The sequence below is a fragment of the Crocuta crocuta genome, unplaced genomic scaffold, assembly GCF_008692635.1.
Source record: "Crocuta crocuta isolate KB4526 unplaced genomic scaffold, BGI_CrCroc_1.0 scaffold183, whole genome shotgun sequence".
Classification (NCBI taxonomy): domain Eukaryota; kingdom Metazoa; phylum Chordata; class Mammalia; order Carnivora; family Hyaenidae; genus Crocuta; species Crocuta crocuta.
Window position 1 is genome coordinate 850847 of NW_027529431.1, and position 72089 is coordinate 922935.

General features: G+C 34.5%; 1 pseudogene; it reads left to right on the plus strand.

Annotated features, from left to right (window-relative positions):
• The first annotated feature begins 20996 nt into the window (after positions 1 to 20996).
• On the plus strand, positions 20997 to 22657 carry LOC144227812 (heterogeneous nuclear ribonucleoprotein A1-like; annotated as a pseudogene).
• The last annotated feature ends 49432 nt before the right edge of the window (positions 22658 to 72089 follow it).

Consider the following 72089-nt stretch of genomic DNA (forward strand, 5'->3'; position numbering starts at 1 on the left):
TTGATCGCATAATTTATACCTATATGTATGTTTGTATATATATGTATGTATATACATATTATTTGCATATGATATTTCTGCCTCCTTCTTTAAATAGTGAACTACTCAAAGTTCTAGGAGGAGACTCTGAATTTTTTGTTCATTTACTGGAAAACTTTTTTCTTCCCTACTGGCACTGTCCTGGGCCATCATTTTAATGGTAAATGTTAACTAGCCAATGATTATTTTGGCTAATTGCTTTAGGAAATTAGAGATATATTGTAAAAGACACACAAATCTGAGAAAGTCAAAACATCATTTTAGATGAAGTAACATTGCAAATGTGTTTGGAACATTAGTGAAGTACCAAAAATGATCACAGTGGGAATTGACATAAAATAAATTAAGGGCTAGAAGCACAGATGACTACTTTTTCAGGTTTTGTTCTGGTAGAGTAGGGTCTGAGTCATGATTTTGTGGACCTTAATGGTGCTGCAAAAAGGCCAAATAAAGGGACTGTTGATCAGGGAAGATTTTGAGACAGATTATAATGAAAAAGAAAGTTGAAGGAAGACTGTGCTACTTTCTTGCCTAAAGGCACTAAGGTTCAATATTTGAATTTATGTACTTCTTGTGTTTTTATTTGTTTACTTCCACGAGGCCATAACTACTGGGTATGAAGAGATCTATGTTTTCTTGATTGCTTGTAGCAAATGTCACTTGTTGCAATTGCCAGAAATTATACCAAAAATATGCTTTGCATACCTGTTATGCAAAGAGGAAGCCTTCATTCAAACTTACCTAAGCGAGGACTTTAGAGACAACCTTGAATCAAGATCCCACAACAAACCCAAAGAAATGAGCCAAGAGAATTGATGTGAATAAGCAAAGATGCTTGTGCTGACAGTCAACTTTGTGAAGTATATGTATACACGTACATTTTTACATAGCAACCAAAACCAAAGCCAGCAAAACAATATATATTAACATGTATATCATATGTAACATATTTATATGTTATATCATAGCATATAAATATATATGTTTAATTCATTTTAGTTCACTCAAACACTTATTATACGTGTTACTATTTACATTGAATTATTCTGATAATCTCACAATTTCTTTAAGACTAAATATTGTATTTACCTCTATGCTGAATTCGCTATTTCATTTTCAGGTATGGAAATCAACTATGCAAAAGAATGGGTAAAAAAGGCACCTTTCACAGTTTTAATTAGTAAGAGCAAAAACAAACAAAAAAAGGCAAACAAAGATAATTTGTTCAACCTTATTTTCTACTGTTATTATAAATGGGATTATTTTAAACCAGGCATAAAGCAGCATAATGAGCCATCTTTATCAAATTAAGGGATTTATATAAGAAAGGATTAACCATTAAAAAGAGCATAAAAGAAAACTGGTAGCCAGTTTGTGAAAACTCTTTTCCAGCTGTGGAATTATCCTGAATTTGGAACATGACATTTATAACTCCACAGGAAGGAGAGCAGAGCAACCTCATCCCCAAATTATCTGAATAAACCTCCTCCACAATGTGAAATATTTAGAAGCATTCCTAAGACTCTTGCCGCGATCGTTGCCTCTCTCCTTTTACAATCAAGAGGATTTTAAATGAGTTTTTTTAAACTAGTGTGTGAATTTCATGCCATTGAGTTACAGTTTATATTTATTTTCATTATCCCCGCTACAAATATAGCCTAAAATAAGTCTTTCCTAAATAGTTTTGTTAATGTTAATACATCTTTGAAAAAAACATCCAGACTAAGTGATTAATTCTACTTCTAGCACATTCTACTTTTCTTTTAGAAGAGAAGTACTTTAGCCTTGCAAGTTATTTTAAAATCATTATTTATTTTTCCAGCTTCCTTGGGATATAATTGACATACAAAATTGTATAAGCTTAAGGTGTACAATGTAAAGATTTTATATATATATATATATACACGATATATCCATCTTAATTGAATAAATTTCTTGTTTCTGTTTCTTCAGAGAGTAAGTTTATTATAGGCAGAATTTGATTCTGCATTTGTAATAATTCTGAGTATAGAAAATAGTCATTCAAAAGGGTGCAGGTACTTCAGTAGCTCCAACATATGGAACATTCTCTTGGCAGATCCCTGTAATTTAGATTAAAGCAACTCCTTGATTTTTAGGTTTCATTTGGCTAAACACTTAAATCTGATAAAATGCTAGTTCTGAGCAGTGCAAGGAACACCTAAGTAGGTACTACACAAATACTTGTTGAGTGATTGATTACTCTTGGCATTCTAATACTTTGTTTTCTAATTTTGGCACCACGGAAAATGTCAGGTTCCATGCCTTCCCTACCCTCAACCAAAAAGGCAACATGTTTCATTCATATTTGAAAAAGCATATTCTAGAAATGTCACAGTAACCTTTTCAGATGACAGTCTCTGCCTAGGAATTCTTGACAGCAGCTATGCACAATTATGCCAACTATATATTGAAACGTTCTTACATCATCTTCCCAAAAGTGATAGCCTGAACAGACAGCATTTAGATAACTGGATGGAAGGAAACCCAAACTTGATGTACTTTTTTATAAACTTTCTTCCTGAGACAGGAATGGAGAAAAGTGAAATTCAATTTTTGGCTTATATATGGGCAAAATGAATCATATTTAAAGATATTTAAAGATAATCATATCATGTCCCAGTCTCCCTACAGTGAAGCTAAAATCTCAGTGCATTACCAACATAGAATATTGAGAACAATTAATTTTGTATCTTGATACATTTATTAACATACATTTTTAAATGTTGCTGGAAAGTAGGAAAAACAAGGACAAACACAAAGGTATTCTCTGAATCATTTAAAATATAATGACATATCTTTTATGGTAAACCAATAATGGTAAATTAAGTACATAAAATGCCAATGATTAGCAATATCTTTAGGGGGTGCTTGAGTGGCCTAGTTGGTTAAGTGTTCAACTCTTGATTTCAGCTCAGGTCATGATACCACGGTTCTTGAGATTGAGCCCCATATTGGTCTCTGCGCTGACAGCACTCAGCTTACTTGGGATTCCTTCTCTCTCTGCCCTTCCTGTGCTCTCTCTCTCTCTCAAATAAATACAATAAACTTAAAAACAACAACAACAATATATTTAATATGTGTTCTTGGAAAACTTACACATTGAATCATAAAGCTGTATCCTATTTACCATAATAGTAATGACTAAGATTATAGACATGATGATGATGATAGTAATTAACATTTATGTGCCTAATAGGCACATATGTCAAGAATTGTTTAAAATGTCTAACATATACTAACACATTTAATTCCTACAATGACTATAAGATAATCACTGTTACTATCTCCATTTTACATATTAGAAAAACACAAGTGAGGATTACATAAAATTGTCCAGGTTTCTACTCATTTTATGGTGGAGCTGGGGGACACAAGTGACTCAGCAATAAGGTTAGTACTCTTCAACCCAAACCTACTATTTGTGAAGGTAAAATAATCAATCTTGATATGTCAGTGTAGTAATGATAGGGAGATTTCTTGCAGCAGTGTTGTTGTGGAGGATGAACTTTTTAATAAATAAAAGTAGTAGTTTTTAACCACATACATTTGGCCTGAGCTTCACTACTGACAGTGGATCATATATTGTCTGGGCCAATAAAATCTGTAATGATCATGCTCTCTAATCAATTTGCTAAGGCTTTGTCCCCTTGGGCTCTCTGATATAAGAGATATATTGTAAACTACACCCTCGATTATGTGGTCAGTGTGTGGAAAGATTAAAATGGTGAAGGGAGAACTTATTTGGTGGATGTGAATGATGCCCTCTCTAATGTCAGAGGTGTAAAGTTTGCCTATAAGTACTAACAAGGGAATCCTTAGAGGAAACTAGAAGTAAGGTGGGGGTGCTTGAAAATCTGAGGACCATGGGGTGCCTTGGTGGCTCAGTTGGTTAAATGTCCGACTTCAGCTCAGGTCATGATCTCCCGGTTCATGGGTTCGAGCCCCGTGTCGAGCCATGAATTAAGCTATATTAGAGTTGGGGGTAAAAGACCTTTTCTTTTGGGGAATCATTTATTGTTTAAAAGCTTAAGAGGCATATCTTCAAGTAGACTTTATGCATCTCTGTAAGTCCAGCTGCTTTGGGGCCAGTAAGCTAGGTGGAAATTCCATGAGATTCCAAGTTCTAGAACAATAGCTTGGGAGATGACATGAGAACCCTAGACTGAATCTATAGCATCTGGTGGACCTAAGATGAGCACATACATGATTAAGAAGTTTACATGATGGGAAGGAACATTTCTGGAGGAAGCAATCCAGGAATCTTGTGAAAGTATCAATAATGATAGCTGCATACCTATTAGCCACCCTGGAGGGCACAGTGGTCCAATAAAATCAATCAGTTTTTTTGAATAAGGTCTGTCATGCAGAAGCACATTTCTCCACTTGGGAGCCTTCTAGATTTTTGTTTGGGATTAAAATGGGCAAATATTTACTACCACTTTGGCTAGAGCCAGAGTGAAGGGGGATCTGCACCTGTATGCTCAATTAGTTCCTTTACTCTTATACTGCCTGATGTAATGTGGGTCCACTCTGCCCATAGGTATATCACCTCTGGGGGCAATAGTTGTATCTGGAGTTGTGACTTATACTTTAGGATGTGGCTCATGTGGGGCCTTGGAACAAGCATACAATTTGCATAGGGAGTCTGAAATGTTATTATAATGTGCTTCTGGTGTTTGCTGGCATGTGTGTACAAACACAAGTGATTATAACCAGCATATATGAGTTGGCTATATTTTTGCAAATGGAGGCACCCAGAGAGACTTTCCTTGAATCATGACATTATTATTTTGTCACTGTCCAGTCCAAACTGTGAGCCTATTGTCTACTATCCAGGGATCAGTAAAAATGTGTATTCTTTGGAATTTTATTTTTATGGCTTGTTAGAGACCCAAGTTCACTTCCACCAATTCTGTCAGATGGACCAAGTGAGGAGCAGGCATCTTCAACTAGGTTCATGCCACTAACAGGATGGAATGATGCAGTCTCCCAGCAGGCACCATTGTGCATGATGGGGCACTGCTCTTTTTGAAGAATACTGACTCTCTCTCTCCATGTCAGTCATTGGGTCTCCAATTCTCCTGACTGCTAGAGGGGCCCTTAGTGGGAAAACCCACATCAATGTCAGCGGGCAAGAGGCTGAATAGGGGGGATGCCACATCTTCCTATTATCTAGAAAAGCCCTTGACATCAAATTTAGTCCTTTCCTGATGGTACCCCATTCCCTTTTAACAGTGAGACCTCAGATGCCATGCTGAGGCTGTTGGGTTGAATCCCTAACCCAAGATGTGTTGGGGATTTGTGTAAAGCAGTATGAGCTGTGAGCCTGATGGTGCCTCTGTCTCTTGAAGAGTCCAGTGGGTTGTCAAACTTTGTTGCTTGAGTGGTATGTACCTAGCTGCTATCCAGAGCAGGTATTTGATCCAGAACCTCATGGGCAGCCAGATAGAACCATGCTTAGCCCCCATGAAGTGGAGCCACACCTGTGGCTCAACTCAGAAGTCTGAGTCCCAAGCAACTAAAGTTCGGGCCTGCTGCATGGCTTGCTAGGCCAGATGCAAGGCAGTTTGTTGAGGTTCTCGCCAATGGAAAGACACCGATTTGTAAGGAAGAGCATAAGTAGACTTTTTTTTAATGTTTATTTATTTTGAGAGACAGAGAGAGAGGAAGAGCACCAGGGAGGATCAGAGAGAATCCCAAGCAGGCTCTGTACTGTCAGCACAGAGCCCTATATGGGGTTCAAACTCAGGAGCCTTGAGATCATGACCTGAGCAGAAACCAAGTGTTGGTTGATCAACAGACTGAGCCATCCAGGGACCCCAAGAGCATAAGTAGACTTAAGAGGAATGAGCAAGTGTAGAATATATCACTTCTGAAAAGTGAAGAGACCTAACACGTGCTGTGCCCACTGCACAGCTTGATTGTGAGTTGATGTTTTACAAGGAAAAGAATTTTGATGCCCTTAGGTTAATGATAGCCCCTTGAGTTCAGCTGACCTCAGTGGCAGTCCTTTGATCTTATGCAGGGCAGTGGCCTATCCTCTCTACTAAAAATAGTGTTACTAGCTGTAAGTCTTAGAGAGCATCCTCAGAAAGCCTACATAGTGGACTGTCTCAAGAAACTAGCTTGACTTGTAGTCAGTAGATTTTCCTCCCCAGCGTGTCCCAATTGACTTCACTGGAATTGGGGTGGCAGGATCTTTAGATCTGGGCCCTAAGCCTTGAGAATATAGAACCACAACTTCGACACGTTCTGCTGTGACAGTGAGGAGTGTCCACTTCTTCCATGGGCATTATAGATTCAGTAACTTCCTCATGAGTTCTAGGGGGAGCTGGCACTAGGTGTTTCAGCCATTTGTATTCAGCCATTAGATCTTGTGACACCAGGGATGAGACCCGTGATATCCATGGGGTCAGGCGATGAGGTGCGACAACAAGGTATGCAGTGAGAGAGGGACCATATGCCCCAGCCACTATTGCTTTTGCCAGGGGCCATGCCTTCCTGAGTAACCACATTGGTTAGAACTCAGAGTCCTAGTGGGGCTCCCAAACACAGTGGTCAGGGAAGGAGAATCTCCCTTTCTTTCTCCTAAGGGCTCTGCCTGGCACTTTTATACAGTACTGCTGGGGTTGGCACTCTCATGTCCTGGCATTAACTAATGCAACAAGATCCTGCAAAAATATTAGTCAATTCTATAACAGACAGCAGCTGGGTTTGTGCTTAGAGTCAGGAAATATACCTAAGGCCTAACACTGTTTTGGGGATTTTACTCCACAAGGTGTTAATAGGTGGAATACATCTTTGGCACCTCTAACTAGCTCCAATGATCAATACTGTGAGGTTCAGGAGGATTCTTAAGTCTTTTCTCAGAACTTGTATTTTGGAATGAGAGACCAAGGTAAAACCCTGCACAGTTGGTGCAATGCAGCCAAAAATAGCACAACAGAAGGCCAGCAAGAAGTGGACCCCTCTCAGATAGAATGGCCCACCTGGGACGCTCAGTCGGAAAGCCATTTGCAGCTAAAAGGCATTCCCTGGGGTCTGTAGCAAATGTGACTCAATATATCCAGTTCTGTTGGTGAAACCAATCATTGTGACTTTGTTAAATTAACATTTGTTGAGTAAAGCCTTGGGGTGTCCAATGGTGAGTCAGGGCACAACAAGAGAAAGTGAAATAAAGTTCAATTTACAGGCTCTGAAGAGGTACACATTATGCCTTGAAGACCCATAGAAGGCTGAGACAGGGGGTAGGCAGCAGTGGGGCAGTACCTGGGGCACAGGATTTTATCAGGGTCCACAGGGGAAGTGCTTTGCAGTTCCTGGGCTAAGGCTAGATTGGTCAATTTAGATGGAAGGAGTCAGGTCTTGGTAAGCTTCTAGGGGGACCAATTCAAGGGGGCACACAAAGGGAAGACCCTGGGAGCAAGGCAATACGCTTATCACGAGGCAGTTTGGGAGTCCTATCAGGAACTTGCATGCATTTGTGCCTCATGGGAGGGGCTAGTGTCAGTTCAAGGACCCTGCAGTCTGCTTGGTCACACAAACCGGATGCCAAAACAACAGTATTATGGAGTAGTTTAGTTAAACTGTCAACAGTAGGCAGTCCCTGAATTTTCATCACCTCTGTTTCAGGCCACTACCTAATCCTTAGCCTGCAGTTGCCTGTTGTTATCGACAAGCATTCTGAATATGGTACATAATGGGAGGTAAATCTGGAAAAAGAAGAAGGAAGACACTGACATACTTTGCTTCACATATTGCTGGTACCTAATTATCCATATGAGCTCCAGGTCTGTCCTATTCTTACTTTGTTATGTGGCATCAGGTGTGCTTGCTTGTCTTAGTGAACCAACAGTAGTATAAGATCGCTCTAGTCAATTTGCAAAGAAACAGCAATACAGGTCATATAATGTCTCCAGCCTGTTCTGTCATAATGTGTGTGCTCTTGTCTTCTCCCACAAAAGGGCAGTGGTTTCTCCAACATTGGGTTCCATTCCTTCCATTTCTCCCGCATACATATAGTGAGCTCCTCATATAGTCTCACAAAGTTATCAGCATTCAGTAGATTTAAGGCCAGTTCCATCCACCTCACATTCCCTCATAGATTGTAAGTGGAGTCTGGGAGCCGATGTGTGTTTTTCCTTTGGTCAAAAGCTTGGTTATTGGCTCAAGTCTTTCTTAATTTTCTATCATCTTGTATCTTTGTTCATAATGTCTCAATTAGTTGAAAAGAAGGAGATTAGAAATGATAGGAAAAAGAATAAGATTAAAGGAAACATTAGTTAATACTTACATTTTTTTGCCAAAGAAGAGAAAAAAGAAGCAAAGGCATATTTACTTACCAAGGTTTTAAGTGTGTTTGTGATTTAGACTGTAATTATTTAGAATATTTAGGACAAGGAAGAAAAAATTCCACATTAATCTGTTATAATAAAGAGCAAGAAACTCTGTTTTTTGAAAAATAATAAGTGTACAAACCAAATTTATCTCCTTAAAATTATCTGCATGACTCACGAACATATGAAAAAATTGCTTTACCTAGGCGTGGAAGAATAATGACTATAATTTTAATTATGTAAACATGCTTTTTAAGATGTGGTTGAATGATTGATATTCACATGATCTTTTCAAATTGTGCTTGAATGAAGAAGANGAAGACACATTTATACAAAAAAATATAGATGCATGTATATCTCCTTATAATGCTGTTACATGTGTACATATAAAACTTTTATAGCTACTTATAATTATATATTTATACAATTATATAGATATCATTATATGATTTCATATATAATACTTACTTATAGCATTTTTTGGGTATAGATTAAAATATCTTGCTTTTAGGTGGACTGTTTTCTTTTTTAAGAAGATGTGTTCTATGTGTAGAAATTTTTTGGGGGGGAGTGGCCAAATATGTGAAATATGTAATCCTCACCCCAGTTAACCTGTAGAACATTTTCATCACTGCTGTATGCTTCTCGGGTCCTATGTCAGCGAACCCATACTTCCCAGTTCTCCAGTGCAAAACACATTTCTGACTTCTGTCACCATTACTTAGTTCTGCTTGTCTAGAACTTAATATAAATGGAATCATGCAATATGTACCATATTGTGAGAGGCATCTTTCCCTTACCACAAAGTTTAGAAATTCATCCCTGTCACTGCATGCATCAGTTGTTTGTACATTTTATTACTAGATATGAACTGCATGAATGCCTCAATTTTTTTTACCCATTAATGGATAAAGACATTAATCGATATTAGTGTCATTTTCCTCTTTTGATTATGATGAATGAAGCTTATGTGAATAAATTCTCTTGCGAGTAACTGCTGAGTCATATGTTTAGTGGGTTGGAATTGATGGGTCATATATATTATAGGTCTTGTTTATAAGAAACTGCCACTATGTTCAGAAGTGACTGGAATATCTCATATTCCCAGAAGAAATGTATCTGAGATTCAACAGCACTCATACTCACTGACCTTTGATAACATCAGGCTTTAATTTTAGTCATGAAAGTGATTATGAAGTACTCTTTAGTGGTGGTTTTAATCTGCATTCTCATGACTAATATTTTCAGCACCATTTCATGGGATTCAGAACTCTTTTGCACATTTTATAAACTGTTGTTCTTATAATGGAATTATTAGATATACGCATACATACACACACATGCAGACACAGACATAGATAATTCTGGATATAAGTCTGGACAGCTTTACATCTATTATGTTCTGCCAATTTGTGGATTACTCTTTCATTTTATCAGTATGTATTTTGAGGGGTAGAAATGTATAAAATTTATAAAGTCTAATTTATCCATTTTTTCTTCCATGTTTAACAATCCTGGTATTTTCATAAGAAATCTTGAGCTACTTGGAGGTTGCAAAGATATCATTCTAAGTTTTATTCTGAAGCTTTATAGTTTGAACTTTTGGTTCAATTATCCTTTTCAATTTAATTTTTATGAATCATTTTAGGTAGGGACATTGATTCATTTCCCCTCATGCATATTTTTGGTTGTTGTAGAACATTTGTTGAAGAGAAAAGTCTTTCCCCAGTTAATTACCTTAGTGCTTGAATTAAAATTTAATTGATTATTTCTGTTTATGTCTATTTCTGGACTCTCTATGCTGTGTTATTGATCTATTTGCCCACCACTATGCTTTCCTAATTATTTACACTAACTATGGTATTAAAATTAAGTAGTGCTGGGGTTTTTTTTGGTCCTCTGCATTTGTGTGTGTGTCCATTTTAAAATCAATTTGTCAGTTTCTATAAGAAAACCGCTTGAATTATTTACATGGATGGACCTTGAATTTGTATATTATTTTTGAGAAGACTTATATATTAACTATTTAAATCTCTTAAATTTATGACATAAACTATTTTTCCATTTATCTTGATCTCTATTTTATAGTTTTCATTCTAGTGGGCTGNAATGCTTTTGTTTTAAAATGGTAATTTCCAATAGTTTACTCAAATATAATTAAGTCATTCAGATTGATTTGAACCCTATGATCTTGCTAAATTCATTTATTAGTAATCATAGAGATTTTTTCCTGATTAACTAGTATTTTATATAAAAGCAATCATGTTTTCTGCAAAAAAATAATTTGTTCTTCTGTTCTTGTCAGAACCAATTTTTTTCTTTCCTTTTTTCACTGGCTGAGAACTCCAGCATAGTATTGAATAGTAGTGAGAGCGGACATCCTTGCTTTGTTCTCAATCAGCTTAAGGAATTTATAGTCTGTTTACTAAGTATTATGTTAGCTATCGATTTTTCATGGAATATTATATCATGTTAAAGATGTTTGCTTCTATAACTAAGTCACTGAAGGTGTTTATTATGACTGAGTTTTGAATTTTGTTACATGCTTTTTCCTCATCTATTAGGATGATCCTATTGATTTTATTATTTATTCTGTTAATGAAGTAAATTACACTGATTGATTTTGAATGCTGAACACATCATTTTAAGTTATTTACAGATATCAACTCATTCAATCCCCATACTATCTCAGTGAAAGAGGTACTGTTAATTTACCCAAGGTCACTGATATAATAATTTGTCAAAATAAGATATGACATTGTAAATTTAAAACCTGAATCTATGCTCTAACCATTGCTATATTTAACAATCTTTTCTAATTAGTCAAATGCATAGTCATTTATTACTATCATAGAAAATATATACAATTCAAATCTATATTACAATTTTTGTGGTGTCATTATGAAACTTTCAAATGATACATCAACTCTTTCTAAAATCTTCTCTAATTTTGAGTATTTGGGGAGTTAAGGGGCCTAATCTGTAGGCACCCCTCTATTACCTTCTTAAGCAAGAAAGAAACAAATGTTTCTTCTTAGCAGATATCCTTGTTTCTGTCAGTATTACTTGGTTTAATGATGAGAAAAACAATAATATTTAAAAACTCACTGTCAGTTTGGCAAGCATTTAAATGTGTGAATACATTTTTAAAACCTAATGATGATCATTTTTTCGATGGGGGAAGTTAAAAATTGTACCAGGTTAGCCCTCCTGAGTACTTTCATTGAATTTTTTAGCTTCTCAGGCCAGTTATCTACTGCAGTATGTGAACTCATTCGGTTCTTTTCAATAATAGTAATGTCAAAAATTGCAGAGGGTTACAAAAAATATAAAATTGAAACCACTAAATTTGTATCTTTATACTAAATGAAAAATTTTTTGAAGTTTTTCTTATATTAATCTTAACCATTAAGGGATATTCACTGCAAATGCAGCAATTCTAATTGTTTTTTAAGTATAGTTAAAAGACATTTATTTCTATAATATATAATACTTTAACTTCTGTAGAATTCTATTTCAAAGTACAATAATATGCATTTTATTTGATCTCTAATTATTCTTATAACCGGTCGATTCTGTTTCATACTTATTTTAGTAGCCATATTTCAAAGGCACCTGTCTTCTGCTGATTTTGAAGTTTTATTCTCCTACTGATTCTTTTTTCTGAGTAATTTTTATCAATCCTTAACCCATAATGATGAATTACAAATCAACTGATTTCTAGACATCAATTTTCTGGTCTCAATTTCTTTAAGAATTTTATTCAAAGGTCATGGTTTCAAAGACAGGATAAACCTGTGACCAGGCAGTCCCTTCCTCCAGTCAGGTTCCCATCCTCTGATGATTCTGCCATCTCCGCAGCTGTTTCTAACAGGAAGCACCCTGTGTGAGGGCACTGTGCTGTTCCCAATCTGCCAAATACTACTTCAATGTTGAGAGTAGGAGGTGTCTCTTCCCATGTGGTGCTCAGAGAGGAGCTTCACGCCAAAATAGGTCATGGCTCCCAAATGAGAAGCTCTAAGCAACCTATAATTAATTCATTTGTATGCAGCCATAGACTAGTGTGACTGAGCCCAGAAAGAAGATATTGGTGAATCATATATATACGTATATATCATATACATACATATATATCATATATATGTATATATATGATATATACGTATATATATGTGTATGTATGTATGTGTATATACACATATATATATACACATATTCCCTAAAACATGTTTTCCTCAGTTACTCAGCTGTGGTATTTGGCAGGAGTTACCATCATATACCATAATCTTTCTCAGGCGCGTTGACCCTTGTAAGGACACTTGTCTTCTTTTCCTAGATTTGGGTTCATTTGGGGTCTATTTAATATATGCTTAAAAAATAAGTCTTCTGGTAGAATAGAAACAAAATGCCTAGTTTTATCTGCAGATTGTGAGAGTTTCATAAAAAAAAAATGAGAACCGGGCTCCATTTAAATAGTGTATAAGAGTCTTCCTAGCAAGCAAAAGTGGTAGAAGCTTGATCCAAAATGGCATCACTACTTTAGAAGACAGTTTGGTCTTTTCTTATAAAACTAAATATACTTTTACCATCCTGAAATCATGCCCTGGGTGTTTATCCAAGTGAGCTGAAACATATGTCCATACAAAAACCCTTGCACATGGATGTTTATACAAGCTTCATTCAAAATTGCCAAAACTTGTACACAACTAAGATGTCCTTCAGTAGATGGATGTATAAGTAAGTATGGCTCAGCACTAAAAAGAAATGAGCCATCAAATCATGAAAAAAACATAGACAATCTTTAAATGCATACTACTAAGTGAAAGAAGCCAATGTGAAAAGGCTGCATAACATATGGTTCAAACTATATGACATTGTGAAAAAAACGAAACCATGGAGATTTAAAAAGATCAGCGGATGCCAGGAATTGGGATAAGAACGAAAGGCTAAATAGCTGGAGCACAGAGGACTTTTTGTGTGGTCAAAGTATTCCATACGACACTATAATTGTGAATAGTTGTCATTATACATTTGTCTTCACTTACAGAATGTACAAAACCAGTGTAATCTAAGGATTTGGGGCAATTATGCTGTGCCAGTACAGTATAATTGGTGATAACAAATGTCCCACTCTAGTCAGGGGGTACTGGTAGTGGGGGAGGCTGTCCTGTGTGAGACAGAAGGGTAAATGGGAACTTCGTACTTTCCACTCAATTTCGTTGTAAACTTAAAACTTCTCTAAAAATAAAGTATGTTTTTTAAAGTGCTAAAGCCATTTCAGCCAGAGAAAGTTTCTTATCTGAATCAAATACATATTAAGTGGTGGATCAGCATGTGAGGTTTCTGATAGACCAAACTCTCAGCAATACCATATCATCACTGGAAATGTAACAAGGCAGAGACAATAACTTCTGCTAGTATTTTGTAGAATGAAATACTACACATACTAGGTTAAATCACACAACACTGGTAAAATCTGACATTTTTAGCCAAGAAAATAATGTTAATTTTATTTGCCTCAATCTGATACTGGTCAGTTAACTCTGATTTGTATTTTCTACTGGAGGGTGAGGCACCAATGCAATTTCTTAAGTTGGTGGTGAATAAAAAGAGTAAAAAAAAAAAAAAAAAAAGATGAGTCCAGTGGACTGTGTATGCTTTTCTGCAAGAGTTTTGTTGTTGTTATTGTCTTTTCCTTGAGAAGTATATGGAAAACTAAAGAAAGAGGTGAAATACTAAGAAAACAAGAAAGAAGGTGAGTTTTAAAAATGGTACCAAGAAGCCACCTGCTCAACATTTAGTGTCTGTAATCAATATATATTGAAGAAATATTTAGAGACTGTTTTTTAAAGAGGCATCCATGTGTACCCCATTGTGATTAGGTGCTTCAGGTGCAATATAGCTTCAGGTGAGATCTATGAACAATCAAGGATATTAGAAAGAGCCTGGGGAATCAAAGAAAAGATTTCCAAATTTAATGGATTCCAGGATAAAATCAAGAGAGATATAGCTGAAAGTCATGAAGGATTTTGTGCTCCATTTAGGATGACAGTTCACTCTCCAGAGCCATTGGGGATTCATGGGAAAATGAGATCAGGTTTACATTTTAGATATAATTTTATCTGTTGTGAAATAAATCAGTTAGTTGGGCACATTAAAGAAGTCAATGATCACCGAGATAAATGCAATAGGCCACTCAAGAAACAATGGATGCATAACCAAACAGTGGTAGTGAAAAATGGACAGTGAAGGAAAATTTGAAAACATCTAAGATAAAGTATTAGAGAAAATAAAAATAGTTACAACAAACAGATTATGAAAACCTCACTGGATAGTTTAAATGGAAGGAATAGAATTAAAGAGGAAATAAAGAAGACTAAAATGTTGTGTAGGGATAGTGAGAGAGTATTTTTGCCATTCCTTCAGGAAAGGAAACAAAGAATCAAAGGAAGAAGCACATTTTCAAATAATAACATCTTTATTAAGGCAACAAATTATGTACAAAAAAGAGTACACTGCTCAGGGCATTGAAAGATAAATATGAGTTTACAACTTGAACAAAAGGTGAAACATTGGAACAAAATAATAAAGTGATAAATATATATATATACTCTATCTCCCACTTAACTCTCACTTTGGGTCCATGAAATGAACCAAAAAAGGTAGTTTACATATAAGGATAAACCTATGGATGTCTAATAAAACAAAAAAAAATGATGTCACTTTATACATTTGGTGCTCACATTTGGAACATAGACATGTTAACATGTCAAACCTGAAGAAACCAGTTTCCAACAGATAATAACTGCAAAAGTAGGAGCAGCATTAGAGAGCACCAAGCTAAGTCCATGCAAGTAAGATGCAGCAATGACCTTGGAAACATTTGTTGTCAAGGTTACTAATGGGGGAAATGGATTTGGAATAGCTAGAGCATTTGAATTCTTCCCATTTTGCTCAGAACTCACTGTAGTGGTACTTAATCTTGAGCTGGAGCAGTGTCAGTCCTGAGAATGAAGAGATAAGAGACCTGTTCTTAGAAGTTAATTATACCCAGAGGGGGATGAATAGTTCATACCCAGAGGAAATGACCTTGGCACATACCTATCAGTAGGAGCAATACATTCTGTCCATCTTGTACAACATCTAGGAACAGACTACAGCAAATTAGAACTGGTATAGGATTTCCAAGTACTACTACTATGACGACGACGACTACTATTAATAGTAATGATAATAATTAAACCAGAGTCACCCGATATTGGGAATATCTTTTATAATGAGACTAAAGCAACAAATTGAAACAATAGTATTAAACAATAAACATGGGAAACAAGATTTTAGAATAGATATATTCAAAAATATGTCTTGATATAATATCAAGACATTCAACAAATCTTGAATTTGAACTTTTATTTTCTCTTAATACTACACATCTTTAGTTAAAATGAACAAAACCTTATAGCTCATGCCACAGAGTTTTTAATGTGAAAATTGTCCAAAGGTATAAGAATGAAATTAAGTTTTATATTGGCACCTAAAATCTGTCTTTGTTGATTGAGAATGTAAAGTTCACAGCTCGGATGTGCATTCCAACCTGATTAGATTAATTTCTCTCTTGCTAGGTGTAAGGTCCTTGAGAATAGGCACTATTTTTTATTTATGTTTTCTTCATAGAAATTGTATATAGGGCCTTTGTCTAGTGGACATTCCAACAATGTCTTATGAATAAATGGAAAAATATATTATTTACAAACTTCTTTGAAATATTCTGTATGAACAATGCAACATCTTCTACAAATGAGTCTTTAGGAGAGTAATTACATTATGTGCTAATTAGTTATGCAAAACCATTTTTTAAAGAAATAGTGTTCTAATCCAGTCAATTGTAAAACCAGTGCCAATTGGAAAGTGTTCAGGGAGCAGGCCACTTCAACATTTTCAAAGAGAAAATAGCAGAAAATATCTTCTTTCTCACACTGTACTCTCTTTCTCGTCTTAATTCTTTCCACATATGTGAAGATATCAAGAAAAGTTTTTTCTTTCCTTTTTTTTTTTTTTTTTTGTTAAGTTCTAGGAGATTGTCTGACACCTAGTGGGCACTCACTAAATGTTTGTTGAATTATTACAGGAAAGAAAGTTGAGAAATACAAGAGAGAAAGAAATGCGGGCAACATCATTATGTAAAAAGCATCTTAAAAGGCCTTAAGCAATAGATGGGACGGGGAGAAGGGACTGGCATTTTAGAAACTTCCTGGAGGCACTCTTTTAGAATCCTCCAAAGGCTAAAGCAAATCTGAATTTTTAAAACTAAGAGGAGATTCAGAATAAGACATACTAATCCAAAAATGCACATTCATTTTAAGACTAGGATACATTTATAGAAGAAATACACATTTAAGATTGAATAATCTCAGTGTAATTTGTGATTTATCCACATAATTTAATGATTCAATATCATAAAGAATATGTAAAGTTTTGATTGTATTGAATATGTTTTGTATTTCACAGACTCTTACTGAGTTATCAATTCTATCTTTATTTAGAGGCTTAAAATTAAAAAATATTCACAATATACAAAAAATTAGTGAAAGAATAGGGAGTAAAGAAGTAAACATTTCACCTGGAACAGATTAGGTCAAGCATAACTAGATCGATAAAGTTCTAACATGAGAATATGCTGTATATTAAGAACATCCTTTTAGGAGTGCCTGGGTGGCTCAGTCAGTTAAGCGTCTGACCCTTGATCTCAGCTCAGGCCATGATCTTACCATCTGTGGATTTGTGCCCCACATGGGGTTCTGCGCTTTAGCGTGGAGGCTTCTTGGAATTCTCTCTCCCTTTCTCTACCCCTACCCCACTTATGCTCTCTCTCTCTCTCAAAATAAATAAACTTAAAAAAAATGAAAAATCCTTTTTATTTAAAAATGTACATATTCTAGGCTTCTTTAAAGTTGAGGATTATACATAAAGTTATCTGTGCATTCCATTATTTACTACAATGGAATGATTTCTTTTACAAAAGTTAGTGAGCATTCTATTTCCTTTTCTGGAATTTTATATGCTGGTATTATTCAAATTTAAGGTCTTTATAAAAGATAATCCTATGTATTTACCCATTGTGCTGCTCAAAGTTGATGCTAATTCATTCATTTTTGACCTAAAAACCATAGACAGATACAAAAATGAATGACAAAGTGACTCTGAGAGGGGCCATCTCGTGGTCAGTCATTCACGTGTGCTCGGTGTATGCAGGCTGCCAACCAAGCACGATTTCGTTGGACGCCTACGTGCCCCTGAACGAATCTGACCTCTTTGGGATGCATCTGATGCTGCAAAGAGAGACGGGATTTCAGGGCCTTGAAAGTGAACATATAATTTATAATATAAATCAGAATATAATAATAAATCCACACCTGTTCTTCCTTCCAAATAAATTAATATGAATTACGGTTTTGGCAGAGTATGAACCCCTAAAGTTGTTACAATTAACTAAATTTTAGTTAATAGGTTTTGAATCAATTATTTGATTATAAAATTTTACGTCGTAGTGCAATGTTATATAACGACATCAACTATTAGAGAGCCGCCTTATTTTCCTGAATGAAAAAATAAATAAAATATTATTGTCTTTTATTTTTAATTCAGGAAAATATTACTGGGTTAGATGCCCAAAAAAAAAAAAAAGGAAAATACAAAAGACTAGTTTGTTTGCCCATTTCAGTCTGAAAGGAAATGAATATATAGATATAAGAATGATATATAATTTGGGGCCAGTTTTGAAACAGACCAGAGATATGAATGAGCTCAGGGCAACATTTTACTTTACAGCTATAGTTACACTTTATATGACAGTCAACTTATTATCTCATACTTATGCTGAATATTTAAAAGGACTCATAAATATGTCATAATATTTTATATGGCTGAGCAACCCTATGCATACTTATATTAATGAAATGAGGAGGCCAATCTTTATTCCTTCAGGAGTGGCTTATTGCCCAGTGCTGAGGACCAAGCACTACTGTGAGATGCTAAGCTGGGTCAGACATAGGTCCCCATCTCAAGGAGGCTGCTGTGAAGTGTGACAGCATTAACAAAGCTGTGCCCTATAGAGGCACAAGGAACGATGACTCAGTGTGCCTGGAAACTCACAGAAGACTTCAGAAGGAAGACACTAGTCTATCTCATTTGAAGGAGGAGTTGGGTGCTGTGTGTGGATAAATGTGGAAAGACATTTCACGCAGCAGAGATGGTATTTGGAAAGAAAAGAGGCAAGGAACAATGATTTTTTTTAACCTAAGTTCTTTTACTCAGGGAGGTAACAGGTTGATCTTTGCAGGACTCAAAATTACTTGGTTCAAAACAGACCATTTCTTCATTCTTCACAATTGATCCTTTCCAGAATCACTGTACCAGTCACCTAATCATTAAAAATAAACCATAGAAAATAATTTTACTCTCCCTCTGTTTCCTCATTTCCCTCACATAGTCATAACTTCACATGGATCCCTTCTTTTCCATATGTACTCTTATTAGATCGGGCAGCTTGTGGGTGACACATTCTGAATATGAATTCATATAACCAGGGGTTTGAATGCCAGGTCTAGCTTCCACTACATCAACTAAGTGTACTAAACCTTGGTTTCATCAGTCCTATTGAGATGGTTAATCTTATATGTCAACCTGGCAAGGCTTGGTGCCCAGTTGTTTGGTCAAACACTAGCCTAGATGTACCTGTGAAGTGCTATATATTTTTAGATGTGATTAACATTTACAATCAGTAGATATTGTGTAAAGTTGATTATCCCCCATAATACAAAGGCCAACCAGTTAAAGGCTTTAAGAGCAAAAATTGAGGTTTCTGGAAGGAGAAGGAATTCTGCAAGAAGACTGTAACATAGAAGCTCTGTCTGCATTTCTAGCTTGCCACCTACCCGGCAGATTTTAGAGTTTGTAGCCCCCACAATCACGGGAGTCAATTCCTTAAAATAAATCTCTCTCTACCTCTTTGCTCCCCTGTCTCTATCTCTATCCTGTTTGTCTCTTTTTATCTGTCTCTCTCTGTCCCTGTGTGTGTGGTGTGGTATATGGTGTGTGTGTGTGTGTGTGTGTGTCCTTAAAATATTAGTTCCGTTTCCCTGGTACAGGGTATGAAATGATTTCAGATAGTATTTTAGTTTTATTATCAGTATTATTGTTCTGCTTTATTCTGTAGATGGAATGGTTTTAATACTCCATAAAGAGATTCCCTAGCCTGCACTGTTTTCCTCTATCACCGAGTTCTCTCCACAGCTTCAGGAATGACCTTCCTATGGAATAAAGCCCTAATAATCATAGAAGCAATAAGAATAGTAACAGCATTGATAGTGGAACTTTGAGTAGCACTCGGCACTGTGTTCACCACATAAACTTTATTATTTTATTTAAACCTGAAATACCCACTAATGGTACATATGTGTGTGTACATTCATCCACACATTTCAAATACGAAAACCAGTAATTGCCCAAGGTGAAGCAGTTGTTACGTGTGGAAGGAGGTGCAAGCCAAGTCCTGCCTTGTCCCATCACCCACCACTTAACCACACTTCAATGTCCCTTTCAAATTTAACATTTAAGAGTCTTTTTTTTCCTCCAGCTAACCCACCTGCCCCATATCCTTCCTTTTCATCAAATAATATTTTGCTTCCTCTACTTGAAAAATCCATGCATGTTAAGATATCTGATTTTTTTTTTGTTGCCTTTCTCCTATTTGCTACCATACATCTGGCAAACTGCTCCAAAAGCTGTAGGATTCTGATTAAAAGCAGCCTTTCCTGGGAAGGCTTCCCTGACAACCAATCTACTTGAAGACAGGGTGTGTCTTCCGCTTCCTCTGTGTTACCAAAGCGACACATACACCCCTCTGTTAGAGTATTTCTTATATTCTACTTTGGCTATTTTCACCTACTTCTTTAGAATCTGTAATACAAAGAGTCAAAACAAGGACATGACCTATTTAATTTTCTATTCAATTACCTAGCTGAGAATCTGACACTTAGAATGCATAGTTGATACACGAATGCACAAATAAACTAAGTTTGGGAACAAATGAGGTAAAATTAAAAAAATAGGTCTTGCTTTTTTAAAATATCAGCAATATAGTGATTAAAATTACATTTTAATAAGTTATTTTTAGTATATAGGCTAAGAATGTTGATAGTAAGAATTAGGCTAGGCAAAACGAAATAAAATATAATTTCTTAATTTAATTGCATCTGAAGGGCTTTATATTTTCCTGAATTTACAGATTTTGGGGAAAAATGGAAGGAACTATTTAATGACTTAAATTGATTAGACATTCTGGAACTTTTGAAATCCACAGGATAATTATACAAATTTCTACTTAGCTTCATATCTCTGACCCAAGAGTCAAAAAGGAAAAAAATGAAAATTTCTAACTTAAGGCAAAAATAAGCATCCCACTAATTACTATGAGTCAATTATATTACATAAGCATGAAATTCTGATAGCAATGAACTACATTATGCATGTCTAATGATTCCAAAAATGGAAATGGATTTGCACAAATAATAGGACTCCATAGCAGTTATAAAAGGAAATATGAAAATAGATCGCTATCAAACAGAACATCAGCATGTAAAGTATGACAACTGGTTACCTCTTCATGTGACACAAATTAAAAATCTCTTACATGTGAAAAAAAACACAAGAATCTTTTAGTATAAATGTGCATAGTGATTTGAGATTATTCAGGCAAATAAACTTTTAATTTTCTTTTAACTCCAAACGATTAATTAAAACATAAATGCACGGAACAACTAATAATGAAAGAAAGTTCTGTGAGGTGTTGTCAGGAAGCTGCTTCTTTTCTTTAAGTTTTAATTTAAAAAAAATCCCAGATTCAGTCTCTGAACTTTTCCTGTAGTTCCTTGTTAGGCTTAAGGACATACCATGTCCTTGATATGCCTCAGTTTTCTCATCTGTAATATGAAGATGAGAATAATTATTTTCAGATCTCACAGAGCTGACATAAATGTCAAAGATATTAATCCCTATGAAGTACTTTGGAAATAATAAGATATAACATTGATATTGCTATTATCAACTTTGCTATTTCTATGATTTTTGACCAAAACTGTGATATTATCCCAGAGCATAAAGTAAAGTACAAGGGATGGGAAAATCATTTAGTGAATGTTCCTGGAAAATGTGTTTTTCAACCTGGATTTAGAAATTTAATCCATGCTAAATTTTTAGAATAGTATTGTAAAAAGCATACTTGGAGGAAAAAAAAAATTAAAGGAGAATAAGTCGCTTTCTGCCCCTGGATACTGCTGAGGAAGCATTGTTAAAAGTCTTCTCTCCCACCATCATCGTGTCTAAGTCAGAGTTTCCCAAAGAGCCTGAACAGCCGTGGAGGTTTTTCATCGGAGGTTTGAGCTTTGAAACAATCGATGAGAGTCTGAGGAGCCATTCTCAGCAATGGGTAACACTAATGGACTGTATGGGGATGAGAAATCCAAGCACCAAGCCCTCCAGGGGTTTGGGGTTTGTCATGTACGCCCCTGTGGAAGAGGTGGATGCAGCTATGAAATCAAGGCCACACAAGGTAGATGGAAGAGTTGTAGATCCAAAGAGGGCTGTCTTAAGAGAAGATTCTCAAAGACCTGGAGCCCACTTAACTGTGAAAAAGATTTGTGTTGGTGGCATTAAAAAAGAAACTGAAGAACATCATCTAAGAGATGATTTTGAACAGCAGAGGAAAATTCAGGGGATTGAAATCATGATCGACTGAGTCAGTGGCAAAAAGAGAGGCTTTGCTTTTGTAATATTTCATGACCAAGATTGTCATTCAAAAATACCATACTGTGAGTGGCCACAACTGTGAAGTAAGGAGAGCCGTTTCTAAGCAGGAGATGGCTAGTGCTTCATCCAGCCAAAGAGGTCCAAATGGTTCTGGAAACTTCAGTGGTGGTCATGGAGGTGGTTTTGGTAGGAATGACAACTTTGGTCATGGAGGAAACTTCAGTGGGCGAGGTAGCTAGGATGGCAGTCGAGGTGGTGGTGGATATGGTGGCAGTGGGGATGGTTAGAATGGACTTGGTAATGTTGGAAGCAACTCTGAAGGTGGAGGAAGCTATAATGATTTTGGCAATTACATCCATCCATCTTCAAAGTCTGGACCCATGAAAGGAGCAACTTTTGGAAGCAGAAGTTCTGGTCCTTATGTTGGTGGAGGCCAATACTTTACCAAACCATGAAACCCGTGGCTCTGGAAGTTCCAGCAGCAGCAGTAGCTATGGCAGTGGCAGAAGGTTTTAATAACTGGCAGGAAACAAAGCACAGCAGGAAAAGAGAGCCACAGAAGTGACAGGAAAACTATAGGTTACAACAGACTTGTGAACTCAGCCAAGCACAGTGGTGGCAGGGCCTAACTGCTACAAAGAAGACATGTTTTAGACGATACTCATGTGTATGGGCAAAAAATTTGAGGACTGTATTTGTGACTAATTGTATAACAGATTATTTTAGTTTCTATTCTGTGGAAAGTGTAAAGCATTCCAACAAAGGGTTTTAATGTAGAGTGGTGTTTTTTTGTGTTTTGGGTTTTTTTGCACCCATGCTGTTGATTGCTAGATTGAACAGTCTGATTATGATGCTGAATAAATGTTTTTTGGGTATTTTTTAATGTGCTGTGTAAAGTTAGTCTACTCTGAAGCCATCTTGATGAACTATCCCAACAGTGTGAATACGAATTCCTTCAGGGTGATGCCAGGTTCCATTTGACATTTATTTGATATGTATTTATTTATTTGACATTATCTACATTATCTGCCTGAGCACGGATGCCATCGACTCCACAAACATTGGTGTGATTGAACTGACAGTGAATGTGTTATGACCTAGAGTTCACCATTAAAAGGGTTAACCAAGCAAAGTCCTGGAGTTTATTTGGGTGTTAATATGATTATTGGCACATTTTATGCAATGTATATAAATTGAAGTGTGGTATCAGATAAAATTACAGATGGGATTAAAGCTTGTGTATCATTTATTATCATGTGTAATCAATAAAGGATTTAATATTCTCTTGAAAAAAATAAAGGAGAGTATGTCATGAATTTCTCAGATTGGCTGATGTAGTCCAATCATCACTAAATGACTGCATAGAGCTGAGCCGAAGCAGTTCATTTTCAAGGCATATGATAAGCTAGTAAGACCTAGAGACAGAGTGCAAGCCTTTGGTGTTGGAGAAAATCAAGGTCTAAATTTAAGCCTTCTTACCAACTTCAGACACAAGAGATGGGATTGAGTTTGAAGTCTTAGGTGATTCCTGAATAAAGCTGGAGAATGAAAGCACTAAGAAACAGCTTTTCCTGACATTTTTGCTCAGGTTTTCAAAGCACAGACCTGCTTATTGAAGGTGAAGAAATAAAGAAAGATGTATTTCTTTCAAGTAATCTGTCCATTTCCCCACACTTTTTTTTTCACAGGCAAGTGATTCTTAAAAATAATCCAATGACCCTTGGGATGCATATGGTCCATAGTATGTGGTGGTAGTGGCTTCTCCTGTACCCTTGTATGACTGCCATTGTGCCACCCACCCTGGGCATCTGGGAGGAAGGAGACTTGACTTTCATCTGTATAATCTGAGGAAGCAGGATGCTATGGACTAAATTGTGTCCCCAGTCAAATTCATATGCTAACGTCCTACCCCTCCCTCCCGCCAAACACATAATATCATGGTATTTGGAGATGGGGTCTTTGGGAAGTAATCAGGTTTACATGAGGTCATGAGGGTCAAGCATCCTCCTGATGGGATTAGTGTCCTTAAAAAAAAAAAAGAAAAGACCAGAGGGCTTGCTGTCTCAAGCTCTCAGCCATGTGAGGACAAAGGTGGGCATCTCCAAACCAAGAAGAGGTTGTCTCCAGAGCCGAGCAAGCTGGTACCCTCATCTTGGACTTCCAGCCACTAGAATTGTGACAAATAAATGTCTGTTGCTAAAGCCACTCAGTCTACAGTATTTTGTTATAGCACCCTAGCTAAAACACAGGACGTTCACTGAAGTAGGCCTGGACTGGATCTAGGATTCAGAATCTCTAGAGTAATATATCTGACCAGAGATCTCAACATCAGAGATCTCATCACTGGTCTCTTTTCCAGTGATGTAAGTAGCTTGTCACTTTTTTTTTTTTCAAGTTTTTATAAGTTCTAGTTGGTTAACACTATGGTAAAATTGACTACAAATGTAGAATTCAGTGATACATGACTGACATAAACATCCAGTGCTCATTACAAGTGCCCTTCTTGATGCCCCATCACTCATCTAGCCCTTCCCCACCTATGTCCTTACATAAAAAAAAAAAGAAAAATAAAAAGAGGGAAGCAAACCATAAGAGACTCTTAACTATAGAGAACAAACTGAGGGTTCATGGAGGAAGTATCACTCTTAATTGGCTTATTCAACTACAGTACTTCCTCCTCACAAACAACATTCTTTGCATGAGCTTAAACAGTTGACTAAGTAAAGCAAAATAGGAGCAAAAGTAGAATGTTTAAATGGATGTTTTGCTGCAGTATAAGAGTCTACGTTTTTGTCTTTATTTCATTCAGCAGTTGGTGGAATATATCATCATGAGATGAAGGAAGAGTTTATATAAAGATATATTCATTGCGGCAATATTTTTTTAAGGAAAACGTTATAAATAACAATAATATTTTGATAAAACAAAATTATTTATCAATTTTGTTTAAAAATTTCAAGTGGTGTATTATACCACTATTAAATCATATTATGGGAAAACTGCACGAAAAGAAACACATAAACGTATACTTGTGCATACACAAATGTGCACAATGCACATATGCCTTATAAATTAGGGACAACCATAAAATACCAAACTGCTATCTATAGATATTTCTGGGGAGGATAATTTGTGTGACTGTTTAAAAATTCCCTCTGGTTTCAAAATCTTTACAATAGCATCTGGTACTTCATAATAAAAAAAGTTATTCTTATAAATAAACTTCTGTGGGCAGAGGCACTCCATGAGCATGATGTATATCAAGAGGAAAGCCAGTCTCATTTGATGTTCATGGTAAAGAATTCCTGGAATAGATAAATATTGGAATATTATAAATCACCTGTAGTTATATCCAATTAGTATACATGGAATTCAATGTTGGCAGTATCCTCCTTAACAAATGCTACAATAGAAAAAGTTAGGTTATTTCTATTAAAAAACTGTTCAGAATTTAAGAGTTGCCTAATTTTTATTTTGCCAATAGTGTTGATTTAGTGATTGCAAAATAAGAAATGAATAGATATATTCAAGCAAAATTTAAAATAATGCTAAGCTTGGGACACTTGAGTGGCTCAGTTGGTTGAACATCTGACTCTTGATTTCAGCTCAGGTCATGATCTCAGAGTTGTGGGATAGACCCTGTGCTGGGTTCCAGTACTGAGCATGGAGCCTGCTCAGGATTCTGTTTCTCCCTTTACCGTTCTCCTCCTTCCTTCCTCTCTCTTTCTGAAAAATAAATTTAAATAAATTAAAATAAAATAAAATAATGCTAAAAAAATTTTGAGGGGCAGTTATTTATATTTCTCAAAATCATGTTGAAAGAGAAGAAAGTAAAAGATCTAATATCTTGTAAATTCATTATTTACCAATACAGAAGGGAATCCACGCAAAATTATATTAATATTTATTTTTAGAATTTGGAACACAAAATACTTTTGTAATCACCTCTCCTGATAAGAGTTAAGAGAACAAAGAGGAAGACAACATAAGGATCAATTAACTACTGATAGAAAAAACAAAAAAGTACACTTAGTCTAGAGTGGTAAACAGGACTTACTGAATGTGATAGAGAACTGTTTAAAGGGTAAAATATAGGTTTATTCATTTTTGTATATTTTTGTATGTTTTGGATTTTAACCCTATATCAAATAAGTCATGTGCAAATATCTTCTCTCATTGTGTACATCATTTTCTAGTTTTGTTGATTGTTTCCTTCACTATGCAGAAATTTTTATTTTGATGAAGTCCCAATTGTTTATCTTTATTTTTGTTTCCCTTACATGAGGAGACATATCTAGAAAGAAGTTGCATGGTTGATGCCAAAGAAGTTAATGCCTATTCTCTCCTCTAGGATTGTTATAGTTTTAGGTCTCTCATTTAGGTCTTTCATCCATTTTGAATTTATTTTTGTGTATGGTATAAGAAAGTGGTACCGTTTCTTTCTTTTGCATGTTGCTGTTCAGTTTTCCCAACATCATTTGTTGAAGAAACTGTCTTTTCCCATTGGATATTCTTTTCTGCTTTATCAAAGATGAATTGACCATATAGGTATGGGTTCATTTCAGGATTTGCTATTCTGTCCTATTGATTTATGTATCTATTTTTGTGCCAGTACCATACTGTTTTGAAGGTTTCTAATATAACTTGAATCCCAGAATTGTAATACCTCCAGCTTGTTTTCCTTTTTAAAGATTGCTTTGGCTAGTCAGGATCTTTTGTGGTTCCCTAGAAACTTTAAGATTATTTATTCAAGATCTGTGAAAACTGTTTGTGGTATTTTGGTAGGAATTGCATTAAATGTGTGGATTGTTTTGAGTAGTATAGACATTTTACCAATAGTCTTTCGATCCGTGAACCTGGAAGGTTTTTCCATTTTTTTGTATCCTCTTCCTTTTCTTGCAGCACTGGTTTATACTTTTCAGAGTAGATTTCTTTCACCTCTTTAGTTAGGTTTATTCCCAAATATCTTATTGTTTTTGGTGCTATTGTGAATGGGATTGATTCCTTAATTTCGCTTTCTGCTGCTTCATTTTTGGTGTATAGAAATGCAACAGATTTCTATATGTTGATTTTGTATCTTCCAACTTCACTGAATTTGTTTATCAGTTCTAGCAGTATTTTGGTAGAGTCTTTTGGGTTTCCTACATGGAAAATCGTGTCAGTGCAAATAGTGAAAGGTTTACTTTTTTCTTGCAGATTTGGATGCCTTTTATTTCTTTGTGTTGCCTTATTGTCAAGGCTAGGACTTTGAGTACTATGTTAAATAACAATGGTGAGAGTGGAAATCCCTTTCTTGTTCATAACCATAGAAGAAAAGCTCTTAGTTTCTCCCATTAAGGATGATGTTAGCTGTGGAGTTTTCTACATGACCTTTACTATGTTGTGGTATACTCCCTTTCAACATTTGTTGAAGGTTTTTATCATGAATGGATACTGTAATTTGTCAAATGCTTCTTCTGCATCTATTGAAATGATGACATGGTTTTTATCCTTTCTTTTATTAATGTGGTATATCAGGTTGATTGATTTGTGAATATTGAACCACTCTTAAAGCCCAGGAATAAAACTCTTTGCTTGTGGTGAATGATTCTTTTAATGCATTGTTGGATTCTGTTTGCTAGTATTTTGTTGAGAATTTTTGCATTCATGTTCATCAGGGATATTGGGCTGTATTCTCTTTATCTGGTTTTGGTATCAGCATAATTCTGGCCTCATAGAATGAATATGAAAGTTTTCCTTTCTTTTCTATTTTTTTGGAGTAGTTTGAGAAGAATAGGTATTAACCCATTTTTAAAGGTTTGGTAGAATTTGCATGTAAAGTCATTTGGCCCTAGACTTTCATTTGTTGGAAGATTTTAAAATACTGATTCAATTTCTTTGCTGGCTATTGGTCTGTGCAAGTTTTCTGTTTCTTCCTGTTTCAATTTTGGGAGTTTATATGTTTCTAGAAATTTATTTGAATCTTCCTAGTTGCCTAATTTGTTAGCATATAGTTTTCATAATATTCTCTTATGATTGTATTTCTGTAGTGTTGGTTGTTATTTCTGCTCTCTTATTTGTGATTTTATTTATTTGAGTCCTTTCTCTTTTCTTTTGATAAGTATAGCTAGAGGTTTAACAATCAAAAAATGGACAGAAGACATGAATAGATATTTTTCCAAAGAAGACACAGGGCAGAAAATACTTGTGCCAAATGTAAAATAGTTGAAGTATAATAAATTCTTCATAAGAACCTGTTAAGAAGTACAAAGCAAATATATTTTTCTTTTTCTAACTGTATAGTCAAATTAAAAAAAAAAGTGAATAGTATATTGTTCATAAAATGTAGACCATGGTGGTAAGAAACTTGAAACCAGAGAAACTTTCATTTCAATTAGTCATGAGCTGCCTGAGAAGCCTTGCCTGATTGGAACAATGGCTTTGTCTCCCTTCAGGTCTGTACTGTTAGGTAATGGGAATTACTGTTTGAGATATTGTACACTGTGCCAATTCCAATACCAAGAGCAGAGTGGCTGTAAATTTCTGGAAATCTATTCCCTGGCACCATGGGGAAAAGTTACAATAAGGCTGATGAAGGTTAAACAGGCCATATATTTTAGTTGAGGCTACAAATTTATAGTAAGCTCAAGCCAATAAAAACAGGTAATGTCTCCAATTGAAAAGAAAAAAATACAAAAGCCTGTTTAGGGTCATTGTAAAAGATAAAATCTTTTTAAAAAGTGATGAAATCTTGGCTTAATGAGAACTTATTTTCTTTTGCATTTATTGTATCTGGATCCATTTTATTCTGTATAAATTTTTTAACGTAAACGTTAAACACTGTGTAACTGTGTACCTGTAACTGTGTTTTATTTTGTTTTATTTTTTAATGTTTATTTGTTTTGGGGGGGGAGAGAGAGAGAGAGAGAGAGAGAGAGAAAGACAAAGCATGAGCAGGGGAGGGGCAGAGAGAGGGGGAGACACACTGAATCCGAAACAGGCTCCAGTGAGCTAGAGCTATCAGCATACAGCTCAACGCAGGGCTCGAACTCATGAACCACGAGATCATGACCTGAGCTGAAGTTAGACACTGAACCACTGAGCCACCCAGGCACCACACTGTGTTTTATTTTTTTAATGAAAATAAAGACTCTTTGAAAAATTATCGAGCTTAGTGTTTCCTTGGTTTACAACATCTATACCAGTAGTTTGCCTGTAGTGGTCACAACTTATCTCAATTGTAATACATATCATCTATTGGAAAACTATGATTACTAAATTAAATGAAAGGTCAACAGTGCAGAAGAAACCTTCCTTTGATATTATGGCAATAGAAAAGAAGTGGGAGCACTTACAAAAAAAGGCAAATGATAGAAAGAAAGCTGCTACAGAGAAGATACTGATTACCATTTAGTGTTAATTAATTGGCACATGTAATGTTAAAGAGGGATTAGCTTTCTATTTGATTCATATTTTTATTCAGGATATCAACTCAACTTCTATTTTCTCTTAGTTGGTTCTCAAATATTTTGATTTATGTTTGTTTTTGAACACAATCCTCCAAGGTATTTTTACATGTTTTGTGATAGCTTTTGTTCCCAACTCTATTTCCAAGGATGTTTGTATAGCAGAAAGCCTTGGAAGATAGAAATCATATTTCTTATTGAGGGCAGAGGGCGGGTATGTTTCCTGATGAGTCTGATAAAAATGATGTCTCCATGTGGGGCAAAGTTTGGTCAGGTTTGCTAGCAACTCCCTCATTAAAACAAAACAAAACAAAACAAAACATAAAGGGTTTCCTTAAGCTTAGATTTCCTCAACTGTTGCAAAAATCCAATGTATGTGCTGGGTACAATTGGGCCCACTTCCGGATTGCCTCGGTGGGTGGGTCATGCAGGGGCCGGTGAAATCCAATATAAATATAGAATCATGCTGTATACTGTTAGTGAATAATACAGCTCTTTATTTGTGGCCCAGGGGTCTCATGTCCTCTGTCAGAATCCGTGGAACTGTGGTAGATTAACTTCACGGTTCTCTACACTTGTAATGGCATATTCTTTTTGTGATTATTCATTTTGAAAAATGATAAAAAGAGAGCACATAAAGAGTGCATTTATGGCCTGAAAACCCAATGATAAAAAGCAGAAGAAATAGCCTCTTGAATGTGACCAGAAAATAGGTTTATTTTAAATATTTGAAAATTTTCTCTTTGAGAAAGAACATTTTATTCATTGATTCATTCATTTAAAAGTTTTGTTTTTCAATAACTAGTTATTTTGGATAAAAGGGCTAATCAAAATATCTACTTTTGATGGCATAATGTTTGTCAATGGCCAAAGATGAATAGACCTTTATTTTTGTAATAAGGTGAGTAATGTACTTTACTATGGGAAAACTACACTAAAATTAAATTGGGGTCATTTGCAAGAATTGCTACAGACCCCACTGTCTCAGATAACATCTTAAAATAAAAATTTCCCAGTTATTTCCCCATTTTAAGTAACTGGGGAAAAGCTCCAGGTGTTAGTCAAAACCACTTTTAAATAGTGATCATTAACATCTCTGGCCCTAGCTACATTCATCATGAAGGTGAATGTCCAGATCATGGAAACCTCTTGCACTGCAGAAGCTTATGACCTTTTAGTCTGATATTAGTTTAATTCCTTCTTTAGGCACTGCATACAGTAAACAATTCCAGGCTCTTCATTTTTTCAGAACCTGGTATTGAGTGATCATTTCTATTGGCATCTTTTTGAGTGTTGGGGAAAATTCCTCAAGATGGTTCCGTATCTAATAAACATTAGATAATCTAAAATATTGCGTCAACGTTTCTATCTCTTCTGTCTCTTTTTTCTTCTGGCCTATTTATTCTGATTTACCTACTAAAAGATACTGGAGACATTTTATACTGAAAAGGTCATATATACAGTTAAAAATATATAAATTTTCTTGCAACATCTAAATATATAGTGGTTTCTGATGAGCAGCAGCTTATGTTGTGTTTTGTGTTGTAATTATTTTCTTTTATGAATCATATCATCTTGTGTGCTCTTGTGTATAGTGTAATTAATATTGAATGGACCTAGAACACTGTGTGTATTTGTGATCATGGTTCCCTTCTTGATTATCTCTCATAATTAAACAATCAAATGATTGTCCTATGATTCATCTTCACATATTAATCTTATTTCATCCCATAATCAAAGAGATCTTCTATTTACCAAAATACAAATATATGAGACAGCCAACAACTTGTTTTTATACAGTGAAGCTAAGTAAAGATTCTGTGACAGAATTTTCAACTCTTTTTAACTCATCTCAAGTATTTAAACTTGTTTCTGAACCTTAAATATATTTCTTTTCTATCCAACCAAAATGAGATAAATGTCAGCCTTTGGATTTGATTTAAATTTACACCAACCTTTTCCATCTCAAATGCACACATCTCATCTGTGACTGCTTATCACTGAGATGACTGAAAGCAATTGCTTTAAGTGCTTAACTCAATATTTCTACATCCATCTGTAGAACTTCAGTGCCACACTCATATATATCACCATGCTCCATGCTTCTGTGACTCTTTCCATGGAGAATATACGTCTAATGAGACGTGCAATTGGCATTTGTCTTGAATCACTGTGTTAACCTAACCCCACTGCCTTTCCTTTACAAGCCTGGATGAAGAAATTATAGTCAAGTGTCAAAAGTGAGGACTCTGGAAAAGAATAAAGAAATGTTGAATATTTGTTTCATGAATGAAAGCTAATATGCACTTTTGATGAAAAAATAACATTTGGGCAGTTTATTCCCTTAACTATTAAAATATTTTCCTTGTCCACGAATCACCTTCCTTGTTCTTCAACCACAGCAGACCCAATATAATTTATACATTCAACTTTTATTTATTAATATATAAGATGGTAAGAATGAACAAAATAAATAATGACCAACGTTCTCTTAGAATAGCATCAATATTAATGTGTGAAATTTAAATATGAATGTCAAAAATAGTTTTCACCCTAACAGTATTATGGATTAACATTGCCGTAGTAATCTGGAAGTATTTGTTTGTTTGTCTGTTTGTTTTTTGTTTTGTCTAAGGTAACCATATCAATTTAAACTTGTCAAATTCCTCCCTATCCACAGAAATCTCATAACACTTTGAGTGGTCTGCAGAGTAAATTTAGATCCTGATTCAGACTAGAAATAAGCAAAATGGGTTACTTAATTTTTTAAATTTCATTTCCTCAATAAATTCCAGTAATCCTCTATGAAAATGTTGCCTAATAGCCTAAAAAGATTATACAAAATAATATTGTGCTTATAGAACATCATTATTTGTTGTTTTAATAAAAATTAGATTTGCTTAATATTTAGGCAAACCAGATACTAATTTCAAAGTTGCAGAGTTCCTTCATAAATTTCATCCTTTGAAATTATTTTTATATGACTAAACTGAGCGTAAACATAGGTCACTGAATCTTCCTGTAAATTACTTTCAAGTAAGATAACATTTACTATTATGCTACGTGTCATATACTGGTACTGATGTCTTTGTTAAATATAACAATAGTCTTACCTCCAAGGTAGGAAGACCAGGATACACTAGCAGTTGCATGAGGGGAGGAGGGAAATCCAGTGACTCTACGCCTGCACAAGCCTGGGAGGAGTTGATAAACCTCCCTCCAGCACCCTACTCCATGAGCTCAGGAGAGGCCAATGTACAGGACTTTAGTTCTAATTTGGGTATTAGGGTGGTTCTGCAGGTGCTCGCCAGAACTGGCGAGAGCAATTTCAATTCACAAGCAGTGTACTTGCTCCTTTATGCCTTTCTTTCAGCTGTGCATTGTTTTCATCAGTAAAGTGCACAGTAGTTATTCTCAGGTCACTTGTTCTGATAAGACTCTACTTCTTAACCTTCAGTTAGTTGACCTGCAACAGCTCTAAAAGAAATGGAAATTTATTTTCCTTGTTATTCTCTGAATATTTTGTCATTACAAAATATTTACTATATATATATATACACACACACACACACATATATGTATATATACCATATATTACATTATATATAATAGTGTATTTTATACACACACATACATACCTACACATTCCTTCAATAAAGAAATTACTATGGCAAGTGTGAAAAATAGACACAAATAAGTGTAATACAAAGCAGTGTATGATCAGAATCACCAGTTACAAGGTAGAGGCAAATAAAAGCTGGAAGTATCCTTGAAGCATTTGGTAGTGACTGGATTTTGGCCTGGGATGGAATTGAGCTAGCATTCTTGGGAGAGGAAACAGGAAAAAAGCAGAATGCTTGGGCAGGAAAATGTATAGCACCTTATAGGATTAAAGAAAAATCTGGTGTTAATGGAGCACAATTTACATTTATATTAGTTCTCAAAGGTGAAAGCTCTCAAAAGCTGTGCAAAGAAATCAAGATGTTATCCTAAGGGAGGAAGGGGGAGCTTTGAGAGGGTTCTGAACAGAATCATGATTTAAGTAGAACTAAACCTTTGGAAGTAGTGTTTGTGATGGACAGAAGAGAATATGAAACTAGAGGAGTTAGAGAAACCATTGCAGGTGTCCAGGTAGGAAAGGAAGAGGCATCTGAACACAAAACTTGCTAGAAAATGCAGAGGAAAGGATGCTTTGAGAGAGCACTGACTTCTTTAGGGTTTGCTATGGAATGAAAGAAGCTACCAGAAACATACTGATTTTAAATCAATGTCTACATAAAAACAATACTTAAAATTATAAAACATAAATTGATAAAACTAAAAAGAAAATAACCTAATCCATAAAATAACAAGGGACACTAATTCTCATTAACTTGTAGATCCAGAAGACAAAAAAAAAAAAAAAAAAAAAAAAAAAAAAAAAAANGCACAATACAGCTAATAAACTTAAGCTACATTTCAAATGTAAAACATTGTGCCCAATATCAACAGAATGTATATTATTTTCATGTGAAAATGAAATATCTCCCCAAATTGATCAGATGATAGATTATTATTTTCGAGACCCAATATATTTCAAAGATGTAAAATCACTTAGGATGCTCTCTAATCATTGTGGACTTAATAATTACTAGATAGTTTCTGTTTGAAAGTAAAGTGTTGAATCAAAGAAAAGAATCCCAAAAGAAACCAAAAATAATTTGAATTTCCTGATCATAGGGAAATGACAAGGGATGCAGGCAAAGTAATGTACTGCTTAACTAGAAGTGTATAGCCGTAAACACTTACAAAAGAAGAAAGACTAAAAACCAATGATTTAACATTCTTTTATAAAAGTAGAAATAATATAACTCAAAGTAGAAATAATCAAAAAATAAAAATAACCAAAAAACAACAACAACAAAACCCAGGTATATGGTAGAGAAAAATCAAAACCAAAGTCCATTCTTTGAAAAGATTAAAAAACTTGATAAATCTCACTTACTGCTGTTGGCAGAATCTGCTAAAGCTGAACCTATTAATTCAGCAAGTCTAATTCTATGCTTATATGAATCCCCCCTACAAATGTAAACACATGTTCACCATGTTCATAGGAGCCTGTTCTTAATACCTCCAATCTGGAAATTGACAAATGTCCATCAACTATAGCATGGATAAGTACACTGTAGTATATTTATGTAATTAAATATTTTTCAAAACTGAGAATAACTAACATATAACCATACACAATAATTTGGATGGATCTCACCAATATAATGTTGAGCAAACAACCTGACACAAAGGTATACATCATGTATAATTCCATTTATCTGAAGTTGAAAAGCTACACAAAACTAAACTCTATTGTTTAAGGGAGAATAGTGGTAAACCTCACTAAACTAGAGACTGACCCTGAGGAGGAAGTCAAAGGGGATTCCCTGGGTGACTCGTAATATTTTTGTGTCTAAGTGCTGGTTATAATGGTAGGTTCACTTTGTGGAAGTTGAAGAAAAATAACATGCACACTTTTCTGTAGACCTTTTGTAATTTAATACATTTAGTGAAAAATATAAATCAATCACATTTAGTGTAGTATTTGTATATATACTCCACCATGGTCAAATATCGTATGCATATTCAGTTGAAAGCCATAGTATTAAATTTTCTAAATAGGTCCATTTTCTCTTTTGAAGTTGGAGATATTGCCTCTAGAGTAAAAGCAAACACAATCTTTAAGAATGACATAACATGAAGATCTTAGTATGATGTCATATGGTAGAGCACAGTTCTTTATTAGATAAGCATCACAAAGATTCTTTTGTGCTAAAACAAACCCAAGGATGAAAGGTAATTTGGTGTATATAAATATTGGGCAAAAATGAGAGAGAAGACTAACACTTTTAAATAGTTTATTTCAAAAAGGCAGCACTTTTATGTTTGAAATCCTTTGCTTTTTAAATTTTTAAAAAACATTTATTCATATTTGAGAGACTGAGAGAGGGACAAAGTGCAAGTTAGTGAGGGGCAGAGAAAGAGGAAGACACAGAATCTGAAGAAGCCTCCAGACTCTGAACTGTCAGCACAGCCTGTCTCAGGGCTGGAACCATTAGCCACGAGATCATGACCTGAGCTGATGTCAGACGCTCCACACACTGAGCCACCCCCAGGCACCCCTATGTTTGAAATCTTTGTTCAACTCATAGTGCTGATATGGGACATATATCACCAAATGATGTCTATTAAATACTTTTTAGTACTGATGTATTTAACATGCTAAAAATTAATTTAGTGAAATATTATTTGAGGACATATATTTACATCATCCTTGTGAGATAAATTAAAACTCCAAAGATAAAAATGGTACTTCTTTAAAACAAGAGAGACCAACACATGGCCTTTGATACGAAACTTTTCCTTGCCAGTCTGCCCAGCTAGATAAAACTCCACAAGAACCATAAAAAGCTGCTTCCTGAACTTATATGAAGAAGTAAGAAGTATGGATAATGGAAATCATGAAAATACATGGTTCAACTCTCATGCTATAGGATTCTTTTTTTTTTTTTTTAATGTTTTTTATTTATTTCTGAGAGAGAGAAAGCATGAGCAGGGGAGGGGCAGAGAGAGAAGGAGATATAGAATCTGAAACAGGCTCCAGGCTCTGAGCTGGCTGTCAGTACAGAGCCTAATGTGAGGCTCAAACCCACCAAACCACGAGATCATGACAGGAGCCAAAGTTGGACACTAACCGACTGAGCCACCTAGGTGCCCCTCATGCTATAGGATTCTAAATGACTGCTGACCCTCTGTTTCCACAAGTATGTTTGGGCCATGGCAACATTTCACCTACAAACCACCATGACCAAGAATGGCAAAAGCATTAACATCAGTCCTTTACAAGAGAGGCAAAATAAGGTTGTTTTTTCTGGGGGGAGGGTGGTGTGTGTGTGTGTGTGTGTGTGTGTGTGTGTGTGTGTGTGTTTTAAGTTTATGTATTTATTTTGAGAGAGAGAGAGTAGGAGAGGGGTAGAGAGAGATGGAGAGAGAGAATCCCAAGCAGGTTCCACGCTGTCAGCACAGAGGCTCCATCCCATGAACTGTGAGATAATAAGCTGAGCCAAAATGAAGAGTAGGATGCTTAACTGACCGAGCCATCCAGGTATCTCACAGAAGCAGGGTAACTTTCATGGACAACCTTGGCAGTGGGCTAATAGTCCATCTATGTTTGCCTATCAGTCCTACCCAAAAGAAAAGTACATTTTTCTCCCTTTATGATGGGATACTTTTATAAGTTGAAGGAAGGCATCTATCAATGTTAGGCATCTTTCCTCCTTGAGACTGAGAAACAGGAACATTGGTTCCTTTATGATTGCATTTCACAGGGATGGTCCTCGGGTCCCTGAGAAAGATAGTCTAGGACTGTAAAAGAGGCAAGAAACTATTAAAAAGATTTACAACTCAAAGGAGCAAGCAAAGAAATTACAAAGACATGTTTTCTAAAGTGAATGTTCTAAGAAAAAGGAGGGAAGGGGCTTCTGGTTTTGGGACATTTGGATTCTGTAAGGGCCATGGCTGTCTGTAAGAAATGTGGCCATGGCCTGAACATAATTGTAACAACAGAAGGGGATCAGGAACTTGATGGCCAGTCTTAAGTTTAGCTAAGGGGAATGTCAAGAGCATCTTGGTTACCTCCCAGGACATGTCTCACTTCCTTCTCCCACTCTCATCTCTTATGTATGTACATCCCATTTTGAGCTCTTCTTATCAGTGGACCCAAACTAACACAACATAGTATGCATCTCTCTCATGAAATAATCTATGTTGCTTACTTAAAATAATATCTGCCATGCACAAGAGGAGAATATCAGAGGGTTTGCTAACACATAAATGGCTTGTTTGAATTAAAAAATTAAAAAAAAAAAAAACTTGCTCCAGACTGGCACAGTCAATGCTCAAAGGCATGAGCTCATTGAACACAGGGTACTAGATTTCAGTTCTCCCGTAATCACCTTATCCTGGATCCCTTGGTTAGATCAAAAGTCATTAGCTTTGACTATTACTATTATCAGTATTTCCACTGTTCTTCACCACTATCTTACCTTGTCAATTGTAGTAGTCTTCTTATCTTGCAACTTCATTCTTCTTTTTTGAATGGAAATACACACACATACACACACACACACACACTCCACATGGACAGAAACATTGTCTTTTAAAAAAGTCACTGTATGTATTCTCTTAGAGTTTCAGTGGGATTTAAACAAAGGTGATTCTAAAGATAAATATTGTGTTTAGCATAAAAAAAGATGTGACACAAAGCTAGATATATACTCTATTGATTATGTATTGCCATGTAAGTAATATAGTCACGGAAAGTTATAATTTCTCTCAATGTTTGTATCATTTTGTAGATTTTATTTTTAAGAACTTCATTTAGTCAACTGTGATAGGAATAATGACTTACATTAACTGCTAAACCTTTAGTTAATACTGGCATGCTTTCAATTATTTGAATATATTGGGCATGAATAATTAATTTTTTCAGTTCTCATTTTAATATTTTTCATTATTGAGCCTGCCGAATTTTCCCACCTTCACCCACAACATAGGACACACACATGCACACACACACACACACACACACACACATGAGCAGAGCCATTTCTATCATACTTTTTCCACCCCACTCCCTCATAGTTTCATGTAGCATTAGCGGAAACTTGAAAGGAACTCATTTTACTTGGGACCTATAATGTGCCAGTAACTAGCCTTGAAATCTCACATATGTCATCTCATTTCATCCTCCTAACACACTGGGTGGCTGGCATTACCATTCATATTGGTAAAGAGATTAAAAGCTAAATTTGGGAAGAAAAAACTTATTCAGGCTCTCAATGAAAAAACTGGAGAGTCAGGAATTAAGTCCAGGCTGTCTGACTCCAAAGGCTTTCCATTCTATGACCTATCTCCTTTTTCATTATACTATTAAAGTAGTCAACCAATGAATGCATATAAACTTAGCAGTACATATTAGAATGACATGTTTATATATTTTATTAGCATTAAAATAAGCTAATGGGTATTGCCATATTACTGAGATATATATTGCATCGACTTAATGGTTATTGCAATATTAATAAGATATGAAAGAAAATTTTCATGGTGGTGATTGCAATTTTAAGAAGATGTATGAGGAAGTTTATAGGCTACAAAAATACATATGCTGAAGGAAAACACTGTCATAATGCATATTCTAAGAGTAGCACTGCTTGAATGGTTATGGATTACAAAAGTAATACCACTGGAAAGTTTTAATGCAAAATTAAAATCATATAGAGAAGACACACTTAAATGAGTTCCCTGTCTTCAGGCTCTCCTGGCTTCAGTCCATCTACTAGAATTATCTTCTTCCTGAACTACAATTTTGATTTCATTAAATCAGTTTTTCCAAGTTATATCAGTTTCATTTCCACCAACATTGACAGGAGAAAGGCCATTTCTGTAAACTGAGTTCATAAGTCATTCATGACCTGACTCTCACCTACATTTCACCTGTTCAAACCCACATTGTTTCTGTTTTGAACAAATTTGATTTACTAACTGCACATAAACCCTAGTTACATATTCTCTTCTAACTTGTCAATGATAGTCCATCCATAAAAAGTTCTTCTATGTGCTTTTAACCCATTCAAGCTATCAACTTGCTAACATCCTATTCCTGGCTTATCTCACCAATATGCTTATGTTACAAGTATTTTCTAAGTATTATTTTAAGTAGTATATTTTTAGTACGCATTTTAATTGTGTGTTACTAAGATACAGAAACAATTCATTTCTCTACAATAAATATATATGGGACTCTGGTTATATTTTATGGTTTGCAGACTGTAGTCAACATGTTGATAACATCATCTGCAAAGAAATCAGCTTTGGTTATTTCTTTTTAATCCTTAGGTGTATCATTACAGTATACAGGCATGCCTCATTTTAATTTTTTTTAAATTTTTTAATGTTAATTTATTTTTGAGAGAGACAGAGTGCAAGCAGGGGAGGAGCAGAAAGAGAGGGAATCAGAATCCAAAGCAGACTCCAGGCTCTGAGCTGTCATCACAGAGCCCTATGCAGTTGTGAGCCCTAGAACTCACAAACCGTGAGATCATGACCTGAGCTGAAGTCAGATCCTTAACCAACTGAGTCACCCAGATGCCCCTGGTATATCTCATTGTATTGTGCCTCAAGATATAACATTGGTCGTTTTTTGCTTATTTATTTATTTTGAGAGAGAGAGAGTGTGTGTTGAAAAGTCTAAGAGGGGCAGAGAGAGGAGGAAAGAGAGAATCCCAAGTGGACTTTGCACTGCCAGAGTGGAGCCAGATATGGGGGCTCGAACTGGTAAACCGTGAGATCATGACCTGAGTTGAAATTAGTTGGATGCTTAACCGACTGAGCCACCCAGGTGCCCGAAGTGATTACATTGTTTAAACTGAAGGTTTGTGGCAACTCTGTGTGCAGCAAGTCTATCTGCACTATTTCTCAAAGCATTTGCTCACTTCATGTCTCTGTGTCAACTTTTGATAACTTTCTCAACATTTCAAACTTGCTCATTATTATTTAATTTGTCATGGTGATCTGTGATCAGTGGTTACAACTCTTTGAAAGCTCAGATGATGGTTAGTATTTTTTAGCAAGAAATTATTTTTAAAGTAAGATATGTACATTGCTTTTATAGACATAATGCTGTTGTACACTTAGTAAACTACAGTATAGTGTAAACATAACTTTTACATTCACTGGGAAACCAAAAAATTGAGGTACTGACTTTATTGCAGTGGTCTGGAGCTAAGCTGCCGTATGTCTGAGCTAAGCCTCTACTTGTGTATGGGTGGGAGGGCTTGAAAGGAGGGACTGGCAGAGGTGATAGCCTGCGGTCATCTACCGTCAAGGTCAGGGTGTTCAGCACAGCAGCAAACAGGAGACATGAGAGAGGGCACCTGAACAGTGGTGTTGATTATCCTAAAATGTGAAAAGCTTACAAAAGTCCACCATTAACTGTGGCTGCTGCAAGGTTTGGTAGATTCTCCTTATTAAGGTAATTAATTTCCTTTCTATTCCTACCTAAGAAGATATTTTAATTTGAAACATGATTGAATATCTTTATGACATGTCTATGTATTTTAAAATGATCTTAAGTTATTTTTTCTAGTGGTTTGTTAATGTGGTAATTCACACTGCTGGCTTGTTTAGTGCTAAATTGTTCTTGCATTTCTGCAAATAAATACAATAAGATCATGTTTGCTTTTTAACTGTTGTTAATTTACTTAAGACTTTCATATTAAGGGGCACCTAGGGGGCTCAGTTGAGCGTCCAACTCTTGATTTTGGCTCAGTTCATGATCCGAGGGTTGTCGGATCCAGCCTCATGTCAGGCTCTGTGGTGGGTATGGAGTCAGTCTGCTTAAGATTCTCTCTTTCTCTCTCTCTCTCCCCCCGACCCATCTCCCTGCTTGTGTGCTCTCTCTCTCTTTCTAAAAAAAAAAAAAAAAAAAGACTTTCATATCAAAATTCATAAATGAGATTAAATCACTTTTCCATTCCTGTTCAAGTCTAGTTTATTGATAGAATAATAACACAATGACACTCTTGATGTCTAATAAGGCTTTTTACAGTAATTAAATAAGAAGACCATTAGACTGAAGTGGCTCTAATGTCTGGGTTGCCTATATAAGCACCAAACATAAGCCAGTGTCAATGCAAGCAAATCTGAGAAAATGGAATTTAAGGACAACTAATCACAAACAGCCAAATCAGGTTTTCCAAATAAGGCATATATATATTCCACATCTTCTCTGTAAAAGCCTTTCCACTGCCTTCTGTCTGTGGAGTGCTCCTGACCACTTTTTGTTTGGCTCTGCCTCATTGGAATTCATGTTTGTTCAAATAAATTATTGGAAATGTAACGTACTTCAGCTTATCTCTTAACAGACTTTTGCTTTAAAGTCACTTTTTCTTAATGATTATAATAATGATGATTTTCTTTTACTTGAATACTCTTGCTATAATATTTTAAAAATACATCTACCTTGTATGTGGTATTTTAGACCATCTATTGACTGTAATTTTCAATATACATTAAGACAAATTCCACCATCATAATTTGGGTGTTCTTTTATTCAATCTTCTTATGCTTTTTTTTTTTTTTCTGATGTCCTTGGACTTTCCATGCTTCTTTATTTTCTCACCTATATACACAGTGATTTAAAATTTATACATTGTTATTTTTTCCTTAAAAGGCTACTTTTGAAATTCTATCATGTATCCTAGACTCTAACAAGTTTTAAAAATAACAAGTACATTCTTAAAATAATCTGCTCTGGGGCAGCACAGATTTGGATATAATACAACTGGTAACCAGTTTTCTTTCCTTAGCAATCCCTAAGATACTATATTAATGTTTTAATAACTTACTCTACATATTGATATGTCAGGATCTAATTGCTTTAAAGACTTCTCATTATATTTCCTTACCTGCAGTTTTAGTAAGATATGCTGATATGCAGATTTATCCTACTTAAAACTTCTGCCCTTTGAATCTGAGAAGTCATTTTTTTCATCAAATTATTCCTTTTCCTTCTCTCCATTCCTTCCACGATAATCCCTATTAGGCATGATAAACTGCCTCCTGGCTCATTATACTCCCTGTTATATTTTCCATAGTATCTGTCTATAATATATACCAAAACTTCAGGTCCTTCTACTTTTCCAGCCGAATTCAATCTTCTAGTTAAAATTCAATAAGCTTCTATGACTCAGACTCTTAGAGATTCCATTTAAATAATTTTACAATAATCTTGTCTCTTTGGATTTTTATAAGTTTGAATTTCCTATAGGTTAAACTAATTGCATTATTTAAATCAATTAAGTGTTTTTATTTAAAAGTCTATTAAATATTTCTATAATTTTTAGCTCTTGGGAGCTTACTTATTTTACTAATATATCACTCATGAGATATTTTCTTTTTCCTTTGGCCTAGATATTAATACTTTGTCAATTACAGTACAAATTGTTTCTTTCAAAATGTGTCAATCATTGTGCAAGCCCTCTGCTTACTACTCTGACTTTTTTTAGTACTATTACTTTCAATATTAATATTTTAAACTTTGGATGCTGATTATAAAAGTTCTTAATTATCAACACATTTTTCCAATGCTTTTTGAATTTTTCTATTTATGATTAGTTCTCTAGTTTTTATTAATGTTTGTATATGCAAAATATAAACCTAAATTGAATTTCTTATACGTAGAAGTCATTACACACCATCAATTTTTGAATAGCTAATATTTAACTAAGAATTTGAAATATCAAATTTATAATATAATAAATATCCATACAGGAAAAAAAAGGGATAACATAGCATGAGCTGCTGGCTTTCTCCCAAAAATGGGAATGCTTCTTCAGAAGTGAGAGGAGAGAGAGAAGTATGTGGATCTGGAAAACTGTCATAAAAAATCTGTGTGAAAATCCTTTAGAAATAGAAGACATTTAAGAAAAAAATGTCATCAGGATATAGTGTGTATCTTTGGGGTATTATGAGAAAAGTGTAATAGTCAATGGAAGATCTTTCCATGCACTGCAATGCTTTGTTTAAATCCTAGACTGTTTTATTGCCAAGGTCTCATTTGTAATCTACTTTGTGTTTTGCTATGTTAATGAAATACTGCAGTATAATATCAATAGATTCAGGAAAATATTTTGATAAATTTCTCTTTATATGTGTGTTTTTTTAAAAAACATACTCCATATGAAGGAATAAAAAGGGACAGTCTAACTTTATGCTGTCTATATGTGCACTTAAAGTAATCATTAAAATTTGTGGAGTAACTAAAAGGCATCTCCTTTAACATAGGAGAAAGAATTTATAAAAGCATGTCTGTCATTCCTGCTACTGTTCAAGCAATGTTTTAACTTTGTAAATAGTTTTAAACAAGAAATAATGCTGTGAGAAAATGCTATAATATCCGTTCAGGTGAGAAAAGATGAAGTTTTTTAATATTTGCAGATTTTGTCAACCACATTAAAAATTAGATCATTCCCAAAAGTTATTTTATGGATATTGCCAAACCGATTTTAAAGGTTATATTGAGAATCAAAGACCCAGAAAAACCAGTACAATATTGAAGAAAGGAATAAAGTAGGACAGATGCTACCTAGCTTCAAAACTTACTGTAAAGCTACAGTAATCAAGAACCATTGTAGAGGTGAAAGAACAGACAAATAGATCAATAGAATAGAATACAGAGCCCGGAAATAGACCTCTATAAATATAGACTAATTTTTGACATTGTAGCAAAGGGAATACAATGGAACAAAGACAGTCTCTTAAACAAGTGGTTCTAGAATAATTGGATATCCATATGCGGAAACAACAACAAAACAAAAGAATCTAGACAGACTTTAGATCCTCTACAAATTAACTCAGAATGGATCACAGATCTAAATGTAAAACCCAAACTATAAAACCCTTAGGAGGTAATAACGTTGGATATAATCTGGATGACTTTGATGTGATGCCTTTTTAGATACAGTATGAAAGGCACCATCTATGAAAGAAATGATTGATAAGTTGGACTTTATTAAGATTATATATGTCTGCTCTGTGAAAATAACAGTATCAACAAGATGAGAAGACAAGCCACAGACTGGGAGAAATTATTTGTAAAAGATACATTTGATAAGGGAATGTTAGCCAAAATATACAAAGAACTTTTAAAAATCAACAATACGATAATAAGGTGATTAAAAAATAGGCTAAAGATTTCAACAGTCATCTCATCAAAATAGATATACAGGTGGCAAATAAGTAGGTGAAAAGATGCTCCACATTATATCTCATCAGGGAAATGCAAATTAAAACAAAATGAGAAACTACTGCACACCTATTAGAATCCAGAACACTGACAACACGAAATCTGGCAATAAGGTGAAGCAACAGGAAGTCTCTTATTTTGCTCGTAGGAATGCAAAATGGTGTAGCGCCTTTGAAAAACTGGTGGTTTCTTGCAAAATTAAGCAAGCTTGTCATAGAATTGAGCTTTCATGCTTCTCAATATGTAGCCAACAGAGGTGAAAATTTATGTCATATAAAAATCTGCACATAGATGTTTATAGCAGCTTTATTCATAATTGCCCAAACTTGGAAGCAACCAATATATGCTTTAGTAGGTAAATGGATAAGTAAATTGTAGTACATCTAGACAATGGAATATTATTTAGTGCAAAAAAGAAATGAGCTATTAAGCCATGGAAAGACATGGAAAGGCTCTATGTATATCAGTGAGTGAAAGAAGCCAATCTGAAAACATTATATTTATATATATATATAAATGCAAATTAAAACAAGTATATATATACTTTCAACTATATGACACTCTGGAAAAGGCAAAACTTTGAAGATAATAAAGTAATCGGTGGTTACCAGAGTTAGAGGCAGGAAGGAATGATTAGGCAGAGCACAGAGGACATTCATGGCAGTGAAACCAGTCTGTATGATATTATAATAATGGGTGTATGTCCTTATACATTTATCTAAGACCGTAGAACGTACAATAACACCATTGAACTCTAATGTTCTTCATGCAATTCTGATGTGTCAGTGGTAAAAACAATCGTTGGTAAAAAATAAGAAAACATATGTCAATAAGCAATATGGGAAGATCTGAGTAAAAAATAGATAAACCAGATCATTGTTTCTTAAGAGCAAAGAAGTAGAAATCAACTTAGCAATTATGTNATTTTCATATTTAAAATAAAAATTATTTTATTGTAAAATTTAAAAAAATATTTTATTAATATTTAGAATAAAAATTTAGTTTTATTTTAATGTTTTAAAATAAAAATATTTTAATTCCATAGTTTATATTTAACATACAGCGTTATATTAGTTTCAGATATACAACTAAGTGATTCAATAATTCTTTACATTGCTCAGTGCGCATCATAAGTGCACTCCTTAATCTCTATCACCTATTTTACCCATCCCTCCACATACCTCACCTCTGGTAACCATCAGTTTGTCCTCCATAGTTAAGACTATTTCTTGGTTTTCCTCTCTCTCTTTTTGTTTTCCCTATGGTCATTTGTTTCATATCTTAAAGTCCACATATGAGTGAAATCATGTGGGATTTGACTTTCTCTAATTGACTTATTTTGCTTAGCATAATACTCTCTAGCTCTATCTACATCATTGCTAATGGCAAGATTTTATTCTTTTTCATGGCTGAGTAATATTCTATTATATCTATATCTATATCTATGTCTATATCTATATCTATCTATCTATCTATCTATCTATCTATATATATATGTCACTTCTCTTTATCCATTCATTAGTCAATTGAATTGTGCTGTTTCTATAATATGGCTATTATAGATAATGCTGCTATAAACATTGGGATATACAAATCCCATTGAATTAATGCTTTTGTATTGTTTAGGTAAATACTTAGCAGTGCAATTGCTGGATTGTAGAGTAGTTCTATTTTTAACTTTTTGAGGAATCTCTGTAGTGTTTTCCAGAGTGGGTGCACCAGTTTGCATTCCCACCAAAAGTGCAGGAGGCTCAACTCTCCACATCCTTGCCAATATTTGTTGTTTCTTGTGTTGCTGATTTTAGCCATTCTGACAGATGTGAGATGATCTCATTGTAGTTTTTATTTGTATTTCCATGATAATGATTGATGTTGAGCATCTTTTCATGTGTTTGTTGACCATTTGTATGTCTTCTTTGGAAAAATGTTCATTCATGTGTTCTGTACACTTTTTAATTGACTTATTACTACTATTTCAGTGTTGAGTTCTATCAGTTTTTTAACCTATTTTGGATACTAACCCTTTATCAGATATGTTATTTGAAAGTATCTTTCCCCCATTCAGTAGATCATCTTTTAATTTTGTTGATCGCTTTCTTCACTGTGCAGAAACTTTTTATTGTGATCTAGGCCCAATAGTTTATTTTTGCTTTTATTTCCCTAGAAAGATACAAAAGGCTTACAGCAATACAATGGGATTATAGTAGAGATCGAGCAGTTTTCTCTCTTCCAGGGTGCAAAATAATTTTATAATCTTAGAAGTTTAAACATCAATCACTATTTAATTCATGGGTTTTTTTTTGTATTTTTTAAGCGTCCTTTTCTTCTTTTTTTGTTTTTTTAAAAATATAGTTTATTGTCAAATTGGTTTCCATACAACACTCAATGCTCATCCCAACAAGTGCTCTCCTCAATGCCCACCACCCATACTAATTAAAGAACAAAAAGGTAGAAATTAACTTAGCAGGTATAAAAGTATACTGCAACACCATATATTTTTATAAAATATTTCTTTGCCAAAAAACCAGGAAAATAAAAGATTGATGAAACCTACCAGAAAGCTAAGAAACATATGTGCATAGGTAGATATGATAATGATGGTAACTCAAATAAATAGGAAGGGGTGGCATAGCAATGAGGTACACTATATCAAGAAAATAAATGGCCTATACAGTTTGTTAACTCTAGTGTATTTGGGAGTATGAAAGAGAATTTGGGAAAAAGTTTTTATTGTAAGGGTAATATTAGAAAAATGCTATGAAATATAATGAACAAGAAACTAGGTGTCTACTCAGCAAGGTAGATTGACCTAACACACATGATGGGTGAGAAAAATGAAAAAGTGAAAAATGTATATTGCAAAATATTCATGTAAGCTAAACATTACATACCCAGGCTAAAAACCACAACTAAAGTTATATGCTCAGAGACATATAGTTAAGAGACATTTAACATTTTCTGAGTTGAACACCTATTGGAAGTAGGGAAATACCAGTGATAATAAAGGATAAAGTGGAAAAAATAAAAAAGAAACTGTCCATTGGGGTCCATTTGTAATAATGTGCTATGAACAAGAACACAGTTGTGGCATTTAAGTTAGAATATAAATTAATGAACGAACTAATTAATATGTCGGCTTGGGACTCAAGATTTTGTTTCATCTGTGTTTGATTTATTACTGCACTAATACCACACTTTTGAACTACTTTTATTCATTTTAAATGTTATCTTCCAGAGTTATTCTTCATTTTCTTTCTTTTTTTGTTGTTGTTTATTCATTTTTGAGAGACAGAAAGACACAGAGCGTGAGTGGGGGAGGGACAGAGAGAGAGGGAGACATAGAATCCGAAACAGGCTCCAGGCTCTGAGCTGTCAGCACACAGCCCAATGCGGGGCTCGAACTCACGAACCATGAGATCATGACCTGAGCCGAAGTCGGACACTTAACCGACTGAGCCACCCAGGCGCCCTATTCTTCATTTTCAAATCTTCTTGTTACAAGAGGCCACATGAGGAAGCTAATGCCCTATCTCTGGTATGAGGCCTAACAACTGACCCTTCAGTAGACACAGCAGATTGGGTGCATGAAAACAATGACCCCCACAGTGCTTAGGTGAGATGAAATACTGCCAAGAATGTCAGATTATGCTTGAAATACAGTGACTTGGTTAATACACTAACAACATGTCTTGTATGTTGTAAACAATGCCCAAAACAACTGCCAAAGAAGGCTTGGGTCATCCACTGGAGTTTCCAAATGGTGAGGGATTATCAAATTGATTATATTGGCCCCTCCTTCCAAGGGAAATTTCTAAATATGCTTTGGGTTGTGTGGATACTGCATCTGGCCTAACCCAAGTTTACCTTGTTGCTGCACAAACCAAGTTGCCATCATTAGGTGATTAGAAAAGCTCTTCACCATGTACAGATACTCTCATTGAACAGACAGTGAATGGGCATCCCATTTCAAAGGTCATATGATACTTTAGAATGGGCAAAAGAATATGATAGTGAATAGGAGTTGCATCTCCATATAACCCACAAGCAGCAGGGTTGGTAAAAATAAAGAATGCAGCACTTGGGCAGCAGATTAAATTCCTAACAAGTAAACCCACCTTGGCTGGGTGGGCTAAAATACTACCAGACTTTAATAAGTTTGGATAATCAACCGGTAGGGCCTGTTGCCTTATATGCCATACTATGGAAACCTGCTGAAACATCCAATAATTGTCCAACTCTTTTGGTAGATCAATGTGCTGTGCTGCTGAAAATATCAAGTTCCACAACTCTTAGAAAAGGCATTATCTACTGGCATTTGCAATGAGATATCCCACCAGGATGGATGAATTACTTTACACCCTGGATGAGGGGAAATAATCAGTCTCTATTAGGATCCTGTTGTTCTGCTGCAAGCCAGACCTGTTGGAATACACTATATCTGAAATTAAACATGTATCATTGAAAGAAGAAAGAAGATGCAGGGCATGATCTAGCACATCTTGTTCTCATTCCATCTCCTTATGCCCCCTCTTCTGGCCAACATATGTGGTATATACAACCGGGTCAAGTGCCTAAAGCTGCCAATCTCCCTCTCCTCAAGACTAAATGGCATATTTTGTTTTCCATTGGTATGATCATTTGGCTGCCATCTTCCCCCCCACCCTCCATTTGTCTGGAGGCCATTATAACACAGAGAAGTCCTTACTAAAATTAATCTAACAAGCCTTAAATTAAAGTCTACAAAGACACTGCTTACTGACCACTGAAATATCTCTAATGAAAAAAGGTGGTGCTACAAAAGAGGAATGCCTTAGACATTATTACTGCCTTACAAGAAAGCACCGATGCCATTATTCAGTGTTCATAGCTGATGAGTCTGCTAATGTATCATCTTTAGTAAATCACATTTTATGTAATTTAACCCTGAGTGATTGAATACCCAGTCTAGGGGACATAATAAATCAGTAGTTTAGATCACAGGGCTCTTGGTAGAAAAAATATTTATTTGGGGGATCATTATCCTGATCTGTGTTTTCTCTTGCATGAGTCTATATTGTTGCTGTGGTATCTGCCTCTAATGCATCCGGATAGTTGTCAAACGAACCATTTCCAAGCTGATGAAACCATTTGACGAACACTCTTTTGCACACTGCAAAAGAAGTGGACTTATAGGATTGTAAAAACAGGTCATGAGGGGTAGATGTTAAAGTAGGTAATTGAGAGGGTGTGACACCTGGTTGATCCAATAGCTGGACACAAGCAATCATAAGCTCCTAACTTCTATCCGCCCTTAAAATGTATATTTCATCTACCATCCCCATACTCAGAGCTATTTCAAGAACATGGCCTTGAGAGAGGAAAGTATTGTTGACACTATAGAGTTGAATATGTGATTGAACCCAGTGAAAGTCTCTATATTATACATTTAGGATTCTGGTAGGTTGATGCAGAAGTCTACACATCTTGTGGCTGTCCTAGACAAACCATGTATCTAAGTTCCCTTGCTTATTTAATATTATAGAACCAACACTTCTAAAGTAACACATTTTAGAATTTGCATATCAACCTTCATAAAAAATATAATTGGCCTTTGATTGATAATGCACTGCATTCATAGACATGTGTGGAGATCAGTGGTTTTCCATTGTTGGATATATCTATGCATGAACATCCTATATTATGTTTACTTAGGGTTAGTCCCCAAAAAGATCCTATAAATATCTCGCATGATTTATTGTTAGTCTTGTGTAGTATTTACTGCTGTTTTGATCTAGTGATCATTAAAATATTTCCTATTACATTTTCCAATTTGTTCACCAGAGTTGTGTAAAAAAAACTATATCGTAGTTGATCTTTTTCTGACAAACTTGATGAAATTTCTTATTGGTTTTAATAATTGTCCAGGTAATTTTTGTGTATTCTTTTATATTATTTAAGGTAAATTATACTATTCAATAAAAAATTCTTTTTTTTCCTCTTCTCTTTCAAAATTTAGATCTCATATTTTTTCCTGGAAGACTGTTAATTGTTATGTCTTTTAAAAAATGGAATCTGGGGGCACCTGGGTGGCTCAGTCGGTTAAGCATCTGACTTTGGCTCAAGTCATGATCTCACAGTTCATGGGTTCGAGCCCCACCTTGGGCTCTGTGCTGACAGCTAGCTCAGAGCTTGGAGCCTGCTTCAGATTCTGTGTCTCCCTCTCTCTCTGACCCTCCCCTGCTCACACTGTCACTCTCTCTTTCTCTGTCTCAGAAATAAATTTTTTAAAAAAAATTAAAAATATTTAAAAAGTGGAATCTGATGATTAATCATTTTGTTATTGCTGTTGTCACATAATTGCTTTATATATTTAATGTATATTTTCTGTTGCTCTACACAATTAGCAATCATGGGATAATCTCTAGTTGATGATATCTAGTATCACCTTAGTTTATCTTTTGTATAAATGGGACTACCTATTATTTTAATTATTTTGAGCTGGTGTTTTCTAGATTTCATGCTAGGGTTTTGTAAAATACTTCAAAGCTTGTTAATTTTGTTATTTGAAGAATGATAAAATTTGTTTCTAACCATCCACCTTGGCCAAATATCTTAATATGGAGTCACCTTATTTTTGCATTTTTGTGATTCATATATTTTATGTTTTTGAGAGAAATTAAGCAACTAATTTTTAGGAGGGTTTTATACCATATTTTAATATTTACTGGCAGAAGTACAATATTATTAAACTAATTATATTATTAATTTTTTCTATTTATTTATTTATTTACTTTGAGAGATAGACACACAGAGAGAGAGAACATCAGTGGATGAAAGGCAGTGAGAGGGGGAAACATAGAATCTGAAGCAGGCTCTAGGCTCTGAGCTGTCAGCACAGAGCCTGATGTGGGGCTCAAACTCATGAACTGTGAGACCATGACCTAAGCTGAAGTCAGAGTTGTAACCAACTGATCAACTCAGGCATCGCTCATTATGTTCTTTTATGCATGTTTTTAAAATTAATGCTTACACATATGTTTCTTGATTATGTTTACTCAAGTTTTTTGCATATTATTTAAAAATTTTAATATTGGTTTCAATACTATACTTTAATACTTAGTAATTTTGAAATATGTTTTACCTTTATTTTGAGATCTAGGACGTTATCAAATTGTCTGTCTAGTTTGTGTGTCTTTGAAAAGAAAATCAGGTATAGGTTTGTTGAATACAAATGTAATTTTATGAGCATTATATTTACCCAAATCTTTTGCATTTTGCTTATATATTGACTTTATGATCTCTTAGTCTCAAAAATCAGCCTTTATGAGACACTTGTATTAAAGTTTCTCAGATGCATCTTGGTCACATAATTATTTTAAAGTTTTTAAAAAATTGATAGCACATAGATAATTTTTGACATTTAAAATTTCATGTTGAAACTTTGGCGTCTTTTTAATTTATTTTTATTTTTTTGAGAGAGAGAGCACAAGTGTAGCCTGACATGGGCTTTCACAATACTATAAATTCATAATATGAGCTTAAATTAGGAATCAGATGCTCAATTGCCTCAGCCACCCAGGTGCCCTGAGGCTTTAACTTATAAAGTGATTTGATTACTTCATAATAATGATAACTTGATAAATATTATTTTTGGATTTGTTCTGCAATCTTTTTAATTTTAGTCTTGCTTTTCTTTTCATATATTCATCTGTTTTTACTTTCTAAAGTTTAAATTGTTGATAGTTGGAAACTTTATTTTGATGAGTGCTTACATTAGCATTCAGATTATTTTTTCTTTAAATCATTGGTAGTGTATATCAACAATATCAGTTAAATATTATTTTGAATTTTTTTCCACTTTGCCCTTTTTCTATACTGAATTTTCATTATATTTGTTTCTATTTGGTAGTCTCTATTAGATTCTATTTATCTGCATTATTTATATATGAATATCAAACATTTCTAATTATTATACCTTTAATTGTCTTAGTATTTATTTTTTCAGAATTTTTCCAGATATCCTATTATATTTATTATTATTTGTGTAATATTTATACTCTTTTCTAATTCAATTATCATCATCTAGATGCTTTAGTTGAGCTTATATTTATAGAAAAGAAAAAATATCTATAATATTTACAATATTGGGTATTTCTAGCCAAGAAGAAAATATTTTTCATTCTTTGAGGTTTTTTAAAATTTTCAGTTTATTTTTATAATTACTTAACATAAATCTACATATCTCTTGTTTGACACTTCCTCTGTAGTTGTTATTATAAATGGCATTGTTTTCTTTTATTGCATTCTTTTAAAAATAATTGTTGGCATTAAGTGCAATTTTGAGTGTTCATTTATTTACTTTTTTAAGTATATTAATTTGAGAGAAAGAGAGAGAGAGAGAGGGCAATTGTGTGGGGGAGGGTCAGAGAGAAGGAGAAAGAGAATACTAAGCAGACTTCACACTGTCAGCACAGAGCCCAGTGCGGGGATCAAAATCATGAACATGATATCATGATCTGAGAAGAGTCAGACACTTAACCGTGAGCCATCCAGGTGCCCTTTATTTATTTATTTATTTACTTACTTACTTACTTGGTTACTTACTTACTTATTTATTTAGAATGTGTGTGCATGCAAGTCCGGGAGGGAGAGAGAGAATCTCAAGCAGTCTCCAGGCCCAGCTCAGAGCCCCCAGTTGGGGTCCGTCTTGCAAGTACAAAATTATGACCTGAGCCAAAATCAGAAGTTGGAATTTAACCAACTGACCCATGCAGATTCCCCTAGAGGATTTATTTTTAAAAATTACTATATTTTTTCAGTTTAGTTGTGTTACTTATTCTAGAAATTTCCTAAAGTTTATGTATATATTTGGATTATTAGATAGACTCAAGGCTGGTGAGTAATAGAAAGTAAAGAAAAAGCAGTAGAAAATATTAATAAGCAATAGGTTTTAATTATGAACAATAGGATTAAGTTTATAGAGAGATGGAGGAAGCCAGAACACAAAGGTGGATTGGGTCTTAAAAGAGGTAAAAAGCGGGGCGTCTGGGTGGCTTAGTCGGTTAAGCGTCCGACTTTCGCTTAGGTCATGATCTCGCGGTTCGTGGGTTCGAGCCCCGCGTCGGGCTCTGTGCTGACTGCCAGCTCTGAGCCTGGAGCCTGTTTCAGTCTGTGACTCCCTCTCTCTCTGACCCTCCCCTGCTCACGCTCTCTCACTCTCTCCTAGAAATAAATAAAAAATATTAAAAAAAAAAAGAGGTAAAAAGCATTTCTGTGAATGTACTAGATCTAGAAGAAAAAGAGAGTTAACAAATATATCTAGAGAGTTAGGAGTGTAATTTAGGAGGAGGAAGAAGGCTGCGTGAGGGCAATAAGCAGTTTGGAGTATTGGTTGTCCAAGAATGTTGTCGACTCAGCCGTGGACAAGGAAGTTACCAAGCATGACAGAAGGGTTTGGGGGGATACCAGAAGGCTGTCTCATGACGTTTCTCATTGTTTGGCTATATAACTCTCACAGGTTTTACTGACATCAAATTAAATCTTATAAAAATATTTTTCTGCATTTTTTTCATTCACGTTATATTTCTCTGGACTAACTAAAACTAAAAAAATCATTGCCATCATCATCAACATCATCATCATCAACACCATCATAATAATTATTCATTTGGAATTCTTAAGATAAATACTTCTATTCTAATATTATCATGAGATTTGAGTATTCCTATCTCATTTCATTATGTTTTTTTTATTATTTTTAATAAGGAGAAAGATTTATATAGACTTATTTAAATGGATTTATCTCATAATGTGTTTTTGTGTCTAAGAAATGAATATTCAGTAAAAACTTATAATGGGATAGATTAAAGACTTAATTTTAATTTTTTAAAAATGGGAATAATTTTCACATGTGTTCATCATATAAAATTATATATGTTTTATATTTAGATGCACTTGTGTATGTGACCTTTGCATTATATCCTCCTCTATTCCAAAACCATCAGCTATATCTGACAAGTATATTTTTATATTTGGACCAAGTACATAGATATACATGTTAACATAAACATATATGGAGACACTTAAATGGACATAAACATGCATATGCATGTATAGATGCATCATTAATATAAACCTACATTTTAAAACCTTTTTTGGCCACTGAAGTAAGAAAAGTAAAGTAAGGAAGGCAAAGATAAGTAAAATGATAAGTCGACTATGAAACAGTCTAATATATAATGTAATTCACCAAATTGATTGCTGATCAATTAAAAAAGCCATCACTTCAAGCAGTTTGTTTCACTAAATTATCACTAAACTGTCAAATGTGTTCATTTCAATTTGTTCATTGAACACTGTTAAGTGGATGTTTTCTAAAATTCAGGAAAATTGTAAACCAAGGTCTAATTACCATTATGAACAAAATAAAAGACATTAGTTTTATAATTGGCAAAATATCTTTTGCACTATACTAAAATAAAGTTCCACGTTACCGATTGTGAAGTATGCCATTTGAAAATTCTTGAAAAATGACACAAACATCAATAAGCTAAATGCAAAATGCAAAAGTGCCAAATCTATCAATAAGCAAATACAGTATATGTAAGTGAAATATTTTACAGTGATGGCAGTATATTTAATATCAAATGTTTCTGGTTCATACATAAAATAATGAAAGTAAAAGTATATACAGTATCTAAATATAGAGCATATCGTTGATAATTCACAGGACACATTTTTCCATATTTTTTCTTTAAAATAGTAACACAAACTAAAGATAAAACCTCAGTGAGAACTGAATGGGTATACACAACATTTTCCTTCTCCCCTACACTGCATCTGTTTATCCCCACACCACTCTCAAATAAGAGATTCAAGAATTCAAGACTGTCCCCCAATTTTGGCTCAGAAATAGGCTGTCAGGATGAAAGAGGATTCAGGTTATAGCAAAACAGGCACTGTACTTGAAGATTAGCCATTAGCTTCAGATCCATGCCAACAATAGCAGCTGGCTTTTAAAAGTCTCACATGCCCACTTCATTTCTGTTCATTAATTTATCTAAAATGAGTGAGGAAGAACAAACGATAAGGATAGGAGGGCACAAGTATCTCCATGTTGTTTTCACTAAATTGGAGTCAACAGATTTAATTGTTTTTGTCATGCAAGAATCAATAAATTTAGATACAGTAGTGAACATTTTGGACCACATCTCAGAAACATTGTTAGACAACATACTGCATTTATGATGCACTATGTGTATGTATGTGCATATGTATGTGTGTTTATGTGCATATAGGTTTATATACATGCACAAGCATGTATCATAAGGAGTTACAGTAATTTGGAAAAATAGAGATACTATATTAAGAGCATAATGTATAGTCTATCATGAATAGATACCAAGATTATATAGCTTAACTATATGCACAGATACTTATAGATAATTATAACTAGCTGACAGATGTGATTTTAATGCCCTGTATATATGTGTGTGTGTGTGTGTGTGTGTGTGTGTGTGTGTGTGTGTGTGTGTTTATTTAAGCACTGAGAAATTAGATACATCCACTGAGGTTATCTCTCTACACCCTTTATCCCTTATTCATCATAAGATTGTTCATTATTCACTCAGATGGTCAGCAGTAATGCTTATAGTAGGTTAAGATCCATTGATTTTGCACAATATGACAGACAATATATTAAAATAAAATTATGTGTCTTAGAGTACCATCAGGATATTAAAGAGATTAAAAATGTTAAAGAGATTTAAAAATATTGCTTTTTTGGGGCAGCAAAATGATTAGAAATCTCTAGTTTGAGAAATAAAATGTAGGTCCACATTGTGATCAACTGTGAGGTAAACAGGGTTTGCATTGAGATGTATCTTTCCCAGGTCCCTGGGTGGCTCAGTTGGTTATATGTTTGACACTTAATTTTCATTCAGGTCATGACCTCAGGGTTTCTGAATTTGAGTCCCATATCCAGCCCTACGTACAGTTCTGCACTGCAGTGTGGAGCCTGCTTGAGATTCTTTCTCTCTCTTCCTCTCTCTCTGTCCTTCCCCACTCATGCTCTTTCAGTCAAAAATGAAGAAATGAACTTAAAAAAGAGACAAAGAAAAAAAGAGATGTATCTCCTAAGGGTTTAAAACTTAGGCATAAAAATTGAGAGTTTGGAAAGAACTTTTAATTCACTATTAAGAGCATTCTAGCAATGATCACTATCCAAAGCAGATAGAAAGGCTTGGAACAGAGAGCTCTACCGGTATTTAAGAACATGGCTGGGGACTGTGCTGGGGCTTCAGTTCAGTTCAACCTCAATAGTTGAACATGTTTAAAGCACAGTCTATTAAAAATACATAGCATGTGGGCCGCCTGAGTGGCTCAGTAAGTTGAACCTCCAACTTTGGCTCAGGTCATGATCTCACAGTTTGTGAGTTCGAGCCCAGTGTGAGACTCTGTGCTGACATCTCAGAGTCTGGAGCCTGTTTTGGATTCTGTGTCTCCCTTTCTATCTGCCCCTCCCTTACTTTCTGTTTCTGTCTCTGTCTCTCTCTTTCAAAATTAAATAAATATTAACAAATTTAAAAAATACATAGTATGTTACTGCTAAAGATGAGAAGATTTATAAGAGTGGAGAGTTCACTAATTTTTTTTAATTACCCAAACTCACTTTTTCCTCTTTCCCTTTTACTTAGTGATGTTTGATATTATACTTACAAATGATATGGCTTAATTTGCCATAAAAATTACCCCAAATGGTAATGTGTTGTCTTAAGAAGCAGAAGATATGGAAATTCAAGAAGATATGTGCAGTGTTTTTAACAAATCTGTGAGTTGCATAAATTTTGAAATCATTAAAAATAAAGTGAGAAAAATTCCTCCTCTCACAGGATTTATCATTATGGAAACATCTGGCACTTGGAATACAGATATTAAAATAAATGTAAAATGATATTTTACAATATCATTCACAATGTATAATTGATCTTTTTTAGCAGATTTTTAAATTAGTCATTCTTTTTTTTCTTTTCAAACATGTATTTTATATGACCCATTTTATATTACATTAAAAATATACTAAGAAGAAAATTATACTATATGTTTTTATTTATTTTTTAAAATTTATTTTAATATTTATTTATTTATTGAGAGAGAAACAGAGTGTGAGTGGGGGAGGAGCAGAGAGAGAGAGAGAGAGAGAGAGAGGGAGACACAGGATCTGAAGTAGGCTCTAGGCTGAGCTGTCATCAGAGAGACCCAGGCGGTGGGTCAAACGCACCCAACTCAAGATTGTGATCAGAAGGTTGACGTCCAAATGATTGAGCCAAGCAGGCGCTCCTATACTATACATTTTTAAAGAAAATTAAAAGTAACTTTGTGGTATAAAGAAACTATTTGGAAAAAATTAAAATATGCAATATATGCTAAGGAGAAAAATACAATAAAACCCAAAATATGTGTCATAGTCTAAGGAGAGAAAAACAATATACAAATATCCCCACCCAAAACAACCTTATTTCTTCCTTCTTGGAGAAACAGCTGTGTGGCTGTCATATAACTGTGCTGTTTGAAAGACAAAATGCGTAATTAGTGGTCATTAAGACACTATGGTTATTTTCTGCACATGCCAGTCTTCTCCATGCCCCATGCAAGAGAATTCTTGACTAATAGCAAGAACAGAAGTGTTATATTTGAAGGCCATGAAAGACTGTGTCCAATCATAATTTAGAGGGATTTACTTCAAAGTTCTTAATTACAGGTCACTTCCGCGGTGCGACAGATGGTAGAATGGTAAAGTGGATAACAAGACAGAAAGACAGGTGGTAGAGATGCTGAGGGAATTTCTTCTAGGATCGTGTCAGTCTGGGCATTTTGGCGACATTGGGACTCCCGTGGCGAGATCATGGGTGGAGTCAGTGCTGATCTTAAATCATTTAAAGACTTGATAATTGCCTTCAGCAAAACAGTTCTGTTAATTATCGCCTTGAAAGAACACGCTAACAGTACACTGGATTGTCTTTTGAAAACAAAAGAATATTCCTCATGGCCTTAAATGTTTATTTAGGAATAAACAAGTTAAATTATATGTCTAGTGAACCAAAAATAAACAAATGAAGCAAAATATTTTGAAAAATCAATTTTCACTAGGAAGGTTTTAAACATATCTACAAATGCCAATATCTTTTTTTTTATAGTCACTATGTTTTTTTTTAATAGTTTATTGTCAAATTAGTTTCCACATAACACTCAGTGCTCATCCCCACAAGTGTCCTCCTACATGCCCATCCCCCCTCCCCCCACATCCATCAGTCCTCAGTTTTTGTCAGCATTCAAGAGTCTCTCATGGTTTGCTTCTCTCCCTTTCCCCCACCATTTCTGCCCTTCTTCTCCCCCTTGTTCCTCCGTCAAGTTCCTCCTAATCCTCCTATACGTGCAAACATATGATATTTGTCCTTCTCTGCCTGACTTATTTCGCTCAGCATAACACCCTCAAGGTCCATCCATGTTGCTACACATGGCCAGATTTCATTGTTTCTCATTGCCATGTAGTATTCCATGGTATAGATAAACCACATCTTCTTGATCCATTCATCTGTTGATGGACACTTAGGCTCTTTCCATGTTTTAGCTTACAAATGCCAATATCTTTTTAAAACTTATGTAGAAAAATGTCTCCTGATCTCTTTTAAATCCACCTCTGTGGGCATGGCCACTGTCTTTGGAGATGAAAGGAAGAGGAGACAGGCTGGGACGTCCTGCTAACCCTGAATAGGAAGACCTGCTCTCCTCTGTGAACTGGCTATGGCTCATTTTAAAGGGCAAGAACTAGGTGAAAAGCTCCCGGGAACAAAAGCAGTGCCTGCAACAAGAGCAAAAAACACAACAAAACACTCCTATTGGGATTATTCAAGAAATATTAACTCTATGAATATTTTCATAAACCTCACATTTTTCTTAATTGCCGTAGCACATTAGAGTCACATATACTAACCTTGTCTACAATTTGGGAAACAAACCATTGCCTGGGATGATTTAGGAACTTTGTGGTGCTCCAAACTCCACAAGAATAGCACGAAACACCAGCACAGCAGCACTGCATAAACACGAACTTAGAGAATTTATAGTAATTTTTTTATAGAAAAAAGGATCCACATCCTTTGACATGTCCATTTTTATTTAAAACTGTGACTCTTCTTTCAAAGCAATGAGTTATATTATTTTTTATGATAACAAGAACAATAATTAAAACAAAATGTGTTCACAAGTTGGTAATTAAAGCACTCAAGAATTATTTGTATATTATAATACTAAAGGTGATGTGATTAGTCATAAGGAGTAAGCAAAATAGATGGACTAAATAAACAGTTTTACAAGGACAGGAAAAATATCTCCATTTTCTCTTCTAGACATAAATTAATTTTGAAATAAACAATAGCATTATTGTATTTTCATTCTTGAGTAGTACTCACTTAAAAAAATACAGGTAAAAGGATGGGGAAAACATCTTCCTTTATTTAGGAAGAAATATTGCTTATCCCTTGTGGTTTATTGCTAACACCTGCTATATAGGATATTTAAGGACTTAGTAAGGACCAATCAAAGGGTAAAAAAGCTACCTTGGCAAACTACAGTGCAAAGATCTCTAAAACAAAATATAATAATAATTTCTTTAATATTCAAATTTAAAATAATGCAAATTTTATTGAATGTATTAGAATATGGCTAAATTGAAACAGCATCCTAACATTATTATCTTGGAAAAGCTCAAGAAATTAAAATAGATTTACATATAATTTTGCATGTATCTCACAGTTTCTATTTTATTAAGGCATTATAAAATTTCTAATAAATTAAAAGCCTCTAATAATATAATTGCAGAATTTTTGAAAGAGAATCATTAATCACTTCTCAAAATTCAAGTTAAAATTTTAATAGATTATACTTCCTTATTAGTTTATTAATCTACCCAGAAAAGCTTTATTACAGAAAAATGTCATATAAAGTCATAGAAATAACAACCTAAATATAATTGTTATTGTAGCTCAGGAGAGTCATTCAACTGGTCTGCGCTGGTTAAGACCCACTGTTTATTTAAGAGTAGTATCTATTCTGATTGACCTATACTTCTTGGGTGGCAGTTAAATATTACGAATATCTCTGCTGAATTTGGATGTTACCTTGAATTTGGACCTCTACCTTGAAATGGTAGATATGTTTTCATCTGTATTTTATGTTGAATTCAAATGTGTAGGCTTCCATCTCCTGCTAATGCAAGATGATATGTACCAAGATGGTGAATGGATTTTTAGTATGATCATCTAGGGCATGATTACCACATAAGGAGATTGAGCTAAGACAAGCTTATTAAGAAAGGCATTCCCTCTTTTATGTGATAGAAGATGCTGACTTGTTCTAGACCTATAAGAAGGCATGAGTAAAAACATTGTATTTTGAAGTTAAAACAGGAAAGTAGAACTTTTTTTCTAGTTGGATAGTTTTCTTTCCTCTACCCAGAGAAAAGTTCCAGTGTCAATAAAGCTCACCAAGGTTTTCTTCAAAAAGTAGCTTACGTATTCCTCAAAACTCGGGAAAATATTTGACTGAGATATTGTAATTGTAAGTCATCACTTTTGGCAAAAACAATTTATTCTACATAATTTCCAGAGTATTCATTCTCTTTACTCTTATAACAATTCAGTAATATCTCTGACGTGGCAGAGATGCTCGGTTGATTCTTGAGGGCAAGGATATCCAAATTTCTTTGATTAACTGAGTTAGTTTCTGTTGACTTTTTAAATAATAAAGAACATCAGGTATGAAGGGCTGAATTGTATTCCCTAAAAAAAGATGTTGAAGTCCTCATGTAAGTACTTTTCAAATGCGATTTTATTTTGAAATAGGGTCATTGCAGATGTACCTGGCTAAGATGAATACTGGATAAGGTGGGCCCTTAATCCAATAGGGTTGTGTCTTATAAGAAAATGGACTAGTGAAGAAAGAGAAACACTGAGAATATGTCCTGTGATGATAAATTCAGGGATTGAAGTTCTACAGCTATAAAGTCAAGGAATACCAAACGTTGCTGGCAAACCACCAGAAGCTAGAAAAGACAAAGGTGTCCCTAAGATGTCAGAGGGAGCATGGCCTTTCCAATACCATAATTTCAGGCTTCAAGGCTCCAAAGCTGTTTATGTTTTTTAAGCCGCTTAGTTTGTGGTACATTGTTATAGCAGTCCCAGGAAAATAAAATTTCGGGTTAGGAAAATGTTCACTTAATTCAAACCAATGTTAGGATATTATATCTTATACTATTTATATTAGAAAAATTTCTTTCTGCATTGGTTGCTGTTCCATAACAATAAAAACACATATGTGGTATATAGATTATGTCTCTTCCTTGTTTTACCATGTTTGTGTGTTAAATTAGTCTTTAAAATATCCAAATTCATGTCTTACATGATCCCAGAAACAAAACACTTTCATTAAAATGCTTCAAATCATGACTTGCTTTGTCAGGAAGCCATTTCTCTCATTCTTGGATTGATGTAAGAGCAGATCACTTAAATAGTTATATCTGAAATGGTCTACCTACAAAGTATTTCTGGTAATAAAAACCAATAATAGTTCAATATAGCTTATTCCTTGAATTTTGTATAAAATTGCCTATCACCAATGAGGCCCTTATTAAACGTTTGTTGAATATCTGATTGAATTAAAATATGAATGCAGGTAAAACAAAGAATAACAATAAGTAGTAACGAAATTGTGCTCAATATGTTTGCTTTTATAAAATACAGAAAGAAACTAGTCAGATGAAGGCATTATCGGCTTTTTAGGTAACAGAATAGAGCGTGGGATGTAAAGAAGACCTTACTATATTCATTTGTTTTCCCTCTAATTTTACCATTATAGCTACATGCTTGGAGAAGGAAACCTTGATCATCTTCACATTGTTGTACCATTTTAAAAAATGTTTATTTTTTGATTTTTGAGAGAGAGAGACAGAGAGAGACAGAGAGAGACAGAGAGAGAGGGAGAGAGAAAATCCCAAGCAGGCTCTGTGCTGTCAGTGGCTTGATCACACAAATCATGTGACTATAACCTCAGCTGAAATCAGAAGGCTGATAGTTAACCAGCTGAGCCACACAGATACCCCTATTTTAGCATTTTTATGTCAATAATGCTCATGGTTAGGAGATACCAAATACTAAGTCTTTAATAGCATCATCTTTAGTTTGGAAATTAAATTTATCTCTACATTTGACTCACAAGTCTGATCATAAGTTAATTGGTTCAGAAATTTCTAAAGCAGTGCCTCATAGTGGAATTATTCTGTTAATTAGGATTATATATGAATGGAGCTCTGGAAAAGCTAGCACATTTAGGTTCTTTTGCTGATGTATTGGTTGTTGGTAATACAGGCTCTGTAGACACTGAAATAGTTCCAATTTGAAGTCAGGCAACTAAAATGATTTCAGGCAAGTTTTGAGGGAACTATGATTGTTAGGACACATTGATCTCTATTTCATTAGGAAGCTTATTCAACATTTTGAGAAATAAGCTTGCATATTTTGTGAGCATTTTCAGAGGCCATCTCTCTGGCATTGAAGAAAATTGATATGATTTATCCTTTTTACTTCAGTCAAAACCATGTTTAGACTTGATAGAAAAGAAAGTAAAAGACTGGAGAGAGAGAGAGAGAGAGAGAAAGAGAGTATAACAATATACCAAGTAAGAATTATTTTTTATCATACATTTAAGTCCAGGAAGCCCAATAAAATGAAAAGATAATCTTTATTATTTTAAAGTTCAGTTAGATTAATCTGTCACCCTTGATGGAGTGGTAAAACTAAGGTAAGTGAAAGCTTTCCTTTGCCTGTAAGAAGGTGACATTTTGTGTCATCGGCCTAAGGCACTCTCTTGCGTGTCCCTCAAACTACAATTTTGATCTTTTTTCTGCTTCTCATTATATTTAAACTTTAAGATATTTTTCACTTTTTCTAAAAAGCAAATTTCTTCCTTCTTGCTTTCAAATAGAAGTATATATTTTATATTTTAATTATTTATTAATATTTCATAAAGGTATTGGGATTCATGACCAAAAAAGAGATAATATGTACTCAGCTCACCATTTGAAACTAATAATGTTTTGAAAGGTTTAGTTCCAGTATTTGATGAAAGCCATAAACTTTGACTGTCTGGACTGGAAACAATATGTACATATTAAAACCAACTTTAAGCCATTCCCTGACCCTAACATTCCAGAGACATCATGGCTCTAGCTCCATCTCTTGGTTTTTCAAAATGCATTCCAGGATGACCCAGTGGAAGTGTGTTTTAAGTAAGAGTGATATACTTAAACTTCATATAGCACTTAATGTCCATAGATTTAATCTTGGGCCACAAAGAGAGAGGGTACTGATTACAAGGATTTTATTCTTTTTATAGTAATTGACTTAATTATTGACATAAATGCTTTTCAGAGAATCATGACCTTTCTGTTCTATTTAAAACAAATATGTTTTGTACTTTTGAATCAACAAGACAAAATAATTTCTGCAGCTAATGAAATAAGATAGTTGCCCTAATACACACCTAAGGCATAGGATGTACAACTGGCCGAGTTTTTAGAAGGTGATGTGCTGCTGTGTCAGAATACATTTGTAGGGCAACTTTGAACAATAACTTGCCCCCTCAGGATACTGGATTCTTACATTTTTCCTTGTCAAAGCTCTTGATAAATTGGGAAGTAGAAAAGCACCTTGCACTTAAACACTTTGCACATCTATTATCTTTCCTTCTGTGTGAGACCAGTCAAGTTGTCAGGCACAGATATAAACAGACTTTATGTAAGGATTTCTATGGTCCTAAAAATAGGAAACCTCCCTGCTTGCCAGTATGTGAAGAAGGAATGACAATTTTCATTTAGAACCACCATGTCAAAGTTAATGTTAACTGAACTTAAAGGCACCTAACAAGGAGCCACTGATACCTGTTTGGGGAAACTGGCACAAACATTCTGGATGTGTAATTCATAAACCAAGAACTAAGCTGCTTCAAAACGTTCTCAGATATGAATTGATGACTAAGATTTTTTCCAGCACCATGATGCACTTGGGTGGTTAGTAAGTAATGTGGTCATATCATTTGTCATCTACACCTGCACATGTTGGAGTGAATGGGGACATTATTAATTGCACAGGGAAACGACCATAACAGAAATGTCTTGGGAAAGGTAGAATATATGGTGACCCAATTTATGACTTCATGAATATTGCCCTAGCAAGAGGGCTCTGATGAGTTTTGTGTTTCAACAGACAGAGACATAAGGTCTTGAAAAAATATACCTCAGATCAAGAGTTTCAGGTCACAGTTATGTTTCACAATGTGATCTTTCACAGGTACAGTTGCAGGAGCTACGCAAGACAGATTAATCTGGATGAAGTTGGCTACTCAGAATATACATGACCAATTGCTATGACTTCCTTAGTTTCTTCTGGGACCTATTTGATGAGATCCAATAATGTAAAAGGTGTGTTCATCTGTGTACTCACACACATGTATATCAATTAGTAGATTCATGTATAATCATACACAGAGATTATGTTATTTTGAAGCTACTTGAATAATAAGAAAATAAAATCTCAGATCCACTAATTTAACTAATTTGACCTAGTTACTATATAGCAAACAAAATCACTTAATGGATACTTTGTTGTGGTGTCATAAAATTCAGGATGTTTTGTTAGAAGGTTAATATTTTTACAAGTAAGTTGTTAAGTAATATAAAAATAAAAATGAATTCAAATTTGTGAAACTTGATTTTATCATATTATTTACATTTAATCAAGTGACATAACGTATGATGAATGTTCTTTCCAGATGTTACACATATGTATGAATTCTAAGAAATACTTAACTTATAGATAAATCTATCTTTTACCACCCACCGCAAAGGCTTAAAAAAATCCTCACCCAAGAAGTTGGTTCAAATCCTATGACATCTTTTATAGATACTCTTGATTAAGAGCCAGGAGTCTCACTCTTAGATACAACTGAAATTTAGCATTGGTTTTAGTCTAAAGTAATTATAATTTCATAGGCTAGCTGTCTGGAAAAGAACCCACCGAAAACTATCTTTACCTTCTTTTATAGTGCAAATAATTATTGTCCCTGTTCAGAACACATGTTTATAAGGTGGAGGGCCAATCTAACAGGGACTGGTTTTATTTTGTAATTGTATGTGCGCATTATAATATATATAATCCATTACACATATATTGTATATAATATTATATATGTTATAATTTTAAGCTATCTATGGAACACATTTATATTTCATAGCTCAACATAGTGTTCTCAGTTGACTCAGCCCATAACTGTGTAACAAAAATGCTTAGATAAAATCAATTACTATCAGATGCAGAATAATCAACACCCAAAGTAAAATTTATTTACCTAGCAAAATTAAATTGGTATTGTGTGTGCAAATTTGTATTAAAGTTGCTTAACCCAATCTTTAATTTTTTATCTTCATTATTTTTACAGGAATCTTAGCTTATTTATCATGTTTTCATAGGCTTAGGTATTTTAAATTTTAATTATGCATTTTCCCTTTTTACAGCTTGTATTATCTAATGAAGCTTGTTTAGAAAACCAACAATCATTTAATAAATGCCAATGGTTTTTTGTTTATCCTTTGCATAGGTAGGTTGATTAAAGAAATGATTTTTTCTTTTTGTTTTCTTTTCTACAATGTAAAAAATGCATCCTGATACAAGGTGCAAAATTAGAATAAGATAGATTACAGACTGAAATGGATTGTAAATCAACTTCTGTACTGTGAATATTTTATAGCACGCATTTGCAAACTAAAAAATCTGACATTTATATAGCAATGCATGCATAATTTTCCCCTTATATGTCATTTCCCTGAGATGAAAGTAATTTTAAAATGCAAGGTCAAAGAAATGATTACCCCTAACAAATAATAATAGAAGGTAAGGACAAATATCAGGAAGCAATTTGGCATTTTTCTATTCTATGGAGCATTTAATATCTAGTGTACACTTTCAGATAAGACTAGGGATGGTGAGGTAGGAAATCCTTGCTGTAATATGGAGATAACTTCAGGGTAGATAAATTGTTCCATTAATTTAATGGCTGTTATTGTTCTGCAGCCAAAACACAGTTGGAGCTGTTCTTGTGGGACCAGAGAATCTCCTATATCTGATAAATGGTATGACCAGGACAACCTCAGTCTCAGCAGGAAAGACGCTGAACAAATTGTCAGCATGATTTACATACAAGTTGTCAACAGCATCTGGGTTGCTCTGTGAAAGAATGATGGGTAACAGATGTTCTGGGAAATGCTACCATCTGCCCTTTCTCAAAATACATCCCCTGTGAAACAATGCATTTGAATGGATGCCACAGAGATACCTTTCTTTTGAAGAACTTAACCATCCTCAATATTTCAACGTTACTTGCGGCCGTCACAGAAGCAAGTGGTCTTCAGAGTGTAAATGCAATCAGGATAAGTAAGCAGACAGGTCCTTGAAAAGGCCTTTAAGTTTAGTCACATTGTTTGGAAAAATAGTTGATGACTCTAGTGAGTACACCAGAAAAATTCCATCAGGAGGTCAGGAACTCCTTCCGTGCATATCTATTAGGTGATGTCACATTAATAGTGGTTTGTTTAAAAGCTACCATGATTTCATTATATTTTTAAAACTACTCTACAATTACAATAATATAAATATAAAAAAGCAAAACATATCATTCAATAAATTGACACCAGTAATCACCTGTTCTAGAGATATAAATAAATACTCTTAGCAATGTATGAATGTGTTGAAGGTGGAGTGTGCAGTGGTTGATCAGTATTAGCAATATAACAGTCAAAGCTCTCAAGATTGAAAACTATTTAGCCACTTTCTCTTTGCCTTTCTCCCCAGTATGAACTATTTATTTAAGCAAAGAATTTCTTCCCTCTGTAGAGATCGTGATAAGATTTGTGCTTGTTGGACCTGCAATCCTATGTACAGTGGAAAACTCAGAATTCAGCCATATTTAAAAGATCTACTAAACAGTTTTATGTATTGAATTATTAATAAAATGCTATTTTTCAACATACAATTACTCCAAAAAGCATTCATAAAATTTTCTTCCTTTGGAAGGTTTGTTGTATTTTAAATTATAATGTATAAACTCCGTATGCATGTGAGGAGCATACATTTATTAAAAATAAGATAATAGAGGTTAATCTTGACAGGTGTTTAACAACATATGTGACTACAGTGATCTAGACTTTCCTTACTTTATGATGCCTAATTAATGTAAATTTTTGAAATGATAATCTTGAGGACTTTTAAGAACCAAATAGCTTTCAAACTATAACTATTTATGTTGTACATTTTATCACATTTAAATATGTCAAAGTTCTTCTATAAATTTGTTAGAGATGACAATTTTATGGTAACCAGAATATAAAATTGATGGACGTAATTTAATGTTAATGTCATTCAAATAAGAAGAAATATAGATATTTTGGGGTTGAATATGACTTGTAAGAAGGTTACACCAGTCTAGGAATGAAATCCATCCACCCTCAGATTATATAGTGCCTTTATATGGCTGTCAAAATTTTGATTTCAAAATGACACACATACTCTCTCTCACTCTTTTTCTCTCTCTCTCTTTCTCTCTCTCTCTCCTTCTCTCTCTCAGAAGAGCAATAGCCATCTCGTATGTGGGAACAAATATTTAAACCCCTGAAATCTAGCCCTAGCCATTTCTCTTTCATGTTGGAATTCCAAAAAGAATATTTTATGTTCTTAGCTTTTATCTTTTTATCTCATTTTATCTTCTCATCACCATCACCTGTGACAAAATCAGAGAAGGAATTACCAAATTGAATTATGGCAGAGTAAAAGGAAAGGATTAGGTATGCTGACCTCTTTTTTTAACTAAGGTTTTTAAAAAAGTACAAAGCACTGGAGAATTACTTATGTTGACTTATGTTATCATAATTTCATCCAATCAGTTCAGGAAATACTTACTGAGGGAGCAATGAGTAGTCCCGTGTGTTAAGGAGAACACAAGTATAAAGATGCAATTGTTCATTGACTGTGGTGTAGTGAGACAAACCTTATACAGAAATCCATTGTGGGTGCCAGAAAAATTAATAGTAGATGAACTCGTGTGTCAATTAACATTACAGTTTGCTTTTGTCTGCTTGGTTTTATCAGAGCTGAGAACATCATGACCATTTGTCTATGAAAAACAAATGAATGTAGCTAATTAGCCCATTTTCTCTTAACCCAAAAACAAAAACAGACCTATTTATAAAGGTAAAATATATCATGAAAACTATAAGTACCCATGACAGAAAGACGTAAATAAAGAATAAGGCTATAAGAGTCATTATACAGATAATATAGTTCATAAATGAAAGGACCAGATTCCGTTATAACTCATATCTTAATGATCCTTAAAAGTTGATCAGCAACAGCTTCCGTGGTATTAATAGCTTTTCAAGTGGGCTTGATTACACAAAACTAACCATAGATATAAATGACTCTTCAAAGTACACAATTATAGTCTGTAGTAGAGGTCAAGGATGGATGCCCTTTTATTAGAGATAACACGCAAGGTGTAGGAGATTGATTGCAATAATGGGCAATATTCTCCATCCTTCTCCCTTATATCTATGTTTTTTTGACACATGACTTCACAATTTCTCTCACTAAAGAGGCTGAATTTAATTCCCTAGCCCTGAATTCTGAGTTCAGTTACATAACTCACTTAGGCCAACAGGACATTAGAATATGTGATCCATGTGGAGGCTGGGAAAAAGTGTTTGTCTGTTTCCTTTTTCTCTCATCTCTCCTTGGAATGACATAAGGATATACTCCCATTTATCTACTTGAAACAAGGCTATGTTAGATAATCTGAAAGTCAGCATGTGAGTAAACCCTACAAGATCAGTAGACCAAAGAGCTAGCCAATTTGAAATCAATGGAATATCTAGATGTGTGACTTAAATATCTGCCAATTCATGACACGAAGATTTTGTGATTGCTTTCTATGCAGCATGACTGTAGCTGTAAATAACTGATACACATATGCATAGGTTATTTTCATCTCTTTTGTTTTGCTTTTGACCAGCATAACTTTTTTAAGATGTGATTTGAATGAATGTCCTTAAAAAGACATGTGTTTTTCAATTAACTGAAGAGTCAATCATATACTATTGCATGTACTATTATTGTGAACCTGTACCAAAACACACATTTATGTTATTTGCTCAAATTTTGTAAGGTTTTACTTTTATAGCCCTTGGTCTTTGAAGGTGTTTATAAAATGTTTATTTTTTTTTAAATAGTAAAGCACTGACACAGACTTTGATTTTACAAATGTATTTTTCTATGAGCTAAAAAGTCTTTGGGTTAAATGTGAAAAAAAAATTCAAGAATAGTTATTCACATATTCAGTCTGTAGAGATGAACATTGTTGACCTTTATTGCAGGATTTCCTAATTGTCAGGACCAATGTCATAGAGAAAACTCAGAGAAAGCACAACATAACATTTTAAATGGTAAAAAAAAAAATGAAACTGGAGAAAGAGAAAACAAGGAAAACTGTATCTGGCTATAATGGTATTGAACTGAGTTTTATGATTCATTTTGTTTTCAGTCATCAGAAATCTAGTTCCGAAATTAATTTGTCATAATTTTCTTTGAAAATGATAATGGAAGAGTTAAGGTAATTTTACTGACTTGTATTTAGAGGTAGTTAAAATTACTTCCCTCCCGGCAAACCATGAGAGACTCTTGAATGCTGACAAAAACTGAGGACTGATGGATGGATGTGGGGGGGAGGGGGGGATGGGCATGGAGGAGGACACTTGTGGGGATGAGCACTGAGTGTCATGTGGAAACTAATTTGACAATAAACTATTTGTAAAATAAATAAATAAATAAATAGTGAAAAAAAATTTCTTCCCTCCCTTTCATTAATATTTTGAATAGTTTTTTTTCTAAAATGTAACATTAGATAATATAACATATTAACAGATACTCATAAGCATACTGCACAGTGCAATTACTTCTGCTTGGTGAAGCCCAGTACAAATAGCTCCTTTTCTGAGTCTTTTCCTGAACCACTCTAAACTTTTCTGGTTCTTTTTTGTTCTCTCCACCACCCATTCTTCTTTCATTTTTAATATATATCTATATACTGAGTACATTTTATGGGCTTTAAGAAATAGCAAGTTTTAAGTGTTCCCTGCCTACAGGGAGTTATTAGACTGGTTGGGAGGTGGACTTTTATATAAATTAATTCCTACAAGCCTTATCTAAGTCATTCATTTTATACTAAGACTAAACAATCTTGCATAGCTATTATTATCAACTCACCAAGGTTAGTGACTGTGCTTTAGATCTCTCTACTTTTATATACTGCATTTCTGCTGTTCGGTTAGTTTCAGAGTCCCAGGTCTATGCATGACACACAGTAGCCCCCTTGTACACAGTTCTGGAGTCCTGAGTTTACTCTTGCTGGACCCTTTTGGTTTCCCTGCAGTTGTGCATATGCTCTGCCTTTCTGCTGTCTGGCTTGGGGTCTTCTCCCCAAGAGAAGCTTGGGGAGCTAGTGGATACATATTACAGGGTAACAATCCTAGGATGCATTCTGCCTGCTTCTCAACAAGTCCAGGAGAACCCAAACCTGTGCTTCCAACAGCAACTGCACAGTAAACACTCTCCTAAACTGCCTTTTCCCCTTTCTCTACCCAGTCTCCCCGCTCTGTTGCTCCACAGTTCTCGGTCCACCTCTACCTCCTTATACCTGACTTTTTCTCTTCTCTGAGGGGAAATCGACAAAGACATCCCTTAAAAAAATACTCATTGGAAAATAAGCAGGTTCCCATTTCTTAGCAACATATTGTACAAAGGAGCTAAGTATATGTTCTCAAATGCCAATGATGCCTGTCACGTTTGAAACCTGGGGTTCCTCAAGTCCACGATTGGTTGGTTAGGTAATTAGATGATAAATTTAATATGAAGCATGAAGATGGGGGTACTCCTTTGTCTTTGATTATTGAAACAACTATTATAAATTCCATTTTCTTGCTATGCAAACATTTTTAGATATTGCCAGATAATTAACAAAAACTATGTGCTTGAACTGAGTGAGGATCTCAAATGGAAAAGTAAATTTCACATCAAAGACTTAGCAGTTAATGACTCCTAATACTTGCCAGGTGAGAAATAGCTAGTGGGACTTACTTCTTTTTCTTATTATGAATTTCTAAAGTAATTTTCTTTTCAAATGCTATAACAATAAGGAGAATAAATTACATTGGCTCCTTAAAATTCAAGGGACCATACTGATAGCATGCTGAGTTATGATATGTTATTATTTATAGGAAATGTGGCTCTGGGTAAAAGTGATCTTCATTTATCTCTTGCTGAGTACTGAGAGCTATTGCTCTTATTACTTAAAAATACTGAGAATTACTTCAATAGGTATTTCCAATAATTGTCTTAAAAAGAGCTATAAGAAATTCTAGTTATGTGTGATTTTTTAAAAGTTAATTTCAGGGTGTATTTTTGCATTTCC